The sequence below is a fragment of the Amblyomma maculatum genome, chromosome 10 (genome assembly GCF_055883805.1).
Source record: "Amblyomma maculatum isolate TAMU_Amacu chromosome 10, ASM5588380v1, whole genome shotgun sequence".
Lineage (NCBI taxonomy): Eukaryota > Metazoa > Arthropoda > Arachnida > Ixodida > Ixodidae > Amblyomma > Amblyomma maculatum.
In genome coordinates, this window is record NC_139353.1 from 71,161,407 (window position 1) to 71,233,495 (window position 72,089).

The 72,089-nt window shown below is 42.5% G+C and overlaps 1 protein-coding gene across 3 annotated transcripts; it reads left to right on the top strand.

The window, feature by feature from the left end:
- Positions 1-7,703: 7,703 nt before the first annotated feature.
- On the top strand, positions 7,704-30,071 carry LOC146176763 (uncharacterized). Of its 3 annotated transcripts, XM_084582952.1 has the most exons (4): positions 7,704-8,018; positions 10,301-10,364; positions 12,643-12,691; positions 29,883-30,071. In XM_084582952.1, the coding sequence occupies exons 1-4, from the start codon at positions 7,851-7,853 to the stop codon at positions 29,914-29,916; spliced, it is 315 nt and encodes a 104-aa protein (XP_084439078.1). In that variant the 5' UTR covers positions 7,704-7,850; the 3' UTR covers positions 29,917-30,071. The 3 variants fall into 3 exon arrangements, with proteins under 3 accessions (XP_084439078.1, XP_084439077.1, XP_084439079.1); XM_084582951.1 differs by lacking the exon at positions 12,643-12,691; XM_084582953.1 differs by lacking the exons at positions 12,643-12,691; positions 29,883-30,071 and adding an exon at positions 11,751-12,033.
- Positions 30,072-72,089: the final 42,018 nt, after the last annotated feature.

The window sequence follows — 72,089 nt, forward strand, 5'->3', positions numbered from 1 at the left end:
CGGCATTCGGTGCTCGGTCGAATGACGGCCCATGGTTGGCCATGTACCAGGTAGGACGGAAGTCGGCCATCAACCAAGGCCCAAGCTCAGGCACCCGACTGAACGCCGACCAATTCGGCCACGGTAGCTCGGCCAATGGGTGGCCCATGGCCGGCCATGTATTAGGTAGGGCAGACGTCGGCCAGCATCCATGGCCCAAGCTTGTAACCCCGACTGAACGCCGACCTGTTTGGCAACAGTTGCTCGGGCATTTGGCTGCCCACAGTCGGCCGCGTGCCATGTTGGCCAGGAAGCCGGCTAGCACTCACGACCCAATATGCCTGTAGTGGACGCCGATTACCTCCCTGGATCTACTTAACACCTTGTACAAATCCAGTTGTCAGTGAGAACGCGCATACAAAACAAAACCGCGTGGTCATAGCACGATCATGTGACATTAAATTAGTGATTAGAAGACAGCTTTTTCATTGCCGAGAAAGAAAACGTTGCCGCAAGTTGGTCGAATAAATGACCGTTTTCTGCGCGCAGGAACTAAGCGCAGCATCGTATGTTTACCTGGGGAAAGGACCGAATACGATGTGTGCACTTTCTAGATGCAATCCCTGAAAAATGAAAAGTCGGAAGACTGTCGAGTTTGCCATTTTAGTTTCACACGGTGGTAAAAAAAGAAAAAATGGCAGCTTTTCGCTTAGGCTGCGAGCATGGCAAGCCCCACTATTGCAGCAGTACAGCAAATGTGCGGATTCCGTACGTTTTTCGCATCACACTTACAGAAAACAAGCGGATTTCATACGTTCGTTACGGAAGTCCTTGCGGAACTAACGGATTTCATGCTGCGGATGCTGATGGTCGTGTGTGGAGAGCATATACGTCATGCGATTGTTACGGATGTCCTAATAGAGTGTACGGAGCATGTACGGCGATTGCGGACGGATGTGTGCGGAGCATACGGATTCCTCAATGACATGATGCGGTAACTACGGAGTGCGTACGGTTGATGCGGATACTCCGTTCCGCGTAAGCGGAAACCTCGCTGTACAGGCCGGCAAATGCGGAAGAAACGGACTTCACCACAGCTACTCGCTTGAGCCACGTGTCCCGAATGCAGTCGTTGCAAATAATTAATGAGGCTGTTTCGCTCACTTTTTATACATTTATTGAGAGAATCATACGTATATGTATAAGCCATGTAAAGACTATGGCTCGCGGTGACAATTAAGACGCACCAAAAAATGGCTCGCGCGGCGGTAATAGCAGTTGCAGACGCACTGCAGTCCATCGGTAGCATGAACGATCGCCACGCCTTGGCCGCTATCACTTTGCATGTTATCAGCGTTCATTGAATGCACGGATATGTACCGAAAACAACCGCGAACTTCGGAAGAAAAAAATAGCACGGTCCTATTCATTCTTCTCCGCAATCCGTTCGCGGGTGATTGTGTCATTGCCGATCTTTGCTTAGAAGCGTTTTTTTGGTGACGCTGCGCAATTGTGATGAGTTGCTTGAGCCTGAAAAGCTGAGTGACCGAAGGGATTTGAAAACAGTGCTACATGTGTTTTAATACAGGTTCACAAGAATATCGGCATGCATGTGAGCCTTCTGAAAGGGTTCATCTTCTGCAGTTTAATTTCATTTATTTTCCCCTGAGGGCATTACATAAGGGGGGAGCAAACTTAATATGCAATGCGAACAAGAACGGGAAAACATTGGAACAACAAGAAAACATAAACGAGAGAAATAGTGCATAGCCGGGTTAAACAGAACAATATGAAAAGTAAAAATAACAACATACCATAAGTAAATGATGCCGAAACTGTTATATAAATCTATGTTATATGCATGAAGTATTAAACACGCGAAAAAAGGCAAGACAATGTAAACTCTGTCTCCTGCCCCCCCCCCCCCCGCGCGCCCACAATTCCGCCGACGTCACCATCAATGCCTTCACAAAAGTTGGTCGTTCAGTTTTACCCTGAATGATTTGCAATCAGTACATGATACGATGGTGTTTGGCAGGGCGTTCCACATATTGCGTCTGGAAAAATGAAGAATTTAGTGCTAATAACGTGCAACAGTTAATACGTGCAATGCTATGATTTGGTAGCAACTTTACTGGATTAAGTGAGTGATGAGCATTTTGCATTTTGGAGGTGCTAAAATTCTTCAAAAACAAAGTCAATCTTGTTTTAAACAATACTCTGATGCCTCCAGGTTCTTTATCTTTTGCAAGTCAATTCACAGTTTCATCTCACGCTCATAAGTTTTTGAAAAGTTCGTTTGAAGGCAGGTTGTCTCACACCAATACAGTCAGAATGGCTCTGGATATTATCACAAAACACAAGTCCGGCTACATAAAACAGGAATCTAACTTTCTTAAGTGAAGGGGGTTCTGAACACATACAGAGCATGAACAAACAGCAACTTTAATGATAGATGAAATGCAACTTGAAGCAAATTTTGATCGCAAAGCTGGCTTGGCTGCTATTTAGTTGTGAAGCCCTGCGAAAGCCGTCCACATATTCATGCTCCAGGGGTTCTTCAAACAGACGTACACATTCTACCTGTGGCACAACTTGATGCTAAGGTGCTGCATGACTTTCTTTGGAAGCTTATTATTGACCTGGAGGCATCTGCTTTTTGAATTAGAGCATTGATATCAGACAATAACTTCATAAATAGGAAAGCTATGTGAATCTTTGCTTAGCCTGCAAGGCAATAGCATTGTGTACCAGCATCCTGCCAATTCCTCACGCCCCCTATTTCTTCTAGTAGACCTAATTTACTTGCTTAAGTGTAGTTTTGTTTAGTTAAGTGTATGAGCTTCATTTTGCAGGCACTACTTCAAAATATCTATGGCATATTTATTGCTGGGTACAAGTAAAGAGAAAGCAGCAGCTGGTATTTAGACACAGTTAGAAGCACCCTGTACCCTGTAGAGTATAATGACAATGTTATTTACAACATGCTCAAGAAAACAGTAACCAGCTTTAACTTTAGAGTAGTTAAATGCACCTTAATACAAAACAGCAAGACACTGAAAATATTCTGTTAGCAGCTAGCAGCAAAGTTTTGCCATCACTGCACTCCCACGTTTATTAACAGTAGCTGCGTCTTAAAAATTGTGGGCCACACTGAGTGACATTTCATCATTATCTAGTCAGAGTGCACTGTACAAAGCATATTCTCACTATGATGGCTCAGTGCTTACGGGGCTTGATATAAACCCAAAGACGAATGCAATCCTAGCCACAGTGGTTGCTTTTCAATGGAGGTGAAAAGCATGGTGCCTGTCTACTGTACAATTCCACTGCACATTTAAAAAAAAGACCGCAGATCATTGAAATTGCCATAACCATCAAGAGGGTTTCTAGTTGGGCTAGTTGGTGACTGGCATGTTCAAACATTGTTGTGCTTAAGAACAACTGACGTAACGAATGATGTGAAACACAAAAGTGCAAACTATCAACTGAAATTTTATTGCGATGAACATACATATATAGCATTACACATAACAAAATCACAAAAATCGACAAGTCAGCAAAGCAGCTATTGTCTCAAGGGTGAATGTGATATCTCCTTCACAAAAAAAAAAAGAAAAAAAAACCATTTGTCTCCTTTTCTTTATTTTCCCAAGAATTCCCTTTCTTCTTTTGATAGAGGGACCGAAGGGTCGCTTACACATGTCCCATTCCCGGATTCGATACAGTGGGCCTCCCACAGTTCCCTTGTTAGCTTGTCTTTAGATTTCAGAAGAACTGCCGTCTCATTGAAAAATGGTGCACAATCTTTGCATCTAGCTCAGTGTGGCACCAGATTTTCAGATACACTAATTTGGTTACAGTTGTACCTGTGCTCTCTGAGCCTTTCGTTAAGGCATCTTCCCATTTGCCCCACATATGCACGACCGCATGAGAGCGTGCATATTTTTTTTTTGTGGAGGAGATATCACGTACACCCTTGAGACGATAGCTACTTTGCTGACTTGTCGATTTTTGTGATGTTGGTATGTGTAATGCTATATATGTGTGTTCATCGCAATAAAATTTCAGTTGATAGTTTGCATTCTTGTCTTTCGTGTCGTTCTTTACGTCAGTGTTTCTTAAGAGCAACGATGTTTGAACATTGCCATAACCCATCATGGCAGCATCTCTCATAGACTAAGTCACTTTGGGATGTTAAACCCTATAAGCCAAACTGAGAGTACAAGCAAAGTATTAAATCTTAATCCCGCTCAATAAGGTTTGGCAAATCACATACATATATGCTGTGTCATCAGCTGGAAATTCAATGAGAAGGCATGATGCTGCAATATCATTCAATTTCAATATTGATAGAGCAGTCAGAAGAGACAAAAAGCACTCAGTAATGTGCCTTCACAGCCTGTGTGTACTACCAATGCAAACCAGTTTCTTACAAAGAAAAATAGTACTAGTACCATCAAAATGATGGCCTCTGCTGACAGGCTAGGTGTGCAGTTGGCATGACCAAGAAGACATGCTCCATCAATATGTGTGTAGCTGTAGCAGTCAGTGGATTAGCGAGCATGGCATTAATGAGGTCTTTCACCTATCTCTCAAAGGAATGAAGTGTTGAGCTACAGCTGTTGTAGCATTACCAGCTCCTCCACCACCTTATTTGGCACCCATTTTGCACCAGTTATCATTTTAATGAGCCTGCCACTCCCATTCTCAAAAACAAAAACACTATGTCCCCACAGATATCCAAAGTTTCTAATAGCTGTTACGAGGTGAAGCAATTGATGCAGATTGAATATCATCATTTGCCGGTTATAGAGTCTTCATCCAACAAACTCCTGTAGCAAGTGACCTGCACCACAGAAATGAACAAATAAAGCATGTATTAGCACTGGCAAAACATTCTGTGCAATAAGCAAAACAATTGCAAAGGCAGGAAAGTTGGGTTTGTTCAGCCTGTTGTGATAGGATCTGCTGTATTTGACTGGGTGCCCATTTTATTTTCCTGGGGAATATTATTCATTTTAGCTATATGCTAAAATATGACTATAAAGCATACATTGGCATCTTCATGCACAATCTCACACATGGATTCTGGTTAGTTCAATTGTTCGACAAATATCAAATTTGATACTCTGCATGGCTTAACAAATTTTTTATCCCTATTAAAATGAAGTGATACCTTGTTAACTGAAATCACGCCTTGTAAAATGCACTGCATTATTTAATGTGCAATATCCACAATGGTAGACGTATACCAGTTAACAGCTCCGTGTCATTTCAACCCCCTGGGGTTCTTCAAAGTGCACCGGTGTCATGCAGTACACGGGTGCCTTGCTTTTCATCTCCAATGAAAAGCAGCAGTCATGGCCTGTGTTTGAACTTGCATCCTTGGGCACAGCGATCAAGTGCCCTAACCACTGATCCTTTGCAGAGGGGCAAATCCACCAAGAGTGCAAGCTCAACTGTTACTTAGTATTTGAACAGCTACTATTATTATGTTGTGACATATTATGTTGTGACATCCAGCAATTGCTTTGTCTAAGGAATGTGTAAATGACAATATTTACAGCTCTCATTTAGTTTAATTGAAGCCAGTGATTGCAATCCCTGTACATTTTGAAATATGTCGTATGTATCTTTCTTATTAATCTCTTTTATGTCATGCATAATTGTTAGAAAAGTGTGAACTATTAAAATATTGAACAACATAGCTGAATAAAATTTTTCAACTTACCAGTATGCTGCAGCTGTTCTTCACTCAACTCTTCTAAAAGTAGTATGAATACTGCATCCACAAGCAGCATGAAATACTTTAAATTCGGTTAGGGAAGGATGCCTGAATAGCACAGCACAGTATAAAATAGGAGCCACATCTCGCCACCGGTTGGTAGTGGCATGTACATCTCAGGTCAATAATGTGTCAGAGCATATACTACAATGATAACAGAGTTGTATAAAACAGTGTTGTTTACATATATGTATATGAACTTCAACTTGTATTATTTGCTCCCTTGCCTTGTTTAATTCAGACAGATGTGAAAATATTGCGAGAAAATTTCACATCAAAAGTTGAGAAATAAATTATTGTAAATTTGACAATTTTTGACCATGCCACCCCCCCCCCACCCCCCCCCATCATGTCCTGCATTTCACTAGTAGGAAAACGGTCACCCAGAAGTGCACTCATTTTTTTTTTATTATTATTCAAAGGCTTGCCATGTGGCATAGAATGAGGCTGTCTTCTTAAAGGAAGTCATGCAGTCTATTTTCTTCAAGAAACCGGAGCAAGCTCCGGCTCTTAATATTGTCCATTAGCCACACGTGTAAATGTTCCTCCCTCGTAGCCGACAGTCCAACTTCTTGTAGTTGTCTTATTCTTGACGGCTGCATTCCTGGGCACGTCCATAAAAGTTGGCGAAGACCCACCTCGGCAGTTGGCCTTGTACACTTAGGGCATGTACTCTGCACTGCATCCTCTTCAGAGCCCCGTCGGCATGTCACCGATGGGGTAAGGGCCCTAATCCTTGTAAGGGACACCTCTCTCGTTATGTTATGAGAGAGGGATTAAGTATAGTAACAGGACGTATAGTAACTGCATACTTTGTTTTCCTGAGTTAATGCTGAATGCAATGAGACAAAATCGAAGTAGGAGCATTTAATGTGATGGTCATATACTTGCAGAGGAAACCTATGGTAAAAAATGTGTGCTAATATAATCGGGCATACAGGGCTTGATATGGCTTCAAACTTTCATTTTTGTGCAGCTGTATGAATCAAGTCATATATCAAGTGGCAGTCTGCAAGTCGGACTTGAACATAGCAGCATTGCATGCAAATAAAGCTATATATTAAAGGCATGAAACGCGACAACACTTCGTCTCCGCGCCTCGTTACAGTTTGCGCCATTCTAAGACCATGCTGGGGACCAACCCTTCGATTTTAGCTGGGATGGTATTGGACTGTACATTTAATGCATGGATACTGAACTTAACATATGCTGGGGCACTTAGATTTACTGCAAAATTACGCTGGTAACGACGTTAGATCGACGTACTGTGCCACAAAAATTAAACAGTAGTATGTGGTTATTTATCATTAGATATCAAAAAGGGAGGAAAAGATGTTTGCTATCCCCGGCAGCACCTGGCTGAGGCGGCGAAAATAAAAGGATAGTAAGGAAGCGGTAGAGGAAATCAAAGAAGAGCGACAGAGAGAAAGGACAGGGTAGGCAAAAATAAGAAAATAAAGATATATACACTATATATGGTATAATGTACAGTAGAATCGCGACCGCGCCTTTCGCAGTAATGTGGTGGTCACACAAAAAAAAAATTAATAGCACAAAATTTGCATCACGTGATATAATAATACCGCGGTAGTATGTGTGCTGCTATGAATGCACACGTTAATGAGTAACACGTCCTCCACCAAAGCGCATAGAAAATGGGGTAATGTGAACGCGCGGTTATGTTAACCTCCGTGATTATGAGAGTGTATATTTGTTTCCTTTGGCCATATGACCACGGTGGACATCAGTAATAAAATGATAATTTTCTTTACTTTAAATAGCAGCAAGTGCTTCCTATCTGTTAAAACTACATGACAAATATCTGACCTAACCGGTTTTCCTGTCTGAAGACGATAATTTACTAGCAGACGATATCCCGTCGCAAAACGAACGAAGCCAGAGCCATCCAAAGCTTTAGGCATTCCTGTAGCCAAGAGAGTCTGGGAGGCTGCGTTAATGGCGGTGTTTGTGCGCGGTCATGGTGTGCGATGCTCTTGTTGTACGCAAGTATTCATTGTTTCATATCTGCCAGTCACTGCCTGCAGGCAGTTTGTCGCGTGGCATGGAAGCTCCACAATAGCCTATGCGGTATGCGACGACAGGGGAAGTTTTCGTGAACGTATCGCCTGTGAAAGCATACAAGCCACAGACTACAAAGAATGCTGCGAAAGGCAGGCTTACTGGTGTTGGCATGCCAGGAGATGACCGCAAGAGAAGAAATTTTATCATGGAAATGGTGAAGAATTGGCAGGTAAGTGCTGTAACTATGTTTGCATGAGCGTACCTTTTCCCTATTCCTGTTTCTTATTGCAATGGCAGTAGGGCTAGCAGTAGCAGTAACAGCAGTTGCGCGTCACTAGAGAAACAAAACTTTATTGTCGGAAGCTGAGTTACTGGGTTCCCTAGTGGAAGAGCCAAGTAGCCGTTAGCTGGTGGCTAGCTGTTTACGGCGCCTAGTTGTATGTATCGGGACGCACGTTACGTAGCACTGGGGGGCAAGTGGCCGTCAGCTGGTGGCTTGCGGCGACTTTTTCAGAGCGGTGCGCACGGCTCCCAGTTGTATGTACCTATCGGGGTTTGTGCTAAGGCAGCAGTAGGGGGGGGGGGGGGGGGGGGGAGGTTGGAGTCTCCAACAATTTACAGCCCACGGCATCATCAGATGTGCCACCAGCTTTGCATTTGATGCGGCCATCTTCAGTGAATAGAGGCTTTGTCTGTGTACATTCATATTTCATGGCTTTAATATTTAAATTGCCTGCACACCTCAAAGGGCAGTGAGACATTTCCAGTAATGCTGAGGATGACGCTTAAATCAGTTGCGCAAATTCAAGCAAGGTATGAAACTATTGCAAAGATGCATTCAAAAGACGTATTGCTTCATTGCTTCAAAGAGTACAGCCTGGTTCACTCCTGTGAATGCGTTCCGAAGTTGCGTCCTGCGAGGGAAAATCAAGAGGTTCACATTCCAAAAAAAAAAAAAAAGCACCTAGCACGCAGGTGATAAATTCCCATTTTAGTTTTTGATCAATTCCATTTGGCATGCGTGGGTTCAAGTCATTGAAAAAAAAACAACAGCAGCAGGATTGGCTGAAAATACATTTTATCCGTGTTGCGTCAACAGACGCTTTGGCAAGAAAAAAGGAAATTCGTGTCCCATAGATGTAAATACCTCAGTATTTTTTCCTAGTGACAATGAAGCAAAAAAAAAAAAAAGGAATGGTGCACTTGTAAATTTCGCTGACCTTCCTGTGCTCCACTGTAACCTGGCGCTGACAATCCATGCAGCCGATAGTAATGCAATATTATAAATAATTCAAAGGGATGTAAGCTCTCAATAAGTGTGCTCATGTGCGTTAATCTGACTGAAAACTAAGCCGACAGGCGAGAGCACAGTGAGCTGCTGCCAGGGACGTTACTCGTGATGGTGAGTTTTTGAGAAAAGAACAGCAGTGAAAACATTGCAAACTCTATTATGTATGAACATCGATAGGCTCCGATCGGAACGAGCTTTCACTGCTCAGCTAATGCGCACGATAGTTACTTTTTTCAATCGATGTTTTGTGTGAGTGCCTGCCACCGCCAGCACCGCGTCGCATCGTTGCCGCCGTTGCTTGTAGCCAGCGAATGCCAAATCTTTGGTGAACCTTCAAAGTAGTTTCGAGGGCGTGCTCGAGTGAAATGTGCCGAGCACACCCGCCGCGTCAGGCTCGTGAATGCCAAGAGCTTCCATCCATATTTTTTTCACTCATTCTGAGAGGGAAATATATGAAAAGATATTTTTCCACTGCCTTCGCTGCTCGATTAGCATGGTGCTGCCTAGTTTTCGTTCTCATGGCAGCGCAGAATTCAGCAAGATATCACCTACGAGAAACCAGCTGTTTAGGCAAGAGTTTGCATGTGCATAGAGGGTAGCTATACTTGCCAAAGCCATTTATGTAGAGAGACGCAAAGTTCCCCGAGGCAGAATAGCCAGAGCCTGTAGCAATGAATACTTTTTTGTAATACTTTGGAGTACTTTGACGAAAGCAAGCATGCTGGTTTTGTAGATACTATAGAAAATACAAAAATATGACAGAACATATATTTACTTATGAGCCCTTTTACCTGTGAATTTATTGTTCGTCCAATCATCAAACCCCTACCCAGTGATAACACATCCGCTGCCAAAAACGGCCATTGTGTGCCAGCACCCTCAGTGGCCCAAACTCATTTTTCGGGAGCAACTTAAAGCATTAAACGCTGGATAATACACAAAACAACCACCAGTTATAGTGTCACTATCTACGTAACCAAGAGGCAGAACAATGTGCTTAACAAGCATTTTGAAGCTTTTTTAAGGCTTTCTCTTTGCTGTAAACAATGTTTTTCATTGTAGCTTGCATGCAAGGAGTTGTCAAATGTGGGTCACTTGTAAAAAGTGTTTGGCAGTGATGCAGTGCAGTGCATGACGTAAGCTTGCAAACATCAGCTTCTTGTTAATTACCTATAACGAGGTTGCAAACTCTACTTGTTTCTGTTTGCATGTGTTCACAGAGAATATTGAATTGGAATTGGATACCCACCTTGCACATGGCGGAAGGGCAGGGAGAAGCAAGAGGTAAGTGCACTGAGGATTGAAACCCCTGTGTTTATCTCTGAATATTGCCTTCTGCTTTTGCTGTTATGTAAGAAGTGGTACCTGCAGCAGTCCCAAAGTGAGCTGCTTGGCAGCTGGCTTAGCCATGATGTTGTACAGCTGGAATACCTCTTTTGAAGGGCTTTTGGGGCCCCAGTGTTGAGTTTTACCTGTCTCTAAAGATTAGAAAAACATTGTTACAGGATGGGAAGCTAGTGAAGAAAGAGCATGACCAATGGTGATGGGATGGGATGTTTTTTAATAATGGGAGCAGGCCTGGAGCAAGTGCTTATGCCTGTGCCACAGCTCGCTTCATCTTTATTGTCCTTAGCAATATTTAGTGTCGAAAAGAAATTGAAGATGTTGGTTACTTTCCTAAACTTTACTTGCTGCTCATTAATTAGATGTCTGCACATACTCTAACAGTGAGACGCCTTGTGACAAGGCCAATGTTGGGAGCATGGCCAATCCTTCCCTTAAAGCATACCAATTTTCATGCTTCGGGTTGCTTCTTATTGGTCGTCAAGAATGTGCTTCTAGGTTCTTGTTGCACTACTGGCACCCCGCTGACTAACTGGCATGGTCAGGCGCGTCTCATGCACTTACCCGGGAGCTTTTATGCAATTATGATTATGCTTGCCTTCAGCACTTTTAACCGCATCTTATTAAAAGGCCATATTAGGAAAATAAAACAACAAATGCAGTGCTGTAAACAGCGCATTTCTGAAATGGTAATTTACTGTCTCCTTACATTTTAAGGGCCAGGTGAGAACTGTGGTCTCGATTTAGTACTTGGGATCTATATACAAGCAGAAACCATAAGTTAGTGTAACGTTGAGAACAATAGGAAATTCTCTGAACATTGCACCCACATTCCTTTCCCCGCTCTCCCCTTCCGGTTGGTCTGTTTTGTCTGTTGTATTCTGTTGTATAAGACCCCCGAAAAATATTTCTGGCTAGGCCAGTGGTACCAAGAATACTGTCACCAACTTGCCCAAGCTTCCTTATCTGCTAATTTGATTCAAGTGTCGCAAAAAGCACTTGTGCCTCTATGAGCCACCACACTCCATGCGTATCAATATGAATGGACACTGCCACAGTTCTCATGAATGTAGTTTTGCAATAGAGCTACATATTAAATGACCTACCAACAAGGAAAATGGTTGGTATTTTTATTGCATCAGTTAAGGGGTCGTCACCAAACATACAGCACCTTAGAGAATTCGGCACCAGGTGTTTGCATAAGTGATAACTCATGGACAGATGCAATTGATATCTTGAGCAATTATGAGCAATACCCACACAGCTAGTTTTCTATATTTTGTTTTTATCTACAATATTACCCTGATTCATTGGTATTGTGTATAGGTGCTCCCCAGTGCATGCTCAAGTTTGCAACATCTTGTCTGCCTGTGCAAATATAAAGAAGCAGCGACGTGCAGACTGGAACTTTTTGTAATGAATGCGTTGCATGCGGCAGTGTATTTATGCTAATACACAGTACCGAAGATGTGCATTATCACAATGGTGTGCAAGTGGCCGAGCAAGGGAACAATAGGCACCTGCTCGCACTGGTGAGTCAGCAGAATGCCACTGCTGCAACAGTGCCTTGCAGCATGCCCCTGGCAATCAATAAGCAGCTACTCAGTGACAGAAAACAAGCATGCTTGTTGGTAACGAAGGACATGCATGGTCCTAGAGCCAGTCTCGTCACCTGGTGTGTTACCATGAGTGTGTGCATGATATGCTGCTGTGGAGTGGTCCAGTAAATTTTGTCCTTGATGGCAGACTTCTGTCCATAACACTTAAGAAGCCAGAAGGTAGACATGGACAGTATCTTTGTACATTGTGTAGGCACATGAAGTAAACATTCCACTGCATGATATTTTGTCCACAGTCTGCTACGCATAAGCATAGGGCTTTTCCTTCACTTCCTTTTATTACATGTTTATATAGCTTGTGGTCATGGAAGTAAAAATATCATTACCAAGAGTATTTTCTTTTGCATTGCACGGCCAAATAAACCAACAGAAATAGGAAATGAGAGCTTCACTTCTTAATTCCAGTGTTGTAAATAGCGGCTAGTGACTCTATTTGCTAAAAATGCATTCTTAGTGTGTCATTTGCATGGCTGATTTTTGGGGTGCTCAGCTCTTGATCTGAAGTTTTTCTAACTGCATTCAACTTTCTGGTTGGCTGTTAACTATTTGTATAACAATGTTCAAGTAACTGTGTTCTAGTGCTTCTTTTTGCACCCCAGGTTTTTATGTAACCCCCCCTCACATAATACTCCAGTTGGAGCCTGTGAGGTATGTGAGTAAAAAAAAATACAGTAAACCCTCGTTAACACGAACTCGCTTATCTCGAAAAATCGGTTAAGTTAAAATTTTCCACGTTGCGCTTTCACCTCCCATAGGTACTATGTATTAACTCCCGTTTATCTCGAAGCATTTTTCGGGCATAATGCGGATATGTCGAAATTTTGACCGCAAAGATCGAAGACAGAGGTCATTACCGAAAAGTGATAGGGGCTCCAAGCGAGCGCTTTGTTCTTATATTAAGTGCCGAACGCAGTCACGTTCAAAGAGCGAATACAAAACTCCCGCAGACGCAGCCGTTTTTCACCTTGTAAGCAATCACGTAAGCACCGATCGCACGCGGGGGCTGATGGGTCTTATTGGGCGTGGTTCGGTCAGCTGCCCTCCGCACGTGCATACCGGCAAGAGCAATTTAGTGATTGTGTGGTTCTGTTTGGTCGCGCCATATTCACGAAGCGTTGACTGATTTTTGTTGTGTATGTGGTGTCTGCAACAAAGTTGAATGCACCAGCGGCGACCAATGGCTTATGAGATGCGTTTAGCAGCTAGAGGACGCTTTTGTCGGGCAGAATGCCAACGCGAAGCAGGCAAGCATTACTCAGTTCTTCCTTCAAAAATCAAAGTTTAGTTTTTCCTGAGAGTTCTTTTCCGTTTATTACAAAAGCTCCCTTAGTGCAGTGGAGCGTTGACAGGCGTGACGGGCCGAGGGCCGCCAAAGAATTCCGCTTGGCGCTGTCGCGCTCAGGTTCTGGGTTTGTAGAAAATTTTGCATATCACCCAGAAGCAGCTCGCTAGGCAGCCAATCACAGAAGGCTTTGGGCTGCTCAATTTCCGTCCTAGGTTTTGACCGATTTGAGCAAAGAACCTGCAGACGCTCACTTCGTCTGATCCGTGCATATATGAGCGCATCGAGACAATTTAGTAAAAGCTTGGTAGGGTAGTAAAGGAAAATAAATACGCTAGTGTGGGTAGATATTACTTTTCTAGTCATTGCTTCCATCGCAGTGTAGTAGCGCACCGCTGAGCTGTGACCTTTTTTTTTTTTTTTTTTTTTTTTTTTACACGCGATGCGTTACAAAAACATTCATCACCGTTTTACCATACGTCATGCTGTTTAGTGTTGAAAGCTGGATATAGCATAATTGTACTCCCCCTGACTGGCCCAATTGACCTTCATTTTCCCAGCTAGGGAACTGGAGATTGCGGACGCTTTATTAATGTGTGGAGCTTTCCACGGTAGCTAAGGAGTTCAGCTCGGCTCTGCTCTCCTTGTCTGAGTTTTTCTTCCTGTTTTGACATGTAAATAGTGTATATAAAACTTCTTTGCCAGCTCTACCTGCTGCTCCTCGTCCGATGTCTTGTCCGCCTGGTCACGCTACCCAGAAGCCTTGGCCCCGAACCTGATTGCATGAAGTGGATGGCTGCGGTGTAATGGTCTTCGCCTCCAGTCCTGACTCTGGTACAGTAAGTGCACGGTCCTTCTCTTGGAACATTGCCAGGTTTTACAACTTGTAGATATTTGTAAGCTTCGGCAAGTGAAGGGTGGTTTTAGAGGCAGATTGGTTTCCTTTAACCACATAGTGCAGGGACTTGCCATTGCTGCAGTAGTCATAGACTGAAAAAAGTTGCACAAACCGGAGCTGGTTTTAATCTTTGGGGAATTGGGCATTGACTGTAGGCCCATACGCAGAAAATCGGAACTTATTAGGGCAATTGAAGACATCGGTGCGGACGCGGAGGAGATAACAGAATGTTGGGAGCTTATTCAAGAAGAGTTAAAGAAGGCTGAGGAACAGGAGAAGCTCAAAAAGAATCTTGAAGACGAATAGAATGAAAGGGGGATCGAGAAAAAAACAGCTTGATCTGCAGTTAGCACAGGCAGAACACACTGGGAGACACACCAAGCTCCGTTGTGAGTCAGGAAGCATCAAGTGTTAAAATAAAAAAACCTCTTGCTACCGTACAAACTAGGAGAAGACATAGGGCTTTTTCTCGTAAAGTTTGAGTGGGCGTGTGAAAATGTTGAGTTATCATCCGAGTTTTGGCCCCAGAAACTGCTGACCATCCTCCCATGTGAGGCAGCCCAAGTGCTTGCTCGGCTGACAAAAGACAGAGCGGCCGTTTATGCTAAAACAAAGGCAGCGCTTCTCAAAAAGTTCCGCCTATCCCTCAGATGCGTTTTGCCGCCGTTTCAGGGAAACCAGGTAACATGGAATCAGTCGTTTCCGTATTTCGCTTACAATCTGAAGGCAGACCTGACAGAATGGTAAAAGAGGAGAACAGGCTTTCGGAACTCATGACAAAGTATTAGAAGTGGTCTGCCTGGAACAATTCTATAACTGTCTAGGAGCAGAAACGTGTGTGTGGGTGCAAGACAGGCCGGGAAAAAAAAGCTTAGAATGTGCAGCAGAGCTGTCCGAAGAATGTCATGCTAGGTGGGAAACAGAGTGATCGCGTTCTCAAGGAAACCCTAAAGCAAACTAAAAGTTTCTGCGAACCCAGACAGGAAACCTAGCAAGCGGCACCTTGGAGCGAGACGAAAGCCACCGGGCAGAGTCGAGTAACTACCCTAAAGTGACAGCCGACAAAGGGAAGGAAGCCGAGAGAAAAATCAGTCTGTGTCCTATGCAACGAGCCCGTTCACTTTGCCAACACATGCAGGAAGTTGAAGGTTTTGTTCTCTTTGGCAGATATGAAAAAAACATGCGCCTGCTAGAGCCATGCCTAAAAGATGCAGGTTAATGGGAAGCGTTGCCGGGTTCTGAGAAATTCCGCGGCCATCATGGACGTAATCCACCCCACATACTTGAAGGCAGCTGGCTTAACGGGGGATTGTGCATGTATTAAACAGGTTCCCGTAGAGAATAGCACATGTGTGCCGGTCGCACATGTCAGAATAGGCCCATTTGGCATGCTGGAAATCAAGGCAGCGGTATCAAGGAACCTGCGAGAGAAGTTTCCATACCTCTTTTCGAACAGGTCAGAGCAGATGCTGCAGGAGGAAGGTCGTAGCTTCGGTGACCGAGCCGTCTAAGCGCTCACTTGATTGAAAGCCCGCAAAATTGCAGCTGAACTAAGCCGAAAGAAGAATGAGCTTTCTCTCGCGATGGGCCAGGCAGTGGTGGCTCAGGTCAGTGACAGAGAGGACTTAGAAGGCAGGGAATCGGGCACCGTGTCCCCGAATGAATCAAGGGAGATAGCGTCTATTGTAGTGCAGCCACGTGTGGAACCTTTGTTAGCTCTGGCAAAAGTCGATAGACGATAGCAGCCGAGCCGTAAAAGACATGGTAAATGAAGATAAATACAAAAAACATTTGTGGCGAACATCCTTCCTCCCAAGCGTGGCACAGATTCACAAAGGCCAACCTAGAACGCCCCAAGCTAGGGTGGCTGCGGGAAAAAAAAAAAAAAAGCTGCGGGGAATTGAGCGGCCGAGAAGGATAGAATGAGTATGGGCGAAGAATAGGAATTAATGAACATACTGTAGGCATGAAGTGCACGTCATAGCCATCGTACAAAAATTTGAAACCGAAGCAGCAGTCTACATATTCTAATTCTATAGGAAATCATTTGGGAGTAGAAAAGCGCAACTTAATAAGATGTGCATGGTTCTTAAATGAACAATATGTATACAAATGGACATTTGAATAGTCACAGTAATGGTGTGTTGTGCTAGAATTCTTTACAGCCGTGAGACCGCAATAAATATTACTCATATTGCGCTTAGCTTTAAGCTCAGGCATTGACAACTCTATCCAAAGAACCGACTGGTAGTGACAGGTTGTTTACAGCTGTTGATGAAAACATAGGCCATCATGATATTATTGCAAGCATATTTGCTCCTTTTTGTACTTGTTTGTTAAAACAGATGCTTGGGCAAGTTGGTAACTCATTTTGACCGGAACAGCGCGCACTAAGACACAGACAAGAAGAGAGACACGACACACACGAGCGCTGACTTTCAACTGGTGTTTATTGTTTGGAACGAGGCATATATACACAGGTCCAACAACACAAGGAAAACAACCATCCTTCGTAGATTCACAGTCAATTCATGCATGTCACACTGAACAAGGTCGATAACAACATTATCATTTTCCCTTCACTAAAAATGCCAACTCTTTTGAACTGATTGATAAAGAGGGGCTACTGACGCATGCGTCTTTAGACCAGGCGATGTGCGCTGCTTCGATTATTTCGCGTGTTAATTGGTCACTGTGTTTACTTAAAATTTGTGTGCTAGTGAAGTCAGGGTGGCAAGTTTTGTTTTCACAGTCTCTACAATGAATCCCGAGATGCCCTTTTACTGTGTTATGCACGTTATTATTGTGCTCCTTCAGGCGTTCATTGAGGCATCTCCCCGTCTGACCCACATACATCTTGCCGCATGACAAGGGAATGGCATACACTACACCTTCTTCACATGACACGAATCGATTTTCATGCTTGATGTCGCAATCTCTGGGAACGAAATCAGTGTTAACCATTTTGCACATCTTCCCAAGCTTATCTGGAGCCGAAAATATAACCTTAACTCGTGCTCTATTCGCTATCTTTTTTAGTCTGTGGGAGAAATGATGAATGTAAGGTACAACAGTAATTATTTCTTTTTCCTTCCGCGTCTCTGAACCTGCCTGCTTCCCTTTTTCATTTTTGCTCAAGCTACTGAGAATAGATTCGGACACTGATACTAGTAGCTGCTTGGGATAACCAGCCTTAACGAGCCGATTGGTTTGGAGAAGGAAACTATCTTGCATGGAGTGCATGCAGGATTTGTTAAGCGCGTTGGGATAGCATGACTTCACCACAGCACGTTTCACCAGCTTAGAATGCACCATCACATGTGTTGGTCTTATCAGCCACGAAGCAGGAAGCCATTGCTCTCTTTTACGTCATCTCATTCTAAGCTGGTGAAACGTGCTGTGGTGAAGTCATGCTATCACAACGCGCTTAACAAATCCTGCATGCACTCCATGCAAGATAGTTTCCTTCTCCAAACCAATCGGCTCGTTAAGGCTGGTTATCCCAAGCAGCTACTAGTATCAGTGTCCGAATCTATTCTCAGTAGCTTGAGCAAAAATGAAAAAGGGAAGCAGGCAGGTTCAGAGACGCGGAAGGAAAAAGAAATAATTACTGTTGTACCTTACATTCATCATTTCTCCCACAGACTAAAAAAGATAGCGAATAGAGCACGAGTTAAGGTTATATTTTCGGCTCCAGATAAGCTTGGGAAGATGTGCAAAATGGTTAACACTGATTTCGTTCCCAGAGATTGCGACATCAAGCATGAAAATCGATTCGTGTCATGTGAAGAAGGTGTAGTGTATGCCATTCCCTTGTCATGCGGCAAGATGTATGTGGGTCAGACGGGGAGATGCCTCAATGAACGCCTGAAGGAGCACAATAATAACGTGCATAACACAGTAAAAGGGCATCTCGGGATTCATTGTAGAGACTGTGAAAACAAAACTTGCCACCCTGACTTCACTAGCACACAAATTTTAAGTAAACACAGTGACCAATTAACACGCGAAATAATCGAAGCAGCGCACATCGCCTGGTCTAAAGACGCATGCGTCAGTAGCCCCTCTTTATCAATCAGTTCAAAAGAGTTGGCATTTTTAGTGAAGGGAAAATGATAATGTTGTTATCGACCTTGTTCAGTGTGACATGCATGAATTGACTGTGAATCTATGAAGGATGGTTGTTTTCCTTGTGTTGTTGGACCTGTGTATATATGCCTCGTTCCAAACAATAAACACCAGTTGAAAGTCAGCGCTCGTGTGTGTCGTGTCTCTCTTCTTGTCTGTGTCTTAGTGCGCGCTGTTCCGGTCAAAATGTGTACTTGTTTATTACAAGCAAAACTTAATTTTGGTCCCTATTCCTAGGGACGCTGCACCTCTTACAACACCCACTGCGCTTTCATTTAAGGCACAAACGCGCCACTGCTGCTCGGTACCTTGGATGAGGTTTTCAATGGGGTTACCTCTGATATCTAGCAATTGCTGTAATATTTATACCAACTACTGCAGTGAAAAAAAAAGGTAGCACTGCATCACTGTAACTGCTGCATGCACCTTTAAACATGCCTTAATTTTATTTCCTATTCTTATAGACACATGACCTCTTGCTATTGCTTTGTTCAGTAAGCGATCATCTTTCATTGCTTCAATTTCTATCTCTCTAACCCTTTCTTGTTGCTCCGGGTGTGATCATTTGATTTCATTCTTCAAATCATACTGGTTTATCACATGTGAAGGATTTACCCTATACATAGATGCTTTTTTTTTTAGATGCGCATCGGGACTGTTTTCTACATAGAAATGAATCGATTGAGTTGTATGACTGGCGCGAAAACCGACAGTTTGGCACCCCCAAAAGATCTGTGTCCTGTGGTTGGAAGGGGAATAAAGAGGAGGATAATCAGCGGAAAAGCCTGCCTAACAAAAGGTAGCACTGCATCACTGTAACTGCTGCATGCACCTTTAAATGTGCCTTATATTTGTTGCCTATTCTTATAGACGGTGGACCTCTTGCTATTGTTGCAGTAGGCAACCGCCTTTCATTGCTTTAATTCCTATCTCTCCACTACTTTCTTGTTGTTTTGGGTGTGTTCATTCAATTTTATTTTCAAATCATATTTTATCACGGGTGAATGATTTCGCCTACACATGCATGCTTTCATTTTTTTTAGGTGCGCATCGAGAGTGTTGTCTACGTAGAAGTGGATCGATTGAGTTGTATCACTGATGCGGAAACCAACAGTCCGCTACCCCCAGAAGATTTGTATCCTGTGGTTAGAAGGGGAATAAAGAAGAGGATAATCAGTGGAAAAGCCTGCTTAAAAACTTACAAAGATGGTGCAAAAGCGAAATGCTGATCAGGGTGAGGGTCTGATTACTTCTGTTATCCCACTTCACTAGCTAGGTGATGTGACTGTATGTGAAGTACCTTAGTGTATTTTGTGGTATGCTCGCTGAAAATTGTGTATACACTAAATTTTTCCTCGTTCGATTATTTTGAGTGATGCACGAATTGGAATAAAACGAAGTCATCCACACATCTAATGCCCATAGACATTAGATGCGTGAATGAGCTCATTTATTGTGTTCCGATGTAAACATGCCATAGTTTGTCTAATATATTAACATGCTAAAGTCGACTTTTTTACTGTTAAATGGAGTAATACATATGCTCTATATCATAGCATTATTTGCCTATAGTTTGTAACTGCTCTTTCTTAAATTGTATTCTACAGAGTATGCATGTGTCATCTCGTACGTCTATTTAACTAGCGAAAAATTTGTCCCTTTTGTGATGTTGTTTCAGCTACAAATAACTAATGAGTTGTGACAATATAGGTGGCTTTAGGTATAACGCGTAGCGCAGAAATCTTTAATATATGCTATATTTTTATTCACCGCATTGCCTAAACGAGCCTGTTTAAAGAGACGAAATGAAAACAAATATGCATGTCTTCGGACAGGAACAGTAATTGTGGTGCCATCACCATTTTATTTTAAATAAATTTTCCAATGTCGTGGGCTAATGTCTCGACACAAAGGAAAGGCCCTTAGGTTTGCAAGATGCGGCGTAGTTTTCCCGAAAAAAAAAAAAAAAGAAACACGCCTATCACTTAAGAAAACACAGTTTTTTGTCATCTCAAAAAGTTGCACGTTTGGAGGCCTGCTGCTTGCGCACTGATTTTTGTCTTCCATTGTTTTTTACTCACCAAATCAACGTAACTTTTATTTGTATAAGAAGTATTAAGAGCTTGTTTCATTAATTCAATTGATTTAGTAAAAAATCGTAAACTTTGCTTCAGGAGCAACGCGCTACAAAAATGTTAATTTTCAACCTTACATACCTGCGTAATGCGTTATGTTATTTGCACTAAAACAGTCTGTGTTTATTACGCAGGTTATACTGTTAATTTAAGGCAGAATCTGGAGCTCTATGCTGGTATGTGTGTTCTCCGTAACACCACCAAAATTATTATGATGAAAAGCGATTTGCTTATGATTATAATTATAAAAAATTACAATTACACAGTCTTGAAGCCATAGGTAGCGTAAGAGGGTTCTAGCACAGCTTTCGTCCTCGCTCTTGATCACGTTCTACGTGACGCTGGCAGTAACAAAGGACAGGACTTTTTGACGGGTTAGTTGGTACATGATCTTGATTCTTATAGCGCTTTCTTCCTGTGGTGTTTCGTCAGCGCTATAAGAATTAACAAAGGACGTTCCACGTCCGCCGCTATGGTTGAGGGTGGCGCTGGTGAACAGTCTCAAGGTTCGTATACAGAAAACATAAATACCCAAGAAAGTAGCAGGGGGGACAGCGGCCGATGTAGCTCAGTTGGAAGAGCACCGGACGCGATATTCGGAGGTCGTGGGTTCGGTTCCCACCATCGGCCCATTGTTTTTGCTTCTACTTTGTATTTAATAACCTTTCCCCTAATCAGATTACATTAATAATTTCTATGATTATCTAAGTAAACATTAAAAAAAAAGAGGTAAAAGTGCCATCCTCAACGCTTTCCTCGGCCTCGCCGACTGTTGGCTTCTTTCCTTTATAAATTACGTTGATTTGGTGAGTAAAAAACAATGGATGACAAAAATTAGTGCGCAAGCAGCAGGCCTCCAAACGTGCAACTTTTTGAGATGACAAAAAACTGTGCTTTCTTAAGTGATAGGCGTGTTTTTTTTTTTGTTCGCTATTTAAATAGACGTACGAGATGACACATGCATACTCTGTAGAATACAATTTAAGAAAGAGCAGTTACAAACTATAAGCAAATAATGCTATGATATAGAGCATATGTATTACTCCATTTAACAGTAAAAAAGTCGACTTTAGCATGTTAATATATTAGACAAACTATGGCATGTTTACATCGGAAAACAAAAAATGAGCTCATTCACGCATCTAATGTCTATGGGCATTAGATGTGTGGATGACTTCGTTTTATTCCAATTCGTGCATCACTCAAAATAATCGAACGAGGAAAAATTTAGTGTATACACAATTTTCAGCGAGCATACCACAAAATACACTAAGGTACTTCACATACAGTCACATCACCTAGCTAGTGAAGTGGGATAACAGAAGTAATCAGACCCTCACCCTGATCAGCATTTCGCTTTTGCACCATCTTTGTAAGTTTTTAAGCAGGCTTTTCCACTGATTATCCTCTTCTTTATTCCCCTTCTAACCACAGGATACAAATCTTCTGGGGGTAGCGAACTGTTGGTTTCCGCATCAGTGATACAACTCAATCGATCCACTTCTACGTAGACAACACTCTCGATGCGCACCTAAAAAAAATGAAAGCATGCATGTGTAGGCGAAATCATTCACCCGTGATAAAATATGATTTGAACAATAAAATTGAATGAACACACCCAAAACAACAAGAAAGTAGTGGAGAGATAGGAATTAAAGCAATGAAAGGCGGTTGCCTACTGCAACAATAGCAAGAGGTCCACCGTCTATAAGAATAGGCAACAAATATAAGGCACATTTAAAGGTGCATGCAGCAGTTAGTGATGCAGTGCTACCTTTTGTTAGGCAGGCTTTTCCGCTGATTATCCCCCTCTTTATTCCCCTTCCAACCACAGGACACAGATCTTTTGGGGGTGCCGAACTGTATGTTTTCGCGCCAGTCATACAACTCAATAGATTCATTTCTATGTAGAAAACACATCCGATGCGCATCTAAAAAAAAAAAGCATCTATGTATAGGCTAAATCCTTCACATGTGCTAAACCAATATGATTTGAAGAATGAAATCAAATGATCACACCAGGAGCAACAAGAAAGTGGTAGAGAGATAGAAATTGAAGCAATGAAAGACGATTGCTTACTGAACAAAGCAATAGCAAGAGGTCATGTGTCTATAAGAATAGGAAATAAAATTAAGGCACGTTTAAAGGTCCATGCAGCAGTTACAGTGATGCAGTGTTGCCTTTTTTTTTTCACTGCAGTAGTTGGTATAAATATTACAGCAATTGCTAGGTATCAGAGGTAACCCCTTTGAAAACCTCATCCAAGGTACCGAGCAGCAGTGGCGCGTTTGTGCCTTAGATGAAAGCGATTGAACAGTGGGTGTTGTAAGAGGTGCAGCGTCCCTACGAATAGGGACCAAATTTAAGTTTTGCTTGTAATAAACAAGTACAAAAAGGAGCAAATATGCTTGCAATAATATCATGATGGCCTATGTTTTCATCAACAGCTGTAAACAACCTGTCACTGCCAGTCGGTTCTTTGGATAGAGTTGTCAATGCCAGAGCTTAAAGCAAAGAGCAATATGAGTAATATTTATTGCGGTCTCACGGCTGTAAAGAATTGTAGCACAACACTCCATTACTGTGACTATTCAACCGTCCATTTGTATACATATTGTTCATTTAAGAACCATGCACATCTTATTAAGTTGCTCTTTTCTACTCCCAAATGATTTCCTATAGAATTAGAATACGTAGATTGCTGCTTCGGTTTCAAAATTTTTGTATGATGGTTATGACGTGCACTTCATGCCTACAGTATGTTCATTAATTCCTATTCTTCTCCCATACTCATTCTATCCTTCTCGGCCGCTCAATCCCCCGCAGCATTCTTATTTTTTTTTTCCCGCAGCCACCCTAGCTTGGTGCGTTCTAGGTTGGCCTTCGTGAAGCTGTGCCACACTTGGGAGGAAGGGTGTTCACCACAAATGTTTTTTGTATTTATCTTCATTTTTACCATGTCTTTTACAGCTCGGCTGCTATCGTCTATCGACTTTTGCCAGAGCTAACAAAGGTTCCACACGTGGCTGCACTACAATAGACGCTATCTCCCTTGATTCATTCGGGGACATGGTGCCCGATTCCCTGCCTTCTAAGTCCTGTCACTGACCTGAGCCACTTCGCCAGAACCTGACGCTACCTTGGTTTGCTACTGCCTGGCCCATCGCGAGAGAAAGCTCATTCTTCTTTCGGCTTAGTTCAGCTGCAATTTCGCGGGCTTTCAATCAAGTGAGCGCTTGGACGGCTCGGTCACCGAAGCTACGACCTTCCTCCTGCAGCATCTGTTCTGACCTGTTTGAAAAGAGGTACAGAAACTGCTCTCGCAGGTTCCGTGATACCACTGCCTCTATTTCCAGAATGCCAAATGGGCCTTATCTGAGACGTGCGACCGGCACACATGCGCTACTCTTTACCGGAACCTGTTTAATACATGCACAATCCCCCGTTAAGTCAGCTGCCTTCACGTATGTGGGGTGGATTACGTCCATGATGGCCGCGGAATCTCTCAGAACCCGACAATGCTTCCCATTAACCTGCATCTTTTAGGTATGGCTCTAGCAGGCGCATGTTTTTTTCATCTGAGAACAAAAGAGAACACATGCAGGAGCATGTGTTGGCAAAGTGAAAGGGCTCGTTGCATAGGACACAGACTGATTTTTCTCTCGGCTTCCTTCCCTTTGTCGGCTGTCACTTTAGGGTAGTTACTCGACTCTGCCCTGTGGCTTTCGTCTCGTTCCAAGGTGCCGCTTGCTAGGTTTCCTGTCTGGGTTCGCAGAAACTTTTAGTTTGCTTTAGGGTTTCCTCGAGAACGCGATCACTCTGTTTCCCACCTAGCATGACATTCTTCGGCCAGCTCTGCTGCACATTCTAAGCTTTTTCCCGGCCTGTCTTGCACCCACACACACGTTTCTGCTCCTAGACAGCTATAGAATTGTTCCAGGCAGACCACTTCTAATACTTTGTCATGAGTTCCGAAAGCCTGTTCTCCTCTTTTACCATTCTGTCAGGTGTGCCTTCAGATTGTAAGCGAAATACGGAAACGACTGATTCCATGTTACCTGGTTTCCCTGAAACGGCGGCAAAACGCATCTGAGGGATAGGCGGAACTTTTTGAGAAGCGCTGCCTTTGTTTTAGCATAAACGGCCGCTCTGTCTTTTGTCAGCCGAGCAAGCACTTGGGCTGCCTCACATGGGAGGATGGTCAGCAGTTTCTGGGGCCAAAACTCGGATGATAACTCAACATTTTCACACGCCCACTCAAACTTTACGAGAAAAAGCCCTGTCTTCTCCTAGCAAGAGGTTTTTTTATTTTAACACTTGATGCTTGCTGACTCACAACGGAGCTTGGTGTGTCTCCCAGTGTGTTCTGCCTGTGCTAACTGTAGATCAAGCTGTTGTTTTCTCGATCCCTCTTTCATTTTATTCGTCTTCAAGATTCTTTTTGAGCTTCTCCTGTTCCTCAGCCTTCTTTAACTCTTCTTGAATAAGCTCCCAACATTCTGTTATCTCCTCCGCGTCCGCACCGATGTCTTCAATTGCCCTAATAAGTTCCGATTTTCTGCGTATGGGCCTACAGTCAATGCCCAATTCCCCAAAGATTAAAACCAGCTCCGGTTTGTGCAACTTTTTTCAGTCTATGACTACTGCAGCAATGGCAAGTCCCTGCACTATGTGGTTAAAGGAAACCAATCTGCCTCTAAAACCACCCTTCACTTGCCGAAGCTTACAAATATCTACAAGTTGTAAAACCTGGCAATGTTCCAAGAGAAGGACCGTGCACTTACTGTACCAGAGTCAGGACTGGAGGCGGAGACCATTACACCGCAGCCATCCACTTGATGCGATCAGGTTCGGGGCCAAGGCTTCTGGGTAGCGTGACTAGGCGGACAAGACATCGGACGAGGAGCAGCAGGTAGAGCTGGCAAAGAAGTTTTATATACACTATTTACATGTCAAAACAGGAAGAAAAACTCAGACAAGGAGAGCAGAGCCGAGCTGAACTCCTTAGCTACCGTAGAAAGCTCCACACATTAATAAAGCGTCCGCAATCTCCAGTTCCCTAGCTGGGAAAATGAAGGTCAATTGGGCCAGTCAGGGGGAGTACAATTATGCTATATCCAGCTTTCAACACTAAACAGCATGACGTATGGTAAAACGGTGATGAATGTTTTTGTAACGCATCACGTGTAAAAAAAAAAAAAAGGTCACAGCTCAGCGGTGCGCTACTACATTGCGATGGAAGCAATGACTTCCTCTTGCTCCTTTAGAACATTAATATCTACCCACACTAGCATATTTATTTTTCTTTACTACCCTACCAAGCTTTGCGCTCATATATGCACGGATCAGAAGAAGTGAGCGTCTGCAGGTTCTTCGCTCAAATCGGACTAGGAAAACCAACTTCGCTCACGAAAAAAAAAAAAAAACTAGGACGGCAAGCTGCTTCTGGGTGATATGCAAAATTTTCTACAAACCCAGAACCTGAGCGCGACAGCGCCGAGCGGAATGCTTTGGCGGCCCTCGGCCCGTTACGCCCGTTAACGCTCCACTGCACTAAGGGAGCTTTTGTAATAAACGTGAAAGAACTCTCAGGAAACACTAAACTTTGATTTTTGAAGGAAGAACTGGGTAATGCTTGCCCGCTTCGCGTTGGCATTCTGCCCGACAAAAGCGTCCTCTAGCTGCTAAACGCATCGCATAAGCCGTTGGTCACTGCTTCTGCATTCAACTTTGTTGCGGACACCACATACACAACAAAAATCAGTCAACGCTTCGTGAATATGGCGAGACAAAACAGAACCACACAATCACTAAATTGCTCTTGCCCCGGTATGCACATGTGGAGGGCAGCTGACCGAACCACGCCCAATAAGACCCATCAGCCCCCGTGTGCGATCGGTGCTTACGTGACTGCTCACAGAAATTAATGGAATCTGATTAGGGGAAACATCATTAAACACAAAGTAGAAGAAAAAAACGTGGCGATGGTGGGAACCGAACCCACGACCTCGGAATATCGCGATTATCCAAGTAAACATTAAAAAAAATACAAAAGTGCCTTCCCCAACGCTTTCCTCGGCCTCGCCGACTGGTGGCTTCTTTTCTTCATGTATTATAACGAGCACCCTGATTTCCCCTTAATTGATCTGCTTGTAGCGTACGGGGGTCTCGGTTCTGGCAGTCTTGAAGCCATAGGTAGCATAAGAGGGTTCTAGCACAGCTTTCGCCCTCGCTCTTGATTGATCACGTTCTACGTGATGCTGGCGGTAACAAAGGACGTTCCACGTCCGCCGCTATAGTTGAGGGTGGCACTGGTGAACACTCTCAAGGTTCGTATACAGACAACATAAATACCCAAGAAAGTAGCGGGGGGACAGCGGCCGATGTAGCTCAGTTGTAAGAGCACCGGACGCGATATACGGAGGTCGTGGGTTCGGTTCCCACCATCAGCACGTTTTTTCTTCTACTTTGTGTTTAATTATCTTTCCCCTAATCAGATTACATTAATAATTTCTGTGATTATCCAAGTAAACGTTAAAAAAAAGACATAAAAGTACCATCCCCAACGCTTTCCTCGGCCTCGCCGACTGTTGGCTTCTTTCATGTATTATAACGAGCACCCTCATTTCCCCTTCAAATTTATAGTATTGTTAGTTATGGCCAAAGCTGAGGAATGGAATACAATATTAATAAACTTGATTGAATACTACTGCACCTAGCAATAAAAAAGTGCAGAACAGAGAAAAAGTTCAGTTCACTTGCGTTCTGTCATGAAATTGACAGAAATAGCGAATTCCATTTTAAGCTATATTAAGTCTTTGCCGACAAGCAGAAAAAGGGTTTATAAGCTCTGACAAGGCTTTAAATTTTACTTAAGGTAAAATGTAACTAAATTCAGCAAATACTAAATTGAAGATTTGATGCCTACTCCATAAGGTAGAGCCATATAACATATCTATAGAATAAAAACAGGCATTTTTATGTTTCTAATATTTCATTTTGCAGAATTGAATATATTTACTGACTCGTATTAACAAAGTACTTCGCATTGTTTCCAGAGATTTTGATACAAATCGATGTTGCGGCAGTTTCTTCAATTCTAATCAGTTTTCCTTATTTTACCATTTTTTAAAATTTGGCCCGATTTCAATATAATATGCAGAAGAAAAACATCTAGAGCTTGAAATTTTTTTTAGAAATAAAGAATGGAACCTAGATAATCTAGAGATAGTTCCAGTGCCACAATATTATTGGATCTTGCAAGAATGCAGGCTGAGTTTGGCCGTTATCAGGACAAGCACTCGGTTTAATATTCAACGTTATATTTTTAAACAATATAACGCAACACATTTTAGTCTGTAATATTTATGAGGCACTGAAGATTCTTGACCGGGATTTGAATGAAAATCGAAGATGATCCTTTTTTTATTTGCTGCAAATTTACCCTTTACTGCTGTTTTCGAATTTTGGGCAATTTTGATGAGTTGTGGAGAACACACCTAGCGGTCTGGAGCTACAAAAATTGCTTGGAATTAAGAACATGCATTAGGAAGTGAAAACATATTTAGTGCAACCAACCTAAGCATCATATTCCAGCATATAAGATTAAAAATGTATATTTCTGCAGCCCATTGCTCTTGAAGCAAAGTTGGCGATTTTTTAATAACTCAACTACATAAACATAACGGTTTCTAATAGTGTTTGTAAATGTAAAACTGCATATATTTAGTGAGTAAAACATAGATGACAAAATAGTGGTATCCAAACTTGCAACGTTTTGAAATGGCAAAAACAGCGTTTAATTTCTACCTCTAAATATATACCGTACAATTTTTTTTGTTTTCAAGGAAACTACGCCTTATCTTGCAAAGCTAAGGTTAATTCCTTTGTTTGTAGATATTTGCCCACTCCATACAAAAATTTAATTGGAAACTAAAGATGGTCATGGGACCTCGATTATAATTCTTATCTAAGGCTGTGGGAAAGCCACTATCAAGGGCTTATTTTTAAAATTACATATTTCGAACGGTTGTGCCATCTAAGAAAATTTGAAAGCTAGGCGCACCTTCAGTGTCTCCAGCCCTCACTTTCTGTTACAGCTGCACTTGCGAAGCTGAATTAATACGTTGAGTACTTTATTTTAGCCACATATATTGCGCTGTTACGTATCAATTTTAAAGAAAGGCCGCAGTGACGCGATTCTCGTAGTATTTGTAAGTGAAATCTAAAGCTTACAAATCTACCCATTAATATGCTCTCATGCAGGTTTTATGCAAGGTACATTACACCTGCTGTGCCCGATAGCTTGAGACAAGGGTTAGAAATAAACCATTGGTGGCGCATTGCTGGCACCCACTTCGCACAGCGCAGTAAATTTTTATTTTGTACATAAGAAAGTGAGGTTATTCGCTCCAAGTACTAAATATTCACTTTAGACAATAAACAGGACTTACAGAGTCGGTGAGCACATTCGGAAACCCCTGTTTCAATATTTGCGGTTAGAAACCTCATGTGTACCTTTTTTCCGTCTGCAGAAAAATTCAGGGTTATGTAGATACCGAAACCGTTACCAGCCCATTCGCGCACCTCAATTGCGCTGCTCTCAACATGATTTTGAGCGGACGAAACAACCTGCCGCTATGATGGCTGGCCCCATGCATGAGTAAGGGTGATATGCGGGTAATGGTTGCTTCATGTCGGCCCTTTGGTGCACATGAAGGCGCGAGTTACAGTGAGCGTGTTGAACTTTGCAATGCGGATAATGACTACAAAGCGGTAAGGATATAAATGAGTGGAACATTATTTTTAAGCTGTAAAATACAAATACGGTCTTGTTGAATGGTTGTGCTAGCACGCACGAAGAAACCATAGGCAACTTATAGGTCTACCGCTACACAGGGCTGTCGAGCCAAGCCAAGGCCGCAATTGTATTGTCCGGCAATCTGATTTTGTATTTTCGTGGTCTCCTATTGTACTGGGGAACAAAATGCAGACGTGAGGGTTCTTTATCACAAATAATGAAACGTGGTTTGTGCTGGTACTCTTCACAGTAGCAGCACCATTTAATGTGTAAGTCATTAATCAGTAATTTAGGTAAATAATGTCAATTAAGGATTCCAAACAAAACCTTTTCTGTGGCGCTCAAGGTAGCTTCCAGCGATATATATGTATCTGATTTCCTTCCCCTGCCTCGGAAATGTCTTTTTTCCCCCTTGGATCAAATTTGCTTACACAAGCAGTATATGTGTAAAAATATATCCGATGACTACATCACCACTGATCCCACTGAAGGTCCTTATAATTGCTTGAGTGGCAGCCTTTTATCTCTCTAACAGGCTAGAAAATTCACATGAATACGGAATGAAGGCTGATATTTTCTTTCGTATATTTTCTAGGATGCCTGAGGAGAGGCAGCATGTACCTGAGTGACGTCCTCTCCAGGAAGACCGCGGCAGCAATCAAGCGATGGCTCGTAACAGTGAAGTAATGGGACGGCAGGCACAACGAGCAGGGAACCGTGACATCTTCAACTCAGCCTAGAAGCTGAATGCCAGAATAAATTGCTGTGAAGCCTCACAAACTTAGTAAGCTGTAAGTGCCATTTTTTATTAGGAGGGCTTTGAGCCTTTGGAATATTTAAGAAAGAACAATAAAAAGTGCTGTTTAAACCTACATTTGTCGATGTGCAGGCTTTTTTAAGCTACATGTACGTATGGGTTGCTTTTCACCTGCCCGGAGAACAGCATTGCTGATGCCACAAAGAGCCCGCTTGGAGAAGATGCGCATCTCAAAATGCTGCCGCAGCACTAATTTTCAGCAACAATAGCACTGCAGACGTTTTAATGGGTAAACAATAGGCCATGGATGAGTAGATCACTAATTACACATGGATAGGCCACCGGGCAGTGTGTACTGCCGAAGTAGTTGGGCCATGTGTGGGTAAGCCATTGCCCATGCCTGACCCTAGTGCGGCACTAGGCTGGCCAAGTCGGCAATACTCGTTGGCCCGAGGTCTACTGCCGATGGTAGATAAACCACCGGCCAGCGAGTACCACCGATGTGGTTGGGCCATGTGTGGGTAAGCCATGGCCCATGCTTGACCCAAGCGCGGCAGTAGGCTGGCCAAGTCGGCAAGCCATGGCCCATGCAGGACCCTAGCGCGGCGGTAGGCTGGCCAAGTCGGCCATACTCGTCGGCCCGAGGTCGATTGCCGATGATCGGCCATTCTTAGGCCAATGTCAATCCCCGACCTCGGGCTGAGGTTGGTCGCCTAGGTTGGCCCGGTGAGTTTCAGTCGGCCATTTTGGCAAGGGCCGAGCGCGGGCCGACCATAGGCTTGCCGCTTGGGAATGCTCTATGATATGTGAAAAAGAAATAACGATCCTCTGGAAGAAGCACCGGAAACCTCTCGAGTGCATGAAGGTCGAACAACGTCGCCATATAAATATTAATTCGTATTTTGTTTCCTGCACCAAATGAGGCGCCCTCAGCGGCGTGTGTCTCAGCGCTGTCCTGCGGTAATATGTATTTTAGACGTCTACATCTTTAGAGACGTCCGTCCGTCTTTCGAGCACATTATGCCCCCTTCGCTGTCCACTGAGCAAAAAAGGTTGTTGTGACAATTACTTTGCCGCTTCGAAACCTGCAAGCATTGTAATATTTTGCACTCATAGCTATAGCAGACGTTCATTTTATATTGGAGCTCGCCTTTGGAATATTGAGGTTTTTTTAGCTGTCAGATTTTCTTCGGCGAAGACGGCATCATTCCGGATAATACTTCAGCATTCTTCTCAATGGGCAATTTTGTGTGGTGCTCTACTATAACAGCATTTGCACTGGGTAACTCATATATTTCACCTAAGTTTGTCATTACGGACAATGATAGAGTTTATTTAAATCACGTTTAAAACAGGTAAATAGAGCGTATAAGCCCCGAATGAAGAAACTAAAGTTTAAATGCTTTGATCGGTGACTGCTGCTCTTACGTTGGCTTATGGAGGATTACTGTCCTTATATCACTGCTATTCTAGATATAATATTTCAATTTTCATAAGATCGTCTATTCGAGAGTATGTGAAACATCACAGTTCGATGCTTGCCGCTGCACGTCGCAAAGAATCAACCTCAAAATTACCCGCACAGTGACCTTCTGTATTCTCCATACTGCAAGTTCATTTCAAGGCTAATCGACTTGGAATGAACTGAGGATCTGCGCACCAGAGCGGATCATTTTCCATTCAGGGTTGTCGTCACGGTATGCCCATTTTACCTACCGAAATCCGGATATACTCCATTTCCTCTGAGCAAGATTGGCTATGACGAAAGAAAATAAAAGTGCCATCATGATGGCACTTTGCATCATGATGGCCCCTCTTTTAGTACACATAATCATAGAAAAACACCTTTGAAAAAGCTGCGCATGGTTTCGCACCATTTTCCCAGGTAGGAGATTGAAAAATTGTAGACTAGTTAATATGAAACAAAACACTAAAAATGATATTGCCTCAGTTTTATTTCGTAACTGCAGACCACCCCATTCTACGATGAACCTTGCCTTTTGCCGAAAAATAAACGATGTTCGCTGCCTGGGACCAGTACCCACCAAGGCAGGATCGTCCTTCCGTAGCTCCTCAACGGGCTGAACAATTTGGCCATAAAGCTGGCTGCGCATACCCATTGTTTATAGCCATAAACTATCTACGAGTAATGAAGCAAATAAATGGCAGTGCTAATCCGCTTTAAGTGGCCACGTCTCTTAAAAACAGCTCCAAATGGGCAAACGCTTTGTTCATCGGAAGACCAAAAATTAGCACGTATTGCATACCACCTGTTTGTTAGTCAGTCACGAGGAGTGAGTTCCTAGTTTGTTTTTATCCGAGGTGGTGCATGATCCAAATCTTGAAAGAGGGGAAAATTTGTAATTTTTGAACCTTGATACCTCAGCACAGCTCTACAAGGACTCAGATAAATATGACCCAGAGGAGATCTTGATTCCATGTTTTCAATCTTCGCGCTCCATCCGTACTTGAAATGCAGAGACAAAGATACAAAAATAAAAGTTGCGTCTCTTCGTCATGTGACAGCCCCGTGCAAGTGTTAGAATGCCCATCAGTAGGCTTAAGCAACCGATGGATTTTACGCGGCAGGACTCCAAGTGGTATCAGTTACTGCGTTAAGTTCGCTACGCTTGCGCTAGTATCTCATCCTGTATTGCCCTAACTGCGCCAGAACACGCTTTTCTTTTAGGTTTGAATTTATGCTATTTCATCACAAACTTCAACTGCGTTAAAAATACTAGAACACAGTGGCAGAAGGTGCATGTAAAATCCGCCAACGCTCAGGAGTGGAACGGCAATTTTTGGCACCTTCTTATGATTTAGGTCAGCGCAGATGCGCTTAAAAAGGTATACCTGGACAATTTCGGCTTTGTTGGTAGTGTATCTGTAAACACTGGTTGCAAATTCTGAGGCCACAGACGTGCAGCAGTCTTCTTTGTAGCCTAGCGGTAGCACAGCGCATGCGACTACAACATGCCGAAATATACCGCATGCCCTCAAAAAGGAAATCAAGAAACCATGCACTATAATTAAGCTTTGAGAAAAAAAGACCTATTGGCTAATTTACATGTCACTTCTAAATTGCACCTCCTGACTTCATCATTTTAGTGCATGACATTTCTTTGCTTCCTTTTATTATTCTTTCTTTTTACTTTTTGTTAAGCCTCAATGAAAATAAGGCTGGTTATGACATTCATAATTTCTGAATTTCGCGAATTTCAAAGTTTTCTTTCGTGAGCTTTTACTAAAAATTTCACAAAATTTGAAGCATGAATGCTAGCGCTCGCTGAGAAATCCATGCATGCCTGTTCGTGCTGTACCGCACGCGAGCAGGAATACACTAAATATTGGCCCAGCTTTTTACCACTTTTTCTGACTTTCAAAACCGTTAAAAATAAAATTGTTCGAGGAAATAAATTGCAGAAATAATAATATGTAACGTTTTAGAGTACCTGTTATTTTACATTAAATAGTTCGATGTGACTAAAAATGGAGTTAATAATTTGTTTCCCTGGAAACTTTTCCCAATAATATTTGTAGTAAAATTAGCGCTTTGTTGAGTCATTCTCATTTGCGCAACAATTACCCTCTTTCTTTCCCGTGTTTCATTCTTTTATTACAAGCAGCAGTACAATTTATTTAGGATAAAGCTTTATCCACAGAGTAATATTTGCACACAAGGCACTCGATGGCGTCCGCTTTGAAAGAAAGAATTCAACGCCACCGAAGAAGCCGAAGTAGCAAAATACAAAACTATTAGTATATATTAACTCATGAAGCTTGTTATTGTTTAACTTGTGTCTAGTCTCAAGAATATTTACATATTTTATATTTAATATTTAGGCGAAATATCCCAGCTTATTGCGAAAATTTATCACGACTCATGAACGACGCTCTTGCCGAAATAGGAGTTGCTCGATTAGAGAATGGCTTTGAAGTTGCTCATTGAAACATTGATTGGTGAGGGAGAATTCTAATTGCCGGACAGGGCTGCCCCCGTTGATACAGAGTGAATGAAAAGGACGGAGTAAAAGAAACACCAAATTTAGCTCCTTCTACTGGATTATTCCTCGTATTGTGTGCTCACTGATGTAACATATCTTTCATGTAACAACCTTTGTATTCCTATAACGATAGTTGATTCGCTCCTTTTCGAAGTCTACCGAATGTGCGCCACAAGCCTTACGTTTATGTTGAAATTACGGTTAATTCATTTTTAAGAGCCTCTGACAAGAATATTTTTATTATTATTGCTGCGCTTATTTAATTTGCACAAACAATCAATGAACATGTTACACACTTGGAAAAACATGTTACAACACGTACTACGTAAAGTTATCATGACCGCTGCAAACGGCAGCCATTAAACGCTCTCGAGTCCCACAGTTGAACGCGGACAAGATGTTTTCACCTGATTTTCATTACTTGAATCAGTATCCTGCCAGGAAACACACTATTTTAGATCGGAAGGAATAAGGAATAGCATCATCCAGATGACGGCAGCGCATATTGCAAAACTAATCTATGCCCAGTTTACCACACATCATAATAACTTGGTCCATATTTAATGCGAAAGCCTTTACTGGCTCAAGCGCGCCGTGTGCAAAAAGAGTGATCACAAAGCGTTTTTCACATAGCATTGAAAAACATTTCGTCTCCACCGTGATTCGAACCGTTAAAAGTTAAAGGCGCTAAAACAACATGCACCCACACAAGAAAGGAAGTACGGGACAGAGCGTGTGCGTGTTGTTTTGGCGCCTTTAACTTATAATGAATAGACACCAACTAGCCCAACAAGAAGTTCGAACCAATAGCCTTCCTATCATGCTATTTATAAACGTGTTATGCTGTTTTTGTGGCACTAGTTATTTCAGATTATGGTACACGTTTGGCTTTCTCGAAGAAAATTTGAACTTACTTAATTTGTGAATATATTCTCTTTTTAAGGGGCGTGAGTAATAATGACGACAATTTACCACATCAACTATTAAAGTTGAATATTCGCAACGTTTTGGGGCTGTTTCTAAAGTAAATGTTTAATGATGTTCGGGGAGCAAAACACGAATAATTTTTCCCCTCAACAAATTTTTGCATAATATCACTAAGAGCATTTTATCTGTGACCAAGTCGGATCATTTTAATATTTGATGATCTGCAAACAGCAATAATAACAAGATACTCCCTATCTTGAGCTTAGAATGACACTACCTTGAGACTCAGCGGGCTGCCACAAATTTCTCATTATTTTCATTTCCAAGATCCTAGAGAAACATAGAAGAAATGTATTGAGTAGCTAAAAATATTAAGCCAGAGCTGCATAATTTGCGACGTCTCTGCATCATTATTTCTCAAGAAAAGTTTCATGCACCCGTAATGTATGATTGTGCAATTCCGCATCGGAGTGCAGTAGCTCTTAGCCCAGCTGAAGTGTTTTCGCAAGGATAATTTGATATAAACTACCGCGGCTGCTTACTCAGGTGACCCAGACAATGATGCAAGAGGCCAGGTGAGAGTTATCGACCGAAGGCACGCAAGAATTACACGAGCATTGCATCGCGACAGAGGCACAGTTTCAGGGAAAGGACGCAATCAGAAGTTCTTTGCACTCTTCAAATTACGTATTAACTACAACTGCAGTTAGCATGCGCCACAAGATGTGAGCTCCATGCAGCATGTTTCCTTTCTTCTAATTTACCTTTTATAAAAACTAGCTGCTGGCTTGTGTTATGATATTTTTATAGGCAGCAATAAAATAAAAGCGGTCGAAGTGTCACAAAATATGATAACGTTTAGAAGATTGTCTATAAAATATCTATACTTGTTGTAAGAAGACCCTGATCTAAAAGAGATGACATGCATCTATCATGTTTGTTCATGCGTATATTTAGAATCTTTCCTCATGTTATGACCAAACACTGCTTGGATTTAACCCTCTAAAGACATCAAAGTAAGAAGCCCTAATTCTTCAGTGCCGCAATAATTATATTCTAAACCTATACTCGGATGCAACTTTAACTAAATATCAATGATTCTCCTTCTTCAGGTTCAAACTAACAGCTAGCTCCTACATTGAGGGACATTAAGCTAATACTTTTTTTCCACTCCCTTTATGTCATTTCATGTATGCCCTCATAATTAATTCATGTTACATAAATATTAGTTTTTATGTGTAGCTGTCCCATATGAGTGTGGTATGTATATGTATTACTTTGTTACTTGGTAGTCGCCATTATTTTGCTTGCACTTCTCGGCCTCACTTCTTGCGCTGCGCTTGTGAAACGTGAAGACGAAGGCTTAGTTGGTAGATTCGCACTCCAGTTCCTATCGTATACCTTCATGAGAAAATGATTGTTTAGATAATACCCCAAGCAAAATACCGACAAAATGGCGCAGATCGCATAGAAGGAAGCAAAACACACTAGCAAGAGCTTGAATCCTATGACAGTAATGCAAAACAATATGGTAGCATTCTTTTCAAGCGTGTGTCTGAAAGATTTCACTCGTGTAGTAAACGTACTGATTTAGACACGAGAAATACATGTGGATAGTAAACTATGTAGTTCCGAAAAGAATGCACGCCGTTTCCCGTATACACAGCCCAGTGTCATCCCACCTATCTGGAAATTCATAGTTCTCATAATAAAAAGCCGCTTTGAATTCAACTAAAGTGCGGAAACTGGACTTTCGCTCTACTGTTCCACGCCTACCGGTAGGAAATCTTTGCATAGCATTGATATAAACATTGCTGCACTATTTACCTTCAAATGTTTTTAAAGTCACTCCTTTTAATAAAGTCTTTCATTTTTATGAATAACAGTGTTTTAACCGAACATTGATTTTCTTATTTTGCTTCAAGTATTCCGCTGCAAAAATATTATTATATGGCTTCATTAATTTGATGGATTACCATTGTGGCCTGATGTGAAGCCAACCTCTGTGGCGCCAGGTCCCTGGTAAATCTTCGTAAACAACGTTTTGTCCCACCTTCTTTAATACAAGAAAAGAAAACATGAATTGAAAGGTTGTCTATACTTGAGTCAGAGTACAAAAGGTTCTTGACCATTAAAACACTGATTGTCCTGTTCTGTATATTTCGTTTTGTCACATTCTACGATCTGTCAAGTGGGATAAAATGCGCTATTTGCAGGCCTTCTCACATTGTTCTCAGCTATCTGGAGGAAACCGAAGAGAACAAGGTAAGACATATGTAATGGCACAAGCGCAGCGCAAAATTGGGTTGCAATATTGCGGCCGGCTTATTTGGTTTGGGGCCCAATAGAAGTCTACAAATGGATTCTTGCTGATAAGGCACGAATGCTGTCCTTCGACTGCTTCTGGTAAGTAATGTTTGGAGTACTGGAAATTTCCTGGTATTTCTGCTTTTTTTCCTTCAGTTAAACAATATTGGCCTCGAACGCTGCCTCGAACTTTTACTGGTGTATTTTTGACCATGATCACTTCTTAGGTGTCAGAAATGCTCTACAGAACGACCGCGCAAATATTATGTCTTTTATGAGAACTACTATGTGAGAAATTAGTTTAAGCAAGGAGTGAAACCTGTTCCGCGGCCCTGTCGAATCCATATTAATACCCGATTTAACATTCCTGGGTACCTTCGAAAACTTTTTACTGCACTAGAGCTGTGCACAAGCCGAAATTTTGAGCTCGTTCCCGGCTCGGGCCCGACGCTACAGACCCGAGCCCGGTCCGGCCCGATTCTGAAAGGGCGTGAGCCCGGTCCGGCCCGGCCCAGCGCTCGAATTTAAGACCCGAGTCTGATCCGGCCCGTCATGGTATAATTTCAGTTGAAACTAAGATGCAGAACGAAAGAAATTCAGGATGGCAAGTTTATCCAAGGTTTTGAAATGTTGAGTTATCACGTTTAAAATGAAAAGTTTGCTGAATATATAGAGGCACAGCACATACGCGTAGAATTATCTTATTGAGCAAAAACAAGCTATGCATTGAATTTGTGGCGCTCCATCAGTTTCATACGTTCGTGGTCGGGGTGTCCGGCCCGACCGAGACAAATATATCTCGGCCCGGGCCCGGCCCGAGGCAGCGGGCTTTCCAGTGGCCCGAGCCCGGCTCGCGGGTCATACCGGGTAAGGGCTCTCGGGCCGGCCCTAGCCCGTGCACAGCTCTAGATTGCACTACTGTGCTCTCATTTTTCCCCTTATTGCTTTTGTTGTGTGTTTCGCAGTCTGCTATAGTTTACACATTGCCCCGTTTTTTTCGCATAGTATTTTACTGTTAACTTTGCATGTTTTGTTTTATTCAGTTGTGATTTGCTAAATCTGTGTTTCACATAATTAATCTCAATATATGGCTCATTTTTGGGATAAATGCCCGAAAGCGGCATCGACTCTTAGAAATTTTGTATAGTGGGACACCCTGGAAACATTGTCAGGTCTCATAACATGCACTATAGGTGATGGTTGTAGCAACATTTATTACCAATATTACATAGGGTGGGAGCGCAGCTCGATACATGGCATTTGAGTGCCCCCCCCCCCCCCCCCCCCATGTACGGAGGGTCCTCTTGCAAAGCAAAAGCAAAGGAAAGCTCTTAGAGGGCTATCCTAGCAAGAGCGCTAGTAATAATCTTGCACTGGTCTTGATAGGAGGTACTGGTGAGTATGTGCTTCTAGTTCAGTACACAGGTGGCTTGTGCTTCTTATTGATGGACAAGACGTCGTCGCGATCGAGATTGAGGGCGCGTTCTCGTATTCAGCAGTCCTGCAGCCTAAATACCAGCCACGGCAGTAAAAACACATGCAGAATACTGTCCACATTAGTTTCAAAATTTAGTCTAAATAGCAAGTTGAAGCCAATTCCGTAATGTCAACACCCTTATTTTCATACATAGGCTTCCTCAAAAATAAGAGTAACCCATCTTCAGTTCCCTGCATGTCCACTGAAATGATCGTGCATTTAAAGCCAATGTACTTCGAAAATTTACGCTTAGGGCAAGTTTTCGCCGCGGCCTCAGTATATACTTTTCTGCAGATTCTAAAACGTTTCTCAGGAGACGACAAAGATACTTTCTCGCCAACCTAGTTGCCGACTTTCTTCAGGCTGTGTGAGATCCCGTTAAATGCGTGATAACAGCCATCTTCTGGCTCTCTTAATTGCCTTTCTCAACAGGCTTGCTTGATGGTCCACTCAAAGTTTTGAAGAAGCTTTCGAAACCTGACGCCAGCAGTCAAGGCTGGTGTCTGCATTTGAGAGGCGTTGCACCTGATTGGCGAAGCTGTCTGCCATATTATGCCGACAGGATTTTTGAGAGCGCTGTTCAACCATGACAGTACAACGCCTCTTTTGTCCAACTGAGAGTGCCCAGAATGGAAACTGCGAAAGGATTTGCTGCCTGCGGCCCCAAAGAACCAGCATGTGTTATTATCAAAACGAAATTATCTTAAGATCTAACAACTTACTAAATTCAGTTTCGACTAATTCATGTGCCGGCACTGATGGTTTAGGGCATTATGAAAAGGTCGAAGGTTGCTTGCTTACACATGATTCAGTGCCACTGTCACTGAAAACAATATAGTCATCAACAAATCTGAACGCATTTAAAACGCCAGCGTTTTCAAATCAGTCCCGGACTACACTGTTACGTGCGGTTAGAAAGATGTTGCTGAGAACTGGTGCTGAGCACGATTGATTTTATTAATTTCTTAGATCCAAAGTTGCATTTTTTCGGATAATCATACTTACGGGAACTTTGAACCCAGATGTAGCAAAACCTTGCTTCGTTATCATTATGCGACATTAATTTGGTCAAAAGAGGCATTGTGCGGCCCTATTTCATCAGCGCACTAAAAAACGCCTGTCCGCATAAGACAGCAGACAACTTCGCCAATCGTGTGCAGCGCCTATCTAGAGCAGGGTACCAGCCTTCACTGCTGGTGTCAGTTGCCGAAAGCCTCTTCAAAAAGTAGGACAGAGCAGCAAACAAGCCGGTTGTTATCCAGAATTTTCAAGCGATCTCAAAATAACGGCTTGTGGGGCTAGTTGGTGCTGCATCGTATTCAGAAATGTGGCGCAACAAACACAAACACAAGGGAAGATACACAACACACGTGCACACTACCAACTGTAATAAGAATCTGAAAACACTTCCTCTTCACCACTCCTCCTCTTCTCACACAGCCTGAAGAACGTCGGCAATGAGTATGACTTGAAAGTCTTTTACTCGGCTCTTGAGAATTTATCTAGAATTTGCATGAAAGTAAACATTGAGAGTGCGGCAGAAACCTGCTCCAGGCGACACCAACAGCGCTTTGTTGAGAGCACCCGAGGCATGAGTTAATCGATACCGCTTGCCTGCGTTAAGCGATACATAGGCCAAACAGGGAAATGCCTATTTGAGAGGCTAAGTCGTCATGCCAGAGATGTGAAAAGAATGAGAGGTGGTAATATGATTGATTACATCCGGGAATGCAGTGACTGTAGTCCTGCACTTCAAACCACTACAGTTTTCGGAAGGGCGACGTCCCAACTTGGAAGGGAAATTATTGAGCACTAAATAAAAATTCCGGTACTTTGTGCGTCAGCACACCTACTTCATTAACGTCATCCTCATCATCATCATCTTCAGCCTGACTATACCCACTACAAGGCGAAGGCTTCTCCCATATTTCTCCAATTAACCCGGTTCTGTGCTAGCTGCATCCACTTGACCCCTGCAAACTTCTTAGCCTTGTCCGCCCAGATAACTTTCTGCCGCCCACTGCTACGCTTTCCTTCCCTTGGAATCCAGTTTGTTACCCTAAGCACCATCGGTTATCCTCTCTTCGCACTACATGTCCTGCCCATGTCCATTTCTACTTCTTAACTTCCATTAGAATGTCAGTAACTTGAGTCATTTCTCTGACCATCTCTGCACTCATCCTAGCCCTCTGAGTTGTCCTCAACTTAAGTAGAACCCTCTTGGTCGGCCTACGCGTTTCAGCCCCATAGATGAGTACAGGTGAAATGCAACTGTTGTATACTTTCCTCTTGAGCGATACCGGTAAGCTGCTAGACATAATCTGCGAGTGCTTTCCAAAGGCGCTCCATCTCAATTTTATTCTTATTTCCTTTTCATGGTCCGGATCTGCGGTTACTACCTCTCCCAAGTAGACATATTCGCCTACTACTTCCAGTTCTTTGTTACCTAACGATAATTGCTGTTCCTTCCCGAGGCTGTTGAACATTACCTTAGTCTTCTGCATATTAATTTTTAAGCCTACCGTTCTGCTTTCCCTGTCTAGGTCACCGATCAGTATTTGCAGTTCTTCCCCCATGTTACTTAGCAAGGCAATGTCATCAATAAATCGCAGATTACTGAGGTATTCTCCATATAACCTTATCCCTAACTGGTCTCATTCCAAGTCACTGAATACTTCCTCTAAGAGAGCTGTGAATAGTACTGGGGAGATTGTGTCTTCTTGCTTAACACCTTTCTTTATGGGAATTTTGTTATGTTCTTTATGCAGAACTATGGTTGCTGTGCAGCCACTATATATATATATATATATATATATATATATATATATATATATATATATATATATATATCTTCCAGCACTTTTACATACGGCTCGTCTACCCCCTGATTTTGCAATGCCTGCATCACCGCCAGGGTTTCAACTGAGTCAAATCCTTTTTTGTAATCATAAATGCTATGTATAAGGGCTGATTATATTACAAACATTTTCTATCCTCTGGTTGATGGTATGTATATGATCGATAGCAGAGTATCGTTTGTGAAAACCTGCTTGAACATTATCCTCATTCATAAGAAAGCGGGCTCTAAGGACCTTAAATGTTACCGACCGATCAGCTTACTGTCTGTTACGTATAAGGTATTGACTAAGGTAATCACTAATAGAATCATGACAACCTTAGATTGCAATCAAGCAAAGGATCAAGCAGGTTTTCAGAAACGGTACACCCTCTATATCGCTGATAAAAAAATAAATCAAGTATCTAAGAAATGAGTAGCACTGGAAAGGGTAGTTTCATCCCAGGGCAGATGAGGGAACCAGGTGATATATGATACACTTGTAGCATTTCATTTTGTTGTTGGAAAAACTGCTGTATTTATGCGAGTGATTCCTTTAATAATATCAAGGTTGTTAGTAGCGCTGTGCCCTTTTTTCAGTGTTTCTGTTGTCCTTGTCTTCCATCGCTAAGCCTTCAGCTATATATTACTCGCAATTTCATGTAACATGAGAACTTTCAAGTTCAAACCTCAAAATGAAGCAGCCCTTTTCGTAAGACATTACACACTACCTGCTTCGACGAAAAAAGCAAAAATAATTTCATTAGGTCAAAATATAATATAGTACCGAAACTATTACAGTTTACTTTTGTCCTAACTTTCTTGGCGCACAACTCATCAACTGGTTATAATGCATTCATTACGAGACCACAAACTTACTGCATGCGGCTAGCAGTTAAATTCAAAACGTATTCTAATACATGCTACAAAGGTAAACTGTTTTCTTTCAGTCCAATTTGAAGTACTGTTTTTTCTTCACGCGAAGTCCCTGAGCATTACTTAATTTTTTGTTTTCTTGCTACATCTAACATTGACAATTCCATGCGAGTTACCAAGGACAGTGCTCCCTTGCACATTGCACTTTATTTGTATAAAGTACAGGTCAGACGGTGTAAGCCGTCTAATATTACGCCCGATCTACATTACTTAGTCTGGCTCCCGGTGGTTCTTACGAAAGGAAGACTAAATGCACTCTCAGGTGTAGGCTACAGTTGTGCACTATATCGTCAGAGTGCACTGCCTCTAATGTACCAGTTGAACGTTTTCCGAACGAATGCTTGAGTATTAAGCGCCACGGCTTCGCACTTTGGTGACAGAGGCACTGATGCAAGAGACCGGGTGGGTGTTATGGACCGAAGCTGCACATGAATTGCGCAAACCTTTCACAGAGATGAAATGCGCCGACCGAACAGGGCATATATTTAGCAGTTCTTAGTAATACCTTGGAATTACGTAGATCCTACCGCAGCACTTGGAAGTCGACAATCGCTTTGCGACATAGAGCAACACGTTTATTCTGCTCTTTGCTTTTACGGGTTAACCTCCCTGCCTTTCCTCCTCATCTTCCTCCTCCTGCACTGACTCACCTTTGCTACAAATATAAACTTTGACTGCTTCTGTTAATTGTAGGTTTTCTTCTTGGACAATGATGACATTCTGGTGGGCTATGCAACAATTGCATTTGAATTTTAAGACTGTGAGAGCGGACAGTTCATAGCGTTTCAATACGATGCATACAGAATGGCTCTCTAATCACCGTTGCGGCATTGGGCCCCGGAGGCGGAATGCCCCCCCCCCCCCCCCCCCCCTGAACATGGTGGCGGCCGCGCAAAACTGAAACTGCTTGTCCAGATTCTGCAGGTTTCCCAGTAGAACGTGGTCTGAATTTTCACTGCAGTTGTAAGCGCTTTTGCAAGGAAACATTGCTACTTAGGAGCTCTCAAACAATTTTCCAGACCCACTGGGATATGAGGCTACGGTCGATAAGAAAATTATTCCGAGAGCAATGCAGAACCTGCACTGGAGAAACGCGGAAGCCTGAGCGCTTCTTGTAAAGAACTTTTTGCTAGCAAGGCCGCGGCTCGTGCCTAGATTGTGAAAATTTCCTTTCCTTGGCGCGACTTGGATGCAGTGCTATATATAATTGTAATTGATTCACTGGAAAGTAAAGTAAAACTTTCTCGTGCAATTGTGAGATTGGACGGTACATCCTCTCTCCTGTCGTGTAGCGTTCCTTGGTGCGCGTTCACTGCAGTGCGCATTCAAGTATGGCATTGGTGGTTGGGCTTCGCTCGTATCGAGTGGCGTTCTAAAAGCCACTTTACATTCTACATAAAACCTGTGTGACGATAAGCCATGACGTCAGCAGCGGCGGTTACCATGGCAACCACGGTGACGTCACGTCCTCACAAGTGCAGCGCTTTTTACATAGATTTCATCCCGTTTTGTCTGAATTCACGTTTATTAATAATTTATGTTCATTAAGCACTTTACAATGTATTTTTAACGGTTTATCTGTCATGTTGGTGCTTTTTGCCACAATTCTGACGACTTTCGCATTATACTGACATCACAACCGCTTTGCACATCCTCCCACTATATCGGCGCCCCTGGCTATTTTGACGCTGAATTGATTTTTTGCTCTAATTAACTAATCATTCCATCCCAATGAAATTTCGTATTCGGCGAAGTTTTAACCCAGTACCTCAAGCGTCTGTTTTTCTTTCTCCTAAATGTTTATGAAACAACGTAAGGCGAGCCGAGATTTTTTGCGTCCAATTTCATCTGGCGCTAAATCACATAGTCAGGTAACGCTTTTGCTTTAAAATCAAGATCGAATATGAATAGAGAAATTGCGCTCTCAAATGAGCGCAAAGTACTAAATAAAAAATTAATACGAAAAAACGTAGAAGTAAAATAAAATTTAGGTTATAAATAAAACAAGTGTATTGAAATTTTAAAAATTATAAAATGTCCACGTGTCTGTTGTTGCAGCTACACCTGAAACAAAGTTCACGCTTTTGCATTTCGCCAGCGCATAATCTGCAGCGCAATTATATTCCACGAATTCAAGGAATAGTGTTTAATTATTTCTCCGCTAAGCATAATAGTGTGCCTGGTTGCAAAAATTGCGTTATTTACACTGAGCGCATTTTACACATGATCCAATTATACTTTTGTGCTTCATATTAACAGCTAATTTCGACAAGCGCATCTGAAGCGAAAAAACGGTCTAGACAGCTACATCCACATTATTGTTCGCAATGTTTTGGGTGTCTGGTCATACGTCCTATACATCAAAAATTCTTCTAGAGACGAAGATGAAATACATACCTTTTAACATGCGAATACTTGTCAACAACAGAAACCCGCCTTACGTGAGCAGACCAGCTCTTCCAAGTTCATACCTTTTGGCCGCAATATTTCTACTCATTTCCTAGCTCGTATTTCTGCATGATTAGCCTAAAGCATCCACAATGCAGCGGATGGTTTACCTCTTATTCAAATCTTCGTTTATTATCACGCTTTTTACTTCAAGCGCACATGTCTTATTAAAAAAGCACGACCATTTCATCAGCATGTTCAATTCGTTTACAGCAGGATTAGCGGCTCCTTAGTGGCCCGAATTGGCCGATTCATCAGTGACGATGATTTCACTATGGCTCTGGTAGGTATGCTAATGGTATTGATTTTATTCAGAAAGAATTATATGCGCTATGTTTTGCAATTACACTTGCATATTATCACATACAAAAACTGTTACGCTATTGTCGAAAATATATTATTATCATCATCCGCAGCAGCAGCCTGACTATACTCACTGCAGGGTGAAGGCCTTTCCCATATTTCTCCAATTAAACCGGTTTTTTGCTAACAGCATCCACTTGACCCCTGCGAACTTCTTAACCTTGCGAATATATATATATATATATATATATATATATATATATATATATATATGTGTGTGTGTGTGTGTGTGTGTGTGTGTGTGTGTGTGTGTGTGTGTGTGTGTGTGTGTGTGTGTGTGTGTGTGTGTGTGTGTGTGTGTGTGTGTGTGTGTGTGTGTGTGTGTGTGTGTGTGTGTGTGTGTGTGTGTGTGTGTGTGTGTGTGTGTGTGTGTGTGTGTGTGTGTGTGTGTGTGTGTGTGTGTGTGTGTGTGTGTGTGTGTGTGTGTGTGTGTGTGTGTGTGTGTGCGTGCGTGCGTGCGTGTGTGTGCGTGTGTGTATGTCTAAATGACGCTAAAGAATGCATCAGTGCAAATAACTCCGTGAAGTAGAGGCCAGCGAAAAGCCTGGTAAAATTTCTCGCCACAAGCATTTCTTTCATGTGATCTATTGGGTTCTAATAATGGAATCTGAAGCGTAGATAATTATTCGTAGATGCATTTGTTTTAATGGAAAGTGTAGCTGGGAAACACGATGTAACATAAAGAGTCAAATTACAATATTTCCTGGCAAAATGATGTTTTTCTCTTGTGGGTTACATGATCAGCATGATAAAGAAACACACCCAAGATGAGCTAATAGCATATTTATTTGGGGGCAGAAGGCTGCCCACCACCAGCCTTCAGCGCATGTAACTGAAATTGTTTTTTGTTATAGCAGCAGAGCGTATATACGCATCTTTTTTTACGTATGGAGACGGGGGGCGGCAGTCACACATGATTCAGATCATAAGTGATGTCATTATTGCAGAAAACCTGCAAAACTAACCAAGGCAACGAATTTTAGCTCCACATTTTTTTAACGGCCTGTAAATATGTGAGGCATAGCTTATAGTATTTTCTTTATTATGCCTAAGAAGCAACGCAGGTATTCTACTAAACCCAGCTCCACACTGCCCATCTCATTAACAATCATTATGAACGCGTGCAACAGCACTACCATGCACTAATGAAGCAACGAATCATATGAAAATTGTGCCCAAAATACATGCACGGCAGCAAGGTCGTTTACAGGATTCCTACGTGCAGTCTGCACCTCCAAACTTTTGGGTAGCTAAATTACTATTAGATCGAAAAATACAGCATTCGAAGCTAAAGCTTACACAATCAATGAACAGCTCAGGCTCTGAGATTACTAGCATGCCGAAGATCTTGCAGGGCTGCTGAAATTCTGTGAAAGGCCCGGTGCAAAGATACAATAACGGTTTCTCTAGGTATAGATGTCATTATTGGAGGGGGGGGGAGCGATATTTGTCACTTTATCATTAAGGTAAAAATGGGAAATTTAATGTCAGTTTTGCCATTCTTTGGAATTACAGTGATTTATCTTGTCCAACCACGAAATTGAGCAGAAGAATATTTTGGTGAATGACACAGTTTTCAAGATTTGTTTTCCGTAAAGCTGTTCAGGCAGCCCAAAATTGTTTTTTAAAGTTCTTAATCTATGAAGTTGTACAAGTACCATAAAGTCTGATCATTCTCATGTCTCGTTAGGAAAGGCCTGTAACATGATGATGGACAGACTGGGTAGCGTCAACCACTCCCATATTCTGGACATTACAGGAATAGGGGTCATCTCCAGAGGACGCAATATGATTAGCATGCACTCTTTTTTTTTCTTTTTCAAAATGCAGCCAGCCTATTAACAAGATTCTGAAGTAAACATTGATTATTGCGAAATCAACGATTCTATATATATACCATGCATATCGTTAGGAACACATAGATAAGAACACAAATGTAGAGCAAGCATCCCGAGGGAAATGAAAGTAAGATTTGTGCTTACTCTTCTTTTGCTGACGATCGAAGCATGGCGATCGAATGTTAAAAAATACAGTGTAACTGCCGCCGGCAAGGAAGCAGCTGTCGCTTTTATCTCGCGAGGAGCACAAATGGTGCAGACGTGAGGCTCTGCTAGCACGAGGTATGCTTGCATAGATGAGATGTCTTTTCCACTCCTTCGTATCACTTTTGTTTCCACGTTCCCGGCATTAATGCAAGAAGCACCGGAGAAGGAGGAAGCTATTCCTTTTTTCTTTTCGTCATTTACCTCTTACACCCTGGTAACAAAGTCCGGAATGCATGCATACGTGTTTCAGGAAGCCGGCAGATGCAGCGAGCGTACAAGGTACAATTCCCTTTTTTTATATACTTGCATCCAAAATGTGGTCTAGCTGGCTTTGGAGACACCTTCTGCTGCGTGCGTCGTCAGGCCAACAATGTTCTGCTGGCTTCTACCCTGAGGGCACTGAATATGGTAATGACACGCGCCTGAGAGTCTACGCGCATATGCGCACAAAGAGAGGTGGTGCGTGAGTTCAGCGCGCGCTTGAGCGTGCGCACCGGTGCGTTTGTTACGTAAACAAAGCACTTGAAAACGTCAATATAAAAGCCGCAGTGATAAAATATTAGTGACCATGCTCCATAAGAGCATAATTCAGTATGGATGACCATCCTCAATATAATTTCTCGCTACGAAACAACCAAATCCTTATTTCAAATTTGTTGTCAAATCCAGCTCGGCCTTGATCCTATCAACATTTATAATGAACTGGCACTTTCTTACTACCTGAGTGTGACAACATGTCAGTGTATGCAGTAGTAATCCTCTTTGAGTCACGGGAGAGCGCATGTTAGCAGATCCCTTGCAGGACGTAAACGAGTGTGAGTGAGAAGGAACCTGTGGGTGTGGTTTTCAGAGTGGTTTAGATATTTTATTTAGAGGAACTATAAGCACAACCTATAGGTAAATGTGCATGAGACATCATAGTCGAGCTTCCATTAGTGACAAGCAGGTTAGTCTCAGGCAGTCTCTCCTTGTGCATGAAGGAGTGTACCTCACGATCATTGCTGGCAGTGTTAGAATACAAGGAGTCTTTGCTAGTACATATAATTGTGAGAGAATAGGAACCTCTGTGAGGTCGTAACATTTATCTGCTTTATCACTAGTGTTTATTAGTTTCCATGTGCCAGTGGATATTTCTTTTTCTTCTAACCCATTTGCTTCTAGCCTTCCCTAAAGCAAAGCATTCGGCTTCTTAATTTCCTTAATCGATATGATTGACCCCCCACTGGAAGCACTTATAACGGTAAATATTTGCTAACGATTGCGCAGTCTTTCAATCTTTTAAACTAGGGCAAAAGCTCAAGCCAAAAAAATGGGTTCGGAAATAAATGTCTTCGTGAACCCAGGTCTGCCTCTCCTCGCGCCAAGGATTCTGGACAGGCTGATGAAGCGCGGGAGGAGATGTGGTGTGAGGGTGTATTTGTCGCCGTGTCCACATTTGCGGTGTTTTTTATTGAATCTGGGCTTCTTAAATCGACTCTTGGAACCATTGTGACAGCATTAACCGTCACATTTCGGTTCGAAGCGTCTTTTGGTATGTGAGCCGAGCGTTGCATGGCGACTAATGAGCTGTTCGAGTGGAGTTTGGAGTGGACTTCGGATATAATAAGAAGGCGTCATGCAGGCGCTTTAGGGTTTAATGTAAAAGCGATTCTGTGGCCTTTGTAGTCATATTTGATGATATGGTGGCATTGAAAATATCACCCTCTATATCCAAATAAATTTTAAGTGTGATTTGCGACCTGTGCCATTAAATATGAGCTCAAAGCGCAATGTGAACTGTTGTCCTGGGCTCATTGGTTCCACTGGTAATTTTTATGGTAAGGTAAGCATTTTCGTAAAGCTTGTGAAGTGGCCTCCAATTACGGTAATCTATATATGCTAAAATTGCTTTTTTCGGCAAGCTCGGAAGTGATCACAATGAGTATAGTTAGTCTCAGTACCTGGTTACTGCAGATGAGAACACAGCGGTCAGATAGTGGCAATAGATAGCAAAAATAATTTGGGCACTATAGGTGAGTGGCAACATTAACGTCACGCGGGTGCTATTCTTTCCAGCAGGAACTGTCATAAAGAGTTAATTTAAAATTAGGAATTCAATTCCACTGAACAGCGGCAGGCCACCCTGAAATGTTTTGATACATTTAGTTTCGCACAACACAGCGTTACCTTGGCCTCCGCTTTGTAGAGTTTTCATATCTAATACCTGCGAATTCCAATAATGAAAGGGTCTCTAATGCATTCAGTGAAGACAATTAGCGCTTTTTGTACAATCGCAGCGTATCGTGATAGAAAACCCATTCACGCGTGGCTGTCTGGAAGGAAATATTACAGTATTTTCAATGTATATAAATTTTCACGCATGTCTAAAAAGTTTGAACTTTACAATTTGGCTTTGGTTAAATAAATATCTTATTTTTACATGAATTCAAAACCACTTGGGTCGCCAACCAGATACGCTAAACACTGAGCCAACGGAGTATGTTCACTGGGTTAAGGCATGAGGGAATGGGGTGATACGCATGTAGGCTTGGCTTAACTGAAGCTAGTGTTGGTAGTCATAGGCACTCAGATAATCATTGGCACTGCACTGAAGGGTTCTTGATAAATTCGAACACGTTTGGTTACTTATTTTTCACTTGCGAATTGCGCAGCACACAGGAGCCATGTTTTCCGCATCCGTGTAAACGCGACCACTACGGCAGGGTTAGAACCCGCATTCCTCAGCCTTGTGTTTTGCGCTTCCTAGTCACTGCAAAACAACCTCGTAGGGAACTATTGGAATAGGAGAGATGGGATAATTAATTATGTTAAAAAAGGGATATTTACTATACGTACTAATTAACAGAGTTACGCTGATTAAAGGCAGCGAGCGAGAATGTACACTGTGGGATGCCGAGTTATTTATTGGCTAATAAGAAGAGAGCAGAAAGAGACATTCTACGCTTGAGAACGCAAATTTGAGCAATTGCGCGGGATAAGTGTGAATTTGTACAAATATAAGCAATTGTGCGTCATGACAAACTTCTCGAGGAAGCAGTTATACTAAGGTCGTGCCATCCCCTTGAAGAGGAGGCTCAAGTGCACAATTTTTCTTTTTGTAGCGAAAGCTACTCTACGCTACCCTTCGCGCAATTCGCGGTGCCTGAAAAAGAGCTGCAGTCCGCATGTGCCAAGACCAACTTTCGCCAAAGGTGCTCCGCGCCGGTCTGAACCCCTGCGCCGACTCACCTCGTCCCGTGCATCGTTATGCAGCCTCACTGCGCATGCGCAAACCATTCGTGGGTCAACCAGGGACATCTAGTAGGTGGTGCTCGCCACAGAAAAGAGGAGGAGAGGAGGAGGATAGCGGTGTTCCAGAAAACACGCGCGATGGAATGGAGGGAAGGGCAGTTTCCTCACTGCACATGCACGGGCCATCGCGAAGAGCTGACAGAGTGTAGCAAGATATAGTCTGCCGGCATCGCATGCGCAGCATGAAAGTGGCCTCTGCATAGAACACCGATGAACCGATGCAACGCTCGGCCGCCCGGAGCTAAAGCTTTCACTCCACATTCGGTTCAGCAGCGTTGAGCTCTTATAACTATTGCGGAGTTAGTCCCACATTTGTACCACATGAGAAACAAGTGACCTGCACGATGTCGTACACTGTGTTAACTCAACAAACAAGGTGTAAGTAGAAGGTTACCTAATTACATCTGGTAAATTACCGCTGGGATTCCTATATAGCCGAATTAGGGGTCATGTACATACAATGCGATACACGACGAGCATGAATTTAGCACAATATCGCAATACATCCGTACCTAAACCTGACATCGTGTTCGCAACCTACATTTGTAGATCATAGTCCCCAAGGTTTACCCCTGTTACCATACAGAATCTAGCAGCATGCTGACTAGCTCAGAAATATCTGTTCAGAGATCCATGTAAATGAAGATTTTCAGTGATTCCGTCGAACCAATAAAAAAGCTTTTGTTGGCAAGTAAATATTTGGTTATGAATGTGATGCCCGCCAGACATTCACCACTCAGGTATTACTTTGAGCGCTGTCATGCTGAGAACGAAAGTAATGGGGAGCATTACTTCAGCGGTATAGATTCTACTACATAATGAATGGGCAGCAATACGACAGCGTGCATATTTGGATTACAAAAGACGAATTGAAGGGAAACATAACGAAATGAATACCGCTAGCTGCAGAGAACAGTTTAACAGGAAAATATTGATTGAGTGCTGAAGATGTTATAAGACAACGATTTTGTGTGTTTACTGTGTGGTTCGGATGGCATCCTATATCAGCCATGTACATAGGCTGCTTTCTTCTTGAGATGGAACTAGCTTGTACTTGTTGCGTACCCTTATGTGCTACCTGCAAGGCACATGAACATATAACATTGCTTCCCCATATATCTGCAGCTCCCTGTCGCAAAGACACGTACCAATGTAGCCCTATACAGACCGGTGTGCGCAACCTGCAGCTACCTTTCCGAATGTCAGCCCACTAAAACACCTTAGTAACCATGAATCTGATGCCTTTCAGGATATAGGAATGGTTCCCTTCTCATGAAGGCATTTTTATTCACAAAACAATTGCAGTAAGCAGAAAAGACATACTGCGTCCTTATTGAGTCAAAACTAAAATAAAACAACTGAAGCTAGATATAAGTTAATGGCGTAGAATATCCCTTAGGTAAAGAGGAGACAAACAGTTATAACTGCTGACTGAGAACAAAACTCTTGTACTTCCATAACATAACCAAGTCGACCAAAATGTCTTTCTTTTCTGCAAATGATAATCTGTTACTGTTTGTCTCTGTTGGCACATTTTTGAAGGTAGTAATTGGAGGCTGTTTGAAATGGTGCATGTTAAATGTTTTTGTAATCAGAGAGTTTTAGTGTCATGTCGATAACAAACTAATTGACACTGAAAACGTTTTCGGAATACGGGTTATGCCATATAACCTAAAGATTAAAGAGATTGCAAAGTAATAAACATTTTTATGATTTTACTCACTACATACCGAGTAAGAGTTATTTGCTAGTAAGAACGGAACTAATCATTTGACTGTAGAAAAGCTTTTTTAGAATATTTTGTGTTCACACTTGCATTTGACCTTAAATAAAGTGCTCAAATAACTTTACTACCGTTTCTAAAATATCTATAGGAAAAAGCTACTACAAAAACCAATGACATTGTAAGCGTAGATGATATTTTTGTGCATTCTGTGCAACGATTGAAACATAAAGATGAATATTAGATAGGGAAGGTTGTACAAGCGTGCTGTTATGGAGGACACGATACGTCATTTTTATGTTTTAGAGAGGTATGCATACATAGGGCAATTTTAGTTTTATATTTATTAATCCATCTTTCCAAGTTTTGTCGCACTTATCCACCAAGGTTGCCTTAGGGAGTTCGTTCTGAAGTACATGTTACATACCGATGTGATATTGTTTTCTAATCTATCTCATCGCAACGAGTACCACCAAATGCTCGCCCCCGTAATCTTAACGGAAAGTATCATAACCTAAACCTAATGAATTTGTTTCGAAGCGTATGAGCGATATCAGTCTATCGTTAGTGGCGAACCACTAGCAAGAAGAATCTCCTGTCCGAGTCTTGATCGTTCAATGTTTCATTATTATTGATAACGTATAAACTTTGGCGACTACTTTCACCATGGATTCTTTTTATCAGCAGGACATCGAGGCCCGTTGGCTAACCGTGCTGTCTTGCCTCGTTAGTCCTATGTACCCTGGTTCGCCCTCATTTACTGAGACATGTTTCTGCCCCTCTGTGGACAAGCCGCACTTCTGTTGCTTTTACAATAGAAAAGGGCTCGTTAATGCCGGCATCATCTGCTATACGATGTATACAGTTACGATGACGAAAATATTTTTCTTTCTAATACCTGGAGTAGTTTTGGTACGTTTCTCCTCTCTGATGATTGTCTTTATTCAGAACCTCTCTATGCATTTGTCGTCAAAGAAGCTTCGTGATGAGAACATATCCTGATTAGAAATTTTCTTGAGTTGCTCGCAGAAGACAAATACTGCGCTCATCTAACCAAGAACTACTTGCCTAATTCTTTGAGGACCAAGAAGGATTACTTGGGCTGTTTGAAAAGGTGGTCGCCCAAAATGACAAGGGTTCAAGGTAACAGGTACGGAACTCAGATACCAGTTTTTACTGGGAATGATTCACGCATTATACACTGTGTGCAAGCAGCAGTCATTTGAAATACACGTCGTAATAAGCAAATTCCTTGTCAAGGAAACAGTAGAGGCGACACAGACGCAGGATCATCCCAGATTACACATCAGTTTCGAATCCATGAATGCTCGTGCCATAAGTTCTTCGCACTTTCTACTATACAGGTATTCTCGTGATCAGAGGAACAGTACACGCAAGTAGGCAGTGGCTAGCCAGAACCCCTTCAAGATAATTTTCTTCACGTGTATCTTTAAGCTCTTTTCATGCTCTCTTATCCTATAATACAGATCGCACAACCGGTAATTCATAGCATCTTCGTAGATGCAGTAATCCCACATCGCATGCATTTCTCAAAAATAAAATTCGGAGGATAATTTTTAGGAAAAACTTGAGATTGGGCCCTGTTCCTTATGTTGAAATGGTGAGCATATGCTCTTCTATGTGTCCATGTGCTCACTGCAACCTGCTAGACATGCTTCAGAAATGCATTATAGGTGCATAACGAGACGAAGTCATCCAAACTTCATTGAAAACAAAGGAAGTGCTGCAACAGTTGGTTCGCTTTCATTACTCGTTCTTAGTGTTGCAAACGGTTCCTGCGATTTCAGAGCGGAAATGAAGTCGCTTTTAGATGAAAGATGTGACATTTTGCGAAAAATACCAAAACACAAAAAGCTTTTTATTTGAGCGTTTTATCTTGTACTTGGTTTTAAATATTTTTCCTTTCGCGCTCCCACCTAGACGAACAAAGGCGGTCATGATTCGTACCAATGATGCGGGGAGCTAATCTGCACCAAGTCTTTTTACTTACCCTTGCTCCCGTTCGACAATAGCAGCCCAACAATGATCTCTGGATTCAGCGGTACGCTTCGCTTACACTCATTATCGTGCTTACATCGGTTCTACTATTGCATTCTACCGTTCTCTTAATCCCACTAACGACGCCCAGTTCTTTTTCTTCTGTCTTGTCCTTTCTTCCAGGTCTTCAAGCAATTTGGCACCAATCAAGGTTACGTGCCTTTAGTCAGCTTCGGATTGTCAGCATCATTACTAGCGTGTTGTCAGTGCTTGAGAAGACGTGACAACTAAGTTATTAAAAAGAACAAATTTTAAACACCATTGAACCTCCTATCTCTTAATGTTACCCCTACCATTTTTCGTTCCATAGCCCTCTGAGTTGTCCTCAACTTAAGTAGAACCCTCTTGGTTGGCCTCCATGTTTCAGCGCCATAGGTGAGTACAGGCAAGATGCAACTGTTGTATACTTTCCTCTTGAGCGTACCGGTAAGCTGCTAGTCATAATCTGCGAGTGCTTGCCAAATGCGCTCCATCCCAATCTTATTCTTGTTATTTCCTTTTCATGGTCCGGATTTGCGGTTACTACCTGTCTTAAGTAGACATATTCGCCTACTACTTCCAGTGCTTCGCTACCTAACGTAAACTGCTGTTCCTTCCCGAGGCTGTTGAACATTACCTTAGTCTTCTCTATATTTATTTTTAAGCCTAAATTTCTACTTTTCCTCTCTAGGTGATCAAACATTGTTTGCAGTTCATCCCTCGAGTTACTTAGCAAGGCAATGTCATCAGCAAATCGCAGATTACTGAGGTATTCTCCATCTACCCTTATCCCTAACTGCTCCCATTCCAAGTCTGTGAATACTTCCTCTAAGCAAGCTGTGAATAGTGAATAGAGATCATGTCTCCTTGCCTAACACCTTTCTTTATGGGAATTTTGTCACTTTCTTTATGCAGAACTATGATTTCTGTGCAGCCACTATATATATCTTCCAGCACTTTCACGTAAGGCTCGTCTATCCCCGGATTTCGCAATGTCTGCATCACCGCTGATGTTCAACTGAGTCAAATGCTTTTTCGTAATCAATGAATGCTAGGTATAAGGGCTGGTTATATTCCGAGCATTTTTCTATCACCTGGTTGATGGTATGGATATGATTGATAGTAGAGTACCGTTTCCGAAAACTTGCTTGATCCTTTGCTTGATTGCAGTCTAAGGTTGTCCTGATTCGATTAGCGACTACCTTAGGAAATACCTTATGTGTAACGTACAGTAAGCTGATTAGTCTGTCATTTTTAAGGTACTTAGAGTCCCCTTTCTTATGAATGAGGATACTGTTTACATTCTTCAATGGCTCCGGTACCGTCGATGACACCAGGCACTGCGTATACAGGGTGGCGAGTTTTTCTAGCACGATATCCCCCCCGTCCTTGAGCAAATCTGTAGTTATCTGATCCTCTCCAGCTGATTTCCCCCTTTTCATAATTTCTAGTGCTTTCTGGACCTCGTCCTTCGTCACTGGTGGAACGTCTGACTGTTTTTCCCTACCGCCAATCTCATTACGGTCCTGACTACTTTGGCTACTGTAGAAATCTGTCGAGAACGCCTCGGCTACTTTGACTATTTTGTCCATATTCGTGATGATGTTGCCCGCATTGTCCCTTATCGCATACATCTGGTTTTTGCCTACCCCCAATTTCTTTTTTACCACTTTAAGACATCACCCGTTCTTTACAGCATGCTCAATTTTCTCCATGCTATACCTCCTTATGTCGTCCACCTTGCGCTTATTGATCAGCTTTGATATCTCGGCCAAATCTTGCCGGTGTGTTCGATTGAAAGCTTTCATACTCTGGAGTTTCGTCTCCTTTGACGGATTACCGGTATCCTCTCTAACTATCCTACCGCCTACTTCTACAGCGCGCTCAGTAACGATATCTCTGAAATTATTGTTGATTGCTTCTAGGATAATGTCGCCATCCTCGGTTAGAGATGAATATTTATTCTGTAGCAGAGTGAGTCAGAGAAATAACTGAAGTTACTGCCATTCTAGTGGAAATTAAGAAGAAGAAATGGACATGGGCAGGACAGGTAGTGCGAAGAGAGGATAACCGATGGTCGCTTAGGGTAACGAACTGGATTCCAAGGGAATAGATAGATGGATTTATTGAAAGGAAAAGGCAGACAGGTTGGCCCGAATAATTCAAATCTGGCCTGCTACTCTGCACTGGGGAAGGGGAAGGAGAGAAGAAAGAAGGTCATGATAGGTGACGATGTGGGAGAAGGCATATGAAATATATATACAGACACAGAAGCTTGCTTTACAAACGTGAATCAAGTCCGCTGGCGCTCAAATAACGGCAAAGAGCGCGCACTGCCTGGACGCCCTTCCCCTTGTCCTGCCAAGCGCCCAGCAGCAGTTCCTCCGACAGAGGCCTCTTGTCTAAACGCTTCAAGGAAGCAGCTAGCACATTTCTTTTGTTCGCATACTCTGGGCACACCAATAATACATGGTCCACAGTCTCTGGGATGCCACAAGTTAAACATTCCGGTGAGTCCACCTGTCCAATTAAATGTAAGGGAAGGAAAGCGTAGCAGGGGCGGCAGAAAGTTAGGTGGGCGGATGAGGTTAAGAAGTTCGCAGGGGTGAAGTGGATGCAGCTAGCACAGAACCGGGTTAATTGGAGAAATATGGGAGAGGCCTTCACCCTGCAGTGGGTATAGTCAGGCTGATGATGATGATGACGATGAACTTAGCTTTCCACAAGCAAAAACTTGCTTGCTGTACCCATGAGGTCCCTAAATATAGCGATAAGGCAGACGCGCGTAGATGTTTGGCTGAGAAATGATTTCCTGCAGCGACTGCTTATGGTCAGCTGACAGGACATTGTTTTGTTCAAATGAAACAGCACTGCAACCTGTATTCGGGAGACAGTAAGATCCGCCAAACTGAAACGCAATCAGAAGTAGCAGGAGCCTTGTCAAATTCAGAAAACATAAAAACTAGCGGTGTTTCATGTTTAACGAAATGAATATAAAAGTAGCTAAGCGCTGACCGTGATCACAGGTAGCGACGTTGAGATATGTTAGCAAGATTGGAGGGATATAGTTACCGAAGAAGCAGCAATAGTGATATGCTACTTCGACCAACTTTACTAGAACCAGCTTTAGTTCCAATAGCGAAGTTTAGGCTTTGAAACGTCACTATTTTCTCTTTATTATTTGGGCGAGTGTTAATTTTTTTTTTCTGTTACCACTTCGCGAGGCGAATTTCCGTCATACACTATACTGTCCATCGTCTATTGGTCCACATGCTTATAGGCACCAATAACGAACAGCAATGCGGCGCCATTACGTATCTTTTTTTTTATTATCAAAAGTTTGCCGCAGCCGTTCTGCAGACTGCTCCTTCTTGGTTGTTACCATTCCGCTTTCAATTTGTCATGCACCTACTACACAATCAAGAATGAGCTTGCGATAAAAATTTGATCAGCCGACACATTTACCGGTGCGGAGAAACGCCAACTGAGCCCGCTAGTTCTTTCTGAAATGTTTCACGCGTTGTATAAATGAAGCTGGCAAGCTGGAAGTCATGGTACGCGTAGAGTTGTTCTAGACGCCACTGCGCATTCACTTGAACAAATAATTTTTTCATATCTCCAATAAAGGGGGCGTGATTCTAACTTTAACGACAAAGCGGACTCTATTTACTTACGTCCGGACATGTACCTCCAATTGTTTGCCTTCTAGTCAAGGGTCCTACTGGAAAACAGAAAATTACTATTTCTATTTCGTAAACGTATTTCGGTCAATGGCGTGAAACAGATTTTGCTCTGTACGGGAACAAAATGTTTTTTAATATACCTGCACTTTGTCAACCCATTTATAAACGTGTAGGCAGAGTAACTGGCATAGGGGTTTTGGCGGAAGGTTTTGAGTATCAAAATCAAAATCAAATGTTGATCCCTGCGCACATTAATTAATAAGAAGGCTGCCTCCCTACGTCAAAATATAACCAGAAGGTTTATCTCAGTTCAAAAGGAATTTTTATAGGGAAAAACAGAAAAAAAAACTAGTTATGTTTATGGAGCCTCGGCATATTCCATTTTACTTTACCGTTGTTTACCGTTGCCACAGTTGTCCTGCATTGTCAGTAAGGCCCTAGCCTACTCCAACATAGACTCCTTGATTGCTGAAAAAATATAATTTAGTCGCCGTAGATATTCCACTCACTCTTTTATTTTCAGGCATTGAAACGTCACATCTATTATTTAAAGTGACAGCGTCAAAACACTAGTTGTCCGGAAACCCCGGCGTAGCCCTTGTCGGCCGCGACTGCCTCAGTTTTGTGAGCGAACTAGAAAAGCATGCTTCCGGCATGCTGTAGTTATCAGATGACATGGACGCACACTCATTAGTCGGCAGGTTGTGAGGCACCACAAAGCAATGACCAACACAGCAGGAGTTTCTAAATTGGATACCTTGAATCGGACAAGCTGTCGGGATAGTCGGTGTTTATCCATGGCTGACATCATGGGCTTAGTCTTTTCTATTTTCTGTGGTATTTCCGTGAGTTTAACCGCTGCGAAGCTTTGATACCATTTTTTAAATTGGAATGGCACACGGGGCTCTGCCATGCGGAATAAGAGGAATTAACCCTAGGCCACGCAGGTACGTTTATACGTCTTGGTTGCCGTGCTTTATAGCTAGAGCGACTGGCATTTCACCTGGCATTGTAGCCTATGATTGTATGCGAATTAACATGCGTAAGACAATAATGGTTAAACATTTATGGACTAGTTCAGAAGTTGAGTAGAAACATGCAAGCACGTGACGTAGGACTGGCGAAAGGGACTCCGTAGACCGGAGACATTAACGATGTCATGCATAACCTTAATTACGGAGCCTTAATCTTCCCAATGTGTGTCTTCGTTTTGGTTTTCCGTTGCGTCATCTCAGCTTAAGCTTCCTTCCGTTAAATTCGCTTTCATGGTTCTGCCCAGCTAGTGAGCAGCTGCAGTATACATTTATGGTTTGGTTTGTTTTGGTTTGTGGGGTTTAACATCGAAAGCGACTCGGGTTATGAGAAACGCGTTATGAGGACTCCAGCAATTTCAACCACCTGCGGTTCTTTAACTTACACTGACATCGCACAGCACACTGGCGCTCTGCTATTTTTCCTCTATCGAAATTTGGCCACCAAGGCCGGGATTCGATCCCACATCTTTGGGAACAGTAATCGAGCGCCGTAACCGCTGCTCCACTCCGGCGGGTACGTATGATTTAGAATTTTACCATTTCTGTTTATTTCTGTTAGTTCATCCAAACATGCCGCCACAATGTTAACGCTCATTAATTTTAATATCAAGATTCCAATGCGCGCTCGTTATCTGCCCTCAAAAAAATGCATTCGTTTGCAACTTCCAGTGCACAGCTACCTACGGTAAGCGGATGTAATTTTTGGGGGAAAGTTGAACTTTTTGCACATTAAACTGTACGTAAATATTTCTACTTTCCCTACATAAAGCATCTATCGTATATGACAATTTCTTATTTTAACAGGTTCCTAGCACAGACAAAAATATTAGCAAAACAAACCCATCTAAGGACATTTGTTTTGTAACGAGCTGCCAAGTGAGTAAAACACTATTCCATTTCTATCGCCTACTGCACTCCTAAATCTCGCGTTATAGTTTTGTTACTCTTAATCAGGGAGAACACCAATCATGTTCTCTGAGTTCACCTTGTGAGCAAGCTATGACTCTATCTAGAGAGGTCGTGTTTATTTGAAATATATATGGTTCTTTATTGCATAAACGGACGGTGCGTCATTCATAAACATGATAAGCTAAAAACACCACTGGATGATTCATTTGCAATATTGGGATGGAAAAGGATACCTATTTAACGTTTCCGAACGAAATCGAGCAATAAAAATTGGCTTCATTTAAAATTGGCTCGACAAGACAGGCGTTACAGTTCCGTTGTTTTTACGCGCTGCTCTGCATCTTTATATCTTAAGGGTGGCTTTTTTGTCTGTCGGATAATTCCCTCGAGCAATACTGCAAGCGCAGCCTAAATCCAGCTAGCAACCTTCAAAGCGTGTGTAGCTTGAGGCCAAGATATCGCCTAATTTAAGGCAATCATTTGGGCAAAAAATAATTCACAAATACTTTACATAAAAGTGAAGACACGGAGATTTCGCATATAAATCTTAACACACCCTCAATGGTGTCTAAAACAACGCAACACAGAAAAAAACTACTGGGACACACCCGCTCCACCGGTAAGAAATTGCAAGCGCACACGAGGGATGAATTTTCTCATTCTTTATTTTTAATATTTATTTCGCTTTTAGCCGGCTGTGCAATGACGTCATCGTTAACGCCGCTTCTCGAAACTTGATGCACTGCAGGGGATGTATAATGCAATGCAACGTAATAATTCAATAGCGGTAAACACTAGGGGAGAAGGTTTTTTTTTCATTATTTATAATTTAGATATTTATGTACACCGATACTTAGCATCAGCAATCATTGGCTTTTCGCCTGAGCAATAAGACTCCTGTGAAGCCTGTTTTTCACTCTTTTATTTTTTATTTCGTTATTCTTGAAATAATCAACTAATTGCAATGTTTGTATTGCCTCTATATCGCTTATTACGTAGCAATCAATCCTCAATAAGAAGAACTATAAATTTCCTTGATTCTATGTTGTCTTCATGTATCCTTCAGAATGCTTCCTGATATGTCGGCTCATGACACAATCTTTGCGCTTGGTAAATCTTCCAAGAAAACGTCCGTAACCAACAGGGGAAGTATTCTTGCTTCTAATCGATATACGACTAACATACAGCATGACGTACGCTGAGAGCTCACTGCCTAATTAGCCCCGGAAAGTAATGGGCACCTCTAACCAGCCACGTCATTAGGCCTGCCCTCCTATATATCCCCCTAACAAAGCACCAGGTCAAACCACCTGAAAGGATGTTAGTAGCAAACTAAAGTGATGACTTTGGTTATAACATTAAGCTTAGACGAAGGAATAAAGCTGTACGTGTAAGGACCCTGCCAGGGCCTAATGTTTTCTAAGCGTAGCTTCGGTAGACCTCCACCAGGCGTAATCTTGGCACAGACAAGGTTAAGCGCAAAACAGAAAGGCACAGTGGAGCACCAGTACATGAAGATACATTTCCCTGCACGCGAAGTCCCATAACGCAGCGTAAGCTATTCCGCACGCAGTACAATCATCGTCCATCCGAACATCAAACAAATAAAGCACTGAAGGAATGAAAGGTATATTCACGTCGCACCAAATCTGCACTGTGGCTACACTTGTTGCTGGCCCTTCGTCACCATCAGCCTCACTAGGTTCGAAGCAGGATAAAGCTTTCTCCCGTATGTCTCCTATAATCTCGAGACGTGTACTAGCTCTTGACAAGTTGCCCGCGCAATTCCCTCACCTCTTCTGCCCACTTGCGGTTCTTTCAATTTGGCCCAGAACATCACCCCTAATGCCCATCGCAACCTGACAACCCGGCATTGCAATTACGCGAGTTGCTCCTAACGAGTTCTTTTTTTGAGAATTAAATGTACCTACCTTGCCTTTCCTACTTCACTAGCCCTGCTATGTGCCTAAAACGCAGTGTTGCACTTAAATTTTAATCATTTCGCTGATCTCTACGAATCTGCCGTATGGTTGAAGGCCGGTAATGTACAGCAAGTAAAAATATTTCTAAGTAAGTAAAAACTATTAGTAATGATTTGTGAATAAAGATGAAATGAGACGCATTCTTTTGATTATTCTATGCATATTGATGTTGTGGTAGTCTCAGTCAGCAATCAGTACCTACCCTACATACATTTAACCCTTACCACTTCGCTACTTATCGTACACTGTTGTTTCTTTGCGTGGCTATTGAGCACTAGACTAATTATCTACCTGACAATTACTATACATCTTCATTGTGTTTCTCTAGACTCAGGTCAGTGGTCTTGCTTTTGCACTTGGTCCTGAGATTACTCAGCATGGTAGTCTCAAACAGCCCCCTCTTAAATCTTGTTACCATCTACTCCTAATAAACAACTTTGAACACCAATTCTATATAAGCGGCAATTTGGCAGTCAAGAAGATGCGGACAGTGGCGCCAGCGGGAGGGCTTGCACTAAGCCCGCATCAAATAATTAAAATTGAATCATCGTCATCGGAAATCTGCTCTGTTCTTTTCCTGCGCTCACCTGTCGCCCCAGAACAATTTCGGTACAGGTGCGTGGTACTTCATTCCTGCTTATTCTGGCCCGGAGCTTCGGCGCCCTGTGTCATCTTGCCCATTCGGCAGCAGCTTTCACGGAGAGCATTGCATGGCTGTTCTTCAGCCTGTCGGGTCCAAAGCGACCTCGCTGTTCGACTTTCCCGCCCCCCACCACGATAACAAGACACGGCGAAGGAGGGACAAAATAATCCAACCGCTCTGAGGCGCCACCCACACGACCACAGGACACGACGCTAGACCCGATTGACCAGAATACCCTGCTGTCGAGATGCTGACCAGAGACACCACCGACGCAACACGACACCGCACATGAGGGAATCACCCCTGCCCATGCCATGCGGTGCACATGGCATGAACCTTCCAAGCTCATACCGCCCGATAAGTATTATTCTTCATTTGGTAAAGTACTAGCACGCTTGCTTTATGGTCGCCTGTACTACTCTTTATCAAAAAATAATTTGCTTCACAGAAATTAGTATGGCTTCACTCACGGCCGAAATTCTGTCCAGGCCCTTTATAAATTCCGTGAATTATTGCGGGATTACAAACAACGGAAGCACTCTGTGGTTTTTTATTTCTCTGGACTTTAAAGGTGCATTCGATAGTGTTTGGCACCATTTATTATTGCGTTTTTTTAAGGCAGCATCGATGTCCAAAAATATAAATTTCCTTTTAGCTTCCTTTCTAGATTACCGGCCTTAAACATATCAATCTCCTTGTCTTATTTCGACTCCTTCTTCTCTTGGTAGTCCACAATGTTCGCCTCTTTCCCCATTACTTTGGAACATTGCCCTGTATGACCGCCTAAATATATCTCTCCCTTCCCAATCACATTCAGGCATATGCTGACGATACAGTTATCCTTTTACCTGGTAAGACAAGTCGCGAGTTATCTACAAGAGGAACCAGAGTTCTAACTTTAGTCCACCAATTGCGCACCGAAAATCGCGTTCAGTTAAATGCACAAAAATGTTCTTATGTTTTATTTCATAATGGAGTACCAGCCATACATAAGCATAAGCCCACCATCCGTCTTTAGTCTTGCAGCCTTAAGTGCGAGCCAACTATCACATTATTAGGGGTTGTTTTTTATTCGTACCTTACCTTTATTCACCATGTAAATCACTTGTAAACTAAAACTTCGGATTCTACCACTAAGCTCCTTAACTGGTTTAATTTTCACTTCCGCCTTTCACCTTCTCATTTGCGTCAAATTTATCACCAAGTCATTCTTCCCGCGATTGCATATTGTTGTTGTTGTTGTCCAAATAACTTATGGCACATACCCACAGCGGGGGATCGGCCAAGAATTGGGTGGCAAATAATTTTTTTTATTTAATCATTTGTTTTTTATTTTTTAAGTATACTTGCATAAAAAAAATGATTTGAGGGGTAGAGGAAAGGACACAAAATGGGAAATGAGTGAAATATAAAATGAAAAGTGGTAACACTCACGGGAGATTGACACTACAATTGTAGAAGAAGTGATGTATAAATATTTAGCAAGGCAAACGACTTTGCATGGCGGTAAAAACAGACCTGTGACTTTGCCCAAGGATGGTGGCGCCAAATGATAACAATGTCGGGCTGCTTAAACTAAGGCCAAGCTGTTGCAATGTTGCAACGATTACATATGCTGCTGAAGCATGGTGGTATCACTGTCCTCTTTCTCGACTAAAAGATTGCGCCCTATTACTACATCGGATACCACCACGCGAACAGCGGCCCTTAGTGTCCTTGCAAATGTTCCATTGCCTATATTCATCAAGACCAGTAATGTTTTGAGTTCAAGATTTTTACACTCCGGCAACCTATAGTATATGATAACGTTACACATAACCCTTCTGAAATACAGCCATTGTTCAATCCCTGGAGTGATCATCCTTCAATTAAGTTTAAATTTCATTTTCTTTAACTAACCTACCATGAAGTCATGTTCTGTTCTTCTCAACGCGCACAGCATATCTATACTGATGGGTCGTTCACACTACACTCCGCGGGCGCAGCTTTGTAGTGCTTAACTCAGCCCAAAATATATTATCTGTTCATCACCTTTCTTTGCAGCTACCTTCCAGTGCGTATGAAGCGGAACTTGTAACATTTTTTTCTGCTTATGACTATGCAGTTATTCACTCTTTCACTACGCCCATTCATTGCTATACAGATTCTCTGCTTTCTTTCATTTATTCAGTAAATTCTTTCAACCCCACAAGTATTACCATTCAAAGAACCTGTCGCGCTTATTGTCTCTTGCTCCATTCATGTCACTCCATTAGCGGGGCCACTCTGGCATTTATGGCAATGAGTTGGCCGACCAAGCAGCTGGTAACGCAGGCCAGTACGGCGGTTTACACCCTTCTACCCTTTCAAGACGCTATGTCCGTTCACGCTTAATCGTTCTTCCCTTGTTCTGGGGAGCACATATTGGCGCGAAAATAATGGCGGCGCACAATTTTAATTGGATACCTGATGCACTCAATATACCACGAATTTGACCGCCCCATAATGCTACTATAACTCTAATTACAGGGCAAGGCAGATTTCATTTTTCTTTAAAAAAAGTACGTCTATCCTCATCTTCCCTTTGTTCCTGTGGCAAGAAGTGTAATGACTTTCGCCACTACTTCCAAGACTGTTCCCGTACTGCTCTTTTTGTTTCTCCCCTAAAGTCTTTTTGCTTATCAGATATTACAACGTCTCCATACCCGACGCTCCTTAGGAACCCTGTGGCTTGTGCTATTTTAATTCAAATGGCTCAACGCATAAGCAGCACTATACCTTACTATTGTCGCTGACATTCTTCTCTTATTTGAATTATTTGCTTGCTATTTGGCATTCTTTAAATTATATACCGCAGGTTTGATTTTTCTACATATCTCCTCTGAATGGTTACTTATGTTTTTTTTTACTCTTTATTTCGCCCTAATCCATTCTATAATTTATTTTTGGAAACATGCGTTGCAATTTGGTACGTATTCATTTAGAGTTGATTTCCTTTTCTTTTCTTTTCTTTTTAATATTTACCGTGAGTCCATTGTTTTTCTTCTCAGGTACCCTTTCTATTTGTATAATTTTTTTTCTGGCTGCCTTAATACTTGGGTGCATTTTTGACCTGTTTCCTGTTGTGGCGTGCACACTGCTGCTGCCAACCGTCCATCCTTGGCTTTACAAGCACAAGCGAAGTTCCGCTAGATCCTGTACTTGTGTCTGGGCATGATGGACTCCTCGGAGTGTCTTGCGACCCTCAACCACACTCTGTAGAGAGGAGGAAGATTGCTCTTCCTTTACGCGGAGATAACAAACTTTTATCTCGAGCTAAGATGCACGTACCCCGCCCCTCACCCCGACCTCGACCGGGCGCAAGCCACGACACTCAGACGCTTACAAACAAAGGCCATTCTTAGCCCCTACCGATAATCGTTAATTACGAACGAAGAATTCAACCCTGCATGCCGGCACTGCGGTGATGGGACGCAGACCACTCAAGACCATATACTGTGGGAATGCGCCAGCAATCCCCCTCCAAAGACACTCTTGCCAGCTCCCTCAGCGGAGGAATGGGACAAGCTGTTGACCAGCCCAAGAAAAACTACGCAACTGGCCCTCGTCACGCGAGCTCAAAAGGTCGCTCCCGACTGGAGGCCACCCTAGACTCGCCCCAGCCCGAAAAAATTTCTTTCATTTTGTGGCAATAAAAGTTGTTACCCCCCCCCCCCCTTCCGTTTGTCTGATTCAGTCACGCCCACTTGCTTGCATGGAGGCGCCTATGGCTGTAGTGCGCAGGTCACTTATGAGTACTAGATCACGTTTTTACGTTTCCATTGGTATTTCGTCGTGGCGTGCCCTTCGATGCCACCAACTCTCCATCTTAGTTTATACAAGCACCAGGCGGATAATTTGCTGATCCTGTGCTTGGGCCTGACAGTGGCAGGGGCGAGGGTCTCGTCGGAGGGTCCTGCAGACCCCCTACCACGCTCTGCACAAGGGAAGGCTCCGTGCCTGTGTTGAGCAGAGTGCTTTAGGCATACCTTTCAATTTTTCGTGATGTGCCCGTGACTGCAGTCACACTTGCCTACAGAGCCAGGTCCGCATGGGCAGCATGCATACTGCTATTAATGAGTGGTAATTATCTTGTCTTATTCCTCTGTCATATGATACTTTTTTGTCCTTTCTGCAGCGGTTGTCAGACGAGTCCGGTATAGTGGTACAGTAGTTTTTCTTTATGTATTTTCCTCCATAGCTTCTCTTAACCGTGCATTTTGCGGTTAATATAACCTGGTTTAGTGACGGACGTGTTTCGCATCAGACTAGATTTAATAGTTTGTTTTTCTCTTAGTGTTTTGACAAGGTTTTAGAATTCTTTCTTAGCCGCTCTCTCTTATCTGTGGTGCCGATAATCTGTCATTTTTTATTCTTCTGCTCCTTAACTTAGTATGTTTTCTCTCTTTGTGAATTTGTGAACCAAACAATAACAATACCGTAGGAGACTACAATGCTCTATTGTTCACCTGATTTTTATTTCTTTGATGGGGTGTCCTTTGTACTATTCTATCTAAGACTCCCGAGTTTGTTATAGTTTTGTTAGAGTTTCTTATGTTTTGGGTTTTGTACGTCTGCCTCTCTCTCCGTACGTTATTTGTCATTTTTGTATGAGTATTGTTTTGTTGCTGTTCCCTTCTTTTATAGCTCTGGTTCCGTTTTTGTTTCATTTGCAGGTCTGAATGCTACCTTCTGGTTTTTTATTTTTATTGTTCTTTAAGCCAGCGTGGGCCACCTTGCGACATGGACCTCGTTTTTTTTTAATGCCTTCTTTCGCTTTTTAAAAAAGTACTTTCTTTATCTACAACTTCTGCTCTTTTTTATTTTTAATTGGTTTTAAGCCTGGCAAAGCTTTTTCTAGCCCGGGCTCCCTCTTCGTTTTTATGTTTTTTTCAGTTCGAGAGGACGAATGAAATAGTAAAAAATGGGCATGCGTAAAGTCACGTGCTGACACCAGGTGACTGAACTCAGATCCATGCTCGCAGCATGATTTGCTGTCACTTTATTGTTCACACGCAGTCGTAATGTGGGCTATTGGAGTGCCCTGGCCTTGTCAAGACCTGGGTGATGACAGGTGGACGTGATGCACTATATATCTATGTCAATTTTGACTCAATGTTTTTTCAGACCAGTTTTCCGGTGCCCCTAGACAAATTTTAGGGATAGCTGTTATAGCATCCCAGTGCAGCTGCTGTATACCGACAAGAAAGCATATAGCTTCTAGTAGGCTCTATTTGAGTTTTTTGCTCTTATAGCAGATTGTTTGCAAGAAACATGAAGCTTGCTTCTAAGGGCAGCTGGTGCAATGGCACCTTTGCAAGAAAGCTGCAAAAAGTGAAGGATACACAACTGCAAGCGTTGAAAGATGCGCTGACAAAACTTTCCCTTTCATGGTAAAATCGCCGCTTCAGACAAGCCGCCCATGGACTAGGAGCACAAAAAGAGGTTCGCACAATCCAGAAACCAAAAACAACAAAATGCTCAGCTTCTGAACTACCCCAAAAAGGAGCTGCTTGTGTCTCATAGGATTCATTTGAATGAAAGTGCTGTTAGTTGGTGGCGCAGCCGCTGTCTGCGACTTTTATACTCAGACGCGCTTTCTCGCCCTGACGCACACCGGGCTGCTCCCGGCAGCGTTAATTCATTGCTCTTAATGAGAGACTGCATCGCCCTTTGGCCCTCTTTCCGCCTCTCTGCTTTCGTGTTTTATCGTGGCCCAGCCCCAGCAAGGGCTTACTTGTCCTGACAGGCCGGAAGTGTGGTTCACTGCATACTACAAACTACTAGAACAGATCTGTATAATTTTTTTTTATCTTGGCAAGAAAAACTCTCAGCGGGAACTTAAATCTTACGGCGACATTTTGGGGTACTACGTTTTGCGATTATATTATCATGTATATTTTAAAGCTTTCATGAGTCAGGCTTCCGTGTATAAAAACACAAGGAACTTGTGCGTGGTAGTTATCATGGTAAATAGAGTTTTTAAACAGCTGCTGTCACTCGAAATATTATCGGTTTGTAAAAGCGGTGAGTAGGCTGGAATACGGAATAAAAGTTAAAGCACACGAATATCCCGTTTTAATAGCGCCTGCCTACGTATGCGCTTGCCGATTCTCACCCGAGTACATGCACATTCTCACTAACTTGTCATGATTGTTATCAGCATGACAACCCCAACGGGAGAGAAAACATGCTGATATATTTATTATATAATGCAGTCCTGTGCAGGGCATGTAAGTGACCCCTGGAAATATCCTAATCTCAACACCACATTAAGACTGCTTCCGCACCCTACTATGTCCTCACAGCGAAGGCTAGGTACTTAGCTAGCTGGCCAGGGCATTTGCTTCTTGATGTCTACTATATTTTCTCTTCCTTTATAGTACAGCTATCATTTTGTCTAGCATAGCAATATATGCGGCCCTGAGCACAAGCCTATTCGTTTTCTATGGCTCGACGTTTCCACCTCAGTAGTGAGTGCCGGCAAGATGTATTTATGCGTAGTCCTCTTCACTGATACTGCTACACTCAGTTCACATGCGTGTACTTGCAAATACCCTAAATCTCAATCTTATTTGTGTAGTTATTAAGCATTCCTGGTCCGGTTCTTACGTGTCCTAAGTGGACGACCTCCTTGTAACTCTTGCTCTTCTACCTATCGTAAACCTCTATCCTCTTCAAAAGCTAGCTGAATCCAACTTTATCTGGTCCATATTTTTGCGTCCTACCGTTCTGTTCTGCCTCCTGTCAATAGATACACTGCAATTATTTATCTGGCTTACTTAGTGGAGGTACATTCTTGCTTAGCCCTGCCGTGGTGATGCTGTGGATAGGGGTCTCGACTGCAGTGCTCATGGATGCGTGATTGAACGTCGGCAGCGGCAGCCTCTTTTTGATGAAGGCGAAAAGCAATGCAACCGTGTGCTGTGTGTTATCAGTGCACGTTAAAGAACCCAACGTAGCGGAAATTTACTCAGCATTCCAATACAGCATTTATCATACCTTAGGTTGATTTGGAAAAGACATCAACCAAGCCAAACCAAACTTCTCAGCTGGATAGCACATACCTGAAGTATTTATCATTACCTCTTATCCGTAAGTGGCCTAGTCGGGTGTCTAAATACTTCCTCTAAGAAACGGTACATACTTCTGGACTGGTTGTATCTCTCTGTCTGGCACACCTCGTTGTGGATATTTTATTACTTTCTTTATTCAGGAGAGGAATCACTCCTCGTGGTCCTTTAAGGTCAGCTCGAAGAGTCGTTATTGGCGTCCGTTGAACGTCACATGGAAGGCGGATCTGCATCGAAGATAATGTTCTCTATTTATCGCACATTACAAACTGTTAGTTTTGAACTTCGTTTGCGTACTTCACTGTAGCGTGTTCGTCTCAGCTTTATGAGCCAGTCTCGTAGAAAGGGACCACAGCACATATTACAATACACAAGTAGTTGCTATTATTATGGAGTTTCCACTATAGATATAGACGTATTTCCAACATGGGTAAAATTTATTGCCAAAAACTTCCAACAATTATGTTGCCGTTCTACCTTGCATTCATACGCTGCGATAAGCTTCCAGAAAATCAGCTTCGCCTCCCGTGATGTAATTCGGTGGTCTGATTAATAAAGGCACACTTCTTGAATGCGAGAAAAACAGTCCTTGACTATTTAGGTCATCGTGAACACTCAATGTCTGTCGACGTTCTCCTAACATCAGCTAAAAATAGCCTTACCCCATCGTCAGTGCGCGCTCACGCGTTTTCTACCCCCGTGTTTTGTCACAGACGACGCAGCGCTGCCCCGCGTTCAACAGGAAAGAACTCGACCAGCCGCTGCTTCTGCTGACACTATTATGGCGAGAATCGCAAGTCATTAGCATTATCGACTGACGCTCGAGGCACTCATGCGTACAAAATCCGGAGCAAAAAAGAGTGCTAGCACTGAAAGTGGAGCAGTGTGTTGCGACAGGTCAACTCTTTTGAGCACGTTATAGTCGCTGACGTAAGCAACAGCACATTGTGGCTTGCCTCCATCTTGTATATTTATAGCATAGGTCGCTGCGCTTACGAAAAAACATATTGAAGAACCAACCAGGATGCTTCATGTCTGACGTGAATACCTTAATAATTTTGAGCCTGAATAAAATATTCTCTAAATTGACATAATTTTCGGCACTTTCTTTCTTGCCACTAACATTAAGAAGTGGCCATTTTAGTGATGTTTTCGCGTCTTTTGGGTGCATTTTTTGTGCATGTATTAATTTTCATCCAATAGAACTTGGTATGTTCCGCGAATAATCAAGGGCAGAGTAATTAGGAATTACCTAGCACTGTAAAATTACTAGTCGTAAATGCACAATATAGCTGTTTCGAAAAGGCCGGCTATTAGGTAGCGTCGTTATCGGAGCTCCGAATTTGCTTAATCACAATAATGAGCCAGGAAAACATGTTTTTTTAACAAAACTGAAATAAAGTTCACATACGCATGAGTTTAGCTTGTATTTCGATGAATCTAACATGCATTAACTATATTTTGTGTGAAAACCCTGGAAATAGTTAGGTTAATCGCGCACACAAGGCTTCTGCCAGTATAAAAGCTGGGAGCTCTTTTTTGATTCAGTTATTCATTAATTACGCAGACATGCCTCTGCTTCCTGCATCTCCGCAATAGAACTTCTTTCAGTGAGCGAGTGTATCTCTGTCGATTTCGTATGTAAGTTGTTCTGCCCCACAGTGTCGCGTTAACACTGTGGATGTATGGTTTTTTGCAATGTGTGAAAAAAAGGATTTCAAACAAATGTACCAGAAAAAGCTTAGAAAAGTAATATAGTGTTATATTTGGGAGAATGAAATGTAAAATACCAGTTTCTAAAACAGTTCTGAACTGAATGATGAATAGAATAACTCGTATACTGTTAGATCAATGCCATGTATTTTTTGCAAATTTACTAAATGCGCGGTTTATGTACCGGTTCTAAAGAACTGCTTGGCTCAAACGTTCGGGCGAAATGTGGTGCCGAGATACAGCGAATTAAGGTACAGAGGGAGGGTTAGTGGTTAGAGATCGATACGACTTCAAAGCTGCTGTATACGTGGCGGACCGGTGATTTTCCTCGTTCACCATTTGTCACGTTGCCTCCCGAATAATTCCTCAGATTAGCGGAATTGTTCGTGCTGCTTTATTACAGCAGCGTTCTGGGGGGAAGCCGTCTCCTAAGCGATCTCGGTTTTGTTTTACGATATTGCATATTCTTTATTCATCGCATTGTGCCGCAGCAGAAAGAGTCAGTCGCACCGGCTTGTGCCCTATTCGTAAGGGGAATTTTTCATTTCCGCCTGGCCACCTCTGTACCGTTCCTACGTACTTTATGATTTATCGCA

Coding starts and splice junctions, on each gene's coding strand:
- LOC146176763 (XM_084582951.1), top strand. CDS start 7,851: ATGCGGTATGCGACGACAGGGGAAGTTTTCGTGAACGTATCGCCTGTG. Junction 8,019..10,300: donor AAATGGTGAAGAATTGGCAG/GTAAGTGCTGTA, acceptor ATGTGTTCACAG/AGAATATTGAATTGGAATTG. Junction 10,365..29,882: donor AGGGCAGGGAGAAGCAAGAG/GTAAGTGCACTG, acceptor TATATTTTCTAG/GATGCCTGAGGAGAGGCAGC.